This window comes from Bubalus bubalis, chromosome 10 (assembly GCF_019923935.1).
Source record: "Bubalus bubalis isolate 160015118507 breed Murrah chromosome 10, NDDB_SH_1, whole genome shotgun sequence".
NCBI lineage: Eukaryota > Metazoa > Chordata > Mammalia > Artiodactyla > Bovidae > Bubalus > Bubalus bubalis.
In genome coordinates this window covers 1,998,968-2,068,544 of record NC_059166.1, presented here as the reverse complement: position 1 = coordinate 2,068,544, position 69,577 = coordinate 1,998,968, and the positions used below count along the sequence as shown (strand labels likewise).

The 69,577-nt window shown below is 53.8% G+C and overlaps 1 protein-coding gene and 1 long non-coding RNA gene across 3 annotated transcripts; one reads left to right on the top strand and one right to left on the bottom strand.

Moving 5' to 3' along the window:
• Window positions 1-26,507: 26,507 nt before the first annotated feature.
• Window positions 26,508-29,356, top strand: LOC112582644. 2 transcript variants are annotated; one of them, XR_006542225.2, is made up of 3 exons: window positions 26,508-27,025; window positions 27,955-28,120; window positions 28,472-29,356. It is a non-coding gene; the product is annotated as an uncharacterized LOC112582644 (long non-coding RNA). The 2 variants fall into 2 exon arrangements; XR_006542226.2 differs by having other exon boundaries at window positions 28,304-29,356.
• A 10,438-nt stretch (window positions 29,357-39,794) lies between these two features.
• LOC102405512 lies at window positions 39,795-45,372 on the bottom strand. Its single transcript, XM_006061365.4, has 2 exons — window positions 43,776-45,372; window positions 39,795-41,666 (listed from the first exon to the last, which is right to left on the bottom strand). Exon 2 carries the CDS (start codon window positions 41,641-41,643, stop codon window positions 40,480-40,482), a length of 1,164 nt encoding a protein of 387 aa, XP_006061427.4. The 5' UTR covers window positions 41,644-41,666; window positions 43,776-45,372; the 3' UTR covers window positions 39,795-40,479.
• Between the last annotated feature and the right edge of the window lie 24,205 nt (window positions 45,373-69,577).

Below are 69,577 nucleotides of genomic sequence, written 5' to 3'. Positions count from 1 at the left end.
GTTCTGTGTGGGGCCATGAACTCCACACGGGAAGGGGCAGCGCATCGGCTCACTGCCTTTAAAGGAGCCTGGTCCCCACGTTCTGGAAGGGCTGGTTTCAGTGTTTAAAGCTGCATTCTTGTCTTCCTGGCTGAAGTTGAAAATTGGTCTGGAGAATGGATGGGTCAGATCTTACTCATGAATGGATTTATATTTAATGGCATTTTAAAGGTTGTTTATAATTGGCAGTACAACAGAAAACATCCTTGACACCTATGAGGAAGGCAGCCTGAGAGGTCTGGGACAGAAAGGAGGGGGAAGGGGAGACAGACCTGCAGGGCAGCTGGGTAATCACGCAGGCGGGGTGTGGGCGCACCGAGTCCAGGGACCCTGTTCTCCAACCAGAGACATGAGACCCGGCCTCTCTGTCAAGAGCAAAGAGAGGTGGAGTTCAGGGCGGAAGCAGAGCATCAGCATCAGCAGAACCACCTCCTCCCCTCGGGCCTGTGCAGCCAGGGTACCAACAAGCCTGCTGAGAGAGAAGCATTTTAACGACTTCCTCGAGGCTGCTGTGTTTTAAGGTTAATGTCTCTTGAGAGATGCCCTGGTCTTTTCTAAAAGATTACAGCATAAAGGAGAGTATTTTGGGTTTTTAGCACCTCTGCCAACAAAGGTCTGTCTAGTCAAAGCTATGGTTTTTCCACTGGTCATGTATGGATGTGAGAGTTGGACCATAAAGAAAGCTGAGCACTGAAGAATTGATGCTTTTGAACTGTGGTGTTGGAGAAGACTCTTGAGAGTCCCTTGGACTGCAAGGAGATCCAACCAGTCCATCCTAAAGGAGATCAGTCCTGGGTGTTCATTGGAAGGACTGATGTTGAAGCTGAAACTCCAATACTTTGGTCACCTGATACAAAGAACTGACTCATTGGAAAAGCCCCTGATGCTGGGAAAGATTGGGGGCAGGAGGAGAAGGGGACCACAGAGGATGAGATGGTTGAATGGCATCACTGACTCGATGGGCATGAATTTGAGTGCACTCCGGGAGCTGGTGATGGACAGGGAGGCCTGGCGTGCTGCAGTCCATGGGGTTGCAAAGAGTCAGACATGCCTGAGTGACTGAACTGATAAGACCAGGGAGAAACAAAGAGTCAAGAGCAGCCTTGGGGCAACCTTCTGTTTCCCCACCACTGACTACACACAACAGGATCTCTCAGCTATTTTGCAGATCCTGAAACCCCCTCCAGGGGGGAGAAGCTATCGAGTCACAGGTACGCTGCCCATAGGCATGTGGACACCAGACCAGTTGACCTGAAGGTTGGTGATGCTGACCCCGCCTCACCGCACCACCACCAACCCATCAGAAGAGTGCCCACCAAGTGATCACGCCCCCTTTGAACAATTGCCTTAGAGCTTCTCACTGTCCTCCGCAGGTGTGGACACTTGGTTTTGAGGGCATTTGCCTGCTGTGGCTCCCTTTGCCTGGCTAAGCAATACAGCACCCTTTTCTACTTCTCCCAAAGCTCTGTCTGAGATTTTATTTAGCACCAGTACGCAGAGAAGCTGAGCTTTCGGCATCGCAGGTAAGCTAGCCTAATCGGTGTGTAAGAAAGATGCAGAGGTTATGCAGCTGAAACAGTGCAATAACCACAGGGCATGGACGTGGGGGCCAAGAGGCCTGGCTGTCCCATGAGTGGTGATGTGAGCTTGAACAAGCCCCTCAGCCCTGGGAGACCCAGCCCCCTCCTCTGGGGAATGGAGACCTCACTACTCCCGCAGGTGTGGCAGGTTGGATAATTGGTCCCCACTCCCATTAGCTATGAAAGAGTGTTTACCTGCCCTTTAACCTGTGACTTTGCAAGGCCTCTCGGAAGGATCTGACCATGTGACTTGGCCCATTGGCATCAGGCATGCCCACCGAGCTTGCCTGGCAGGGATGTGGGTAGAGACATCAGTGTGGAGGCTCTGGAAGGAGGATCTAGAGGTCCTTGCTAATTCTCACACTCCACCATGAAAGGAACAGCTGGTCAGCTGCTGTCCTTCAGCTATGGCCCCGGAATAGCATTCGGGTCAGACAGAAATTCAACCCATAGCTTGGAGCCAAGCCACCCACACAGCCAGCCCAGCCCTGTGTGGACCAACTGAACCACCAGTGACCTAGACACTCACGAGGATGAAATACAATGTTTGTTCTTGGGAGCCCCTGAGCTTGGGGGTGGCTTATTACTCAGCATTACTGTGATTGCTGTGGACAAATACACTCAGAAGTTCCTGTGAGCTTCTCCTAAGCCAATGAGCATGAGAGTGCTTCGTAATCTGCTTTAAAAAAGACACTCATCTGGAACGAATCCTCTATAAAGGCAGAAACTTTCATTACTTTACCTAGAAGAGCATCCGTACAAACGGATGGGTGGATTGTTTGATAGAAAATATTCGTGTATGGGTTCAATCCCTGGGTCGGGAAGATCCCCTGGAGGAGGGCATGGTGACCCACTCCAGTATCCTTGCTTAGAAAATTCCATGGACAGAGGAGCCTGGTGGGCTACAGTCCAAGGGATCTCAAAGAGTCAGCCACGACTGAAACGAGTTAGCACACACACATATATGTGTATGAACCCTGGAATTTCTACTATAGGCACTGTTTATCTTGGATTTAAGTAATTCATTTCAGTTAATATAAATATCCCTGAGAAAGGTAAATTTTTTTTTTTTATAACACTATGATTTGAGGACATTTGAAGCTAGATACTTGGAATGATTATAGGATCTGTAGAAAATCAGAGGTAAGAGCAGGGGTCTAAGAAATGAATTTCCCACTTTGACCCATGGATACTTTACACCTTCAACAAAACTTTAGGAGTTTTACTGAAACTAGCATTCTGTCCCCCCAAAAAATGTCTTTCATAAAATAAAGACACACAGATACACACCCAAACATGTGCACTAACATAGCCCTGAGCACATTTGAAGAGGCTGCACTTGTGTGGGTGTGTCTGTCTACCCACCCATCTGTCTTCTGTTTATGCAGAGAGACAGATCTTTTGCAACCACACGGGGACTCACATGCTCTGGGAGACAAGAAAGAGAGCTTTGAGAGAATGATTCCGTTTGTGTTGAATCTGTACACAAAACGTGTGCTTCATGGACCTGGGGCTCAAGAATATGGGCTGGAAGCCTTGCTCCTTGATGGGACTTTGGACAAAGCATAAAGTAAGGGAGTTTGGGTTAGATAAGTTCCAGCTTCTTTGAAATGTATTCTCTGTATCTTATGAAGGGTGAGATTCTGAGTTTACCTGAACCAATTTGTGACCGCGCTGGCTTAGGGCACTGCTGCTTGAAAGCGGTGTCTGTGACTCCAGGGGTCAAAGTGGGAAGCCCATTCCTGAAAGCCCTGCTCTGCAAGCTTAATTCCCAGTCTGCTGGCGTGCTGGCTGTGGTGTGCCCGTCACTCCCTCGTCCCACAGCCTTGGTGCCCTGGGCAGTGCTAACACGGTGTGTTCGAGCGTCTTTGCTGGGACACCTGCGGGTCTCGAAGGCCGGAGTGCGCACAGCACGCTACCTGATGAAGGGAGACTTTGCATCTTGGCCCGGGGAGTTGAGCAACCCACACGCGACCCAGCACACAGCTGCTGGGTGCTTGCTTTGTTTCTCCTGCTAGTTTTTACGACCTTTGAAAGCTTTCCTAAACCTGGACTGGACGTTCCTGGGGCCACATGCTGCCCTCTGCTTGCTTTTTGCTACATAACCAGTGGCGTCTGTGCTGATCCAGTCTCGAGCCAAAGGGGAAGGGCCGGAGCCCCTCGGGGTCCAGGGGCTGTGTGTTCCCTCGTTGGGCCGACAACGACCAGTTTGGAGACCATGCCGCGTCCAGTGTGGGTTTCCACCCTGCCTCAGCCCCAGCCCCCTGCAGACCCGTGTTGTGTTCAGCGTGGAGACCCGGGCCATGCGCTCTGACGGTCCTCCACGGAGCATCCCCAGTCCTTATCGCTGGGTGAAGAGGACAGCACGGCCCTAGTGCAGGCCCTGGGCCCCCGAGGCAGGCAGGCTGCGAGGCGCCCTCTCTGCACCTGAGCTTGTCCCCGCAGCACGCAGAGCCCGCCGTGGCCCGGCTGCCCCTGCTCCGTCCACCTGCCGCCCCTTCTGAACTGCAGGGGCGCCTGTTGTCGGCGTCACTGGTCGGGGACAGGGTTTCACACCCAGACCCTGCGTTTCGGGGGCACAGGGGTCAGAGCTCGGGTTCAAACGCTCCGCTGACCCTGGGCCATGGGAGCGATGGCTGTCGTCCGCGTCTTGTTCTGGGGGTCTTCACACAGTCACAGTCCCCAGGGCGTTGCCTCTCTCTGCAGGTGGGGAAATAGAGGCTGCAAGCTCAGGGGACTGCCAGGAGGCACAGGGGACGTCAGCACCAACCCAGGAGGGACCAAGAACTCCCCCCGGGCCCGGTGCTGCGTGCTGAATTCTCTCTGAAGAGCTCCCCTCTGCAGGTGCCGCCCGGAAGGGCCTCCCTGGAGTTCCTCTTGGCCAGGTTAGTCTTCCGGGTTTGGTGGAAGGACTGCAGTGAGCGTATGCACTAGGTGGGAGATGGCATTTTCTTCCAGGGAAGACGGTCAGCGCTCCACTCCATCCCAGTATCTACCCAACAGCTGCAGCTGCGAGGGAGGGAACTTGCTGCCCTGGCCTGGCAGCTGCCCATTGCATCTGAGCCCTGTGAACGGCCCTGGATCACGGGGCAGCGTGGCCCAGCCGGGTGGCAGTCCCGTGGACACAGACATCGTCTTCTGCCCGGAGGCTGTGTACCTCCCAGGGGCACCGTGGTGCCACCTCTCCATGTACAGAAGGAACTCAGCACCCAGAGGGCCACACGGCAGAGGGACTTGACACTCCAGAGCCCATGTGGGCCCTAGGCACCGTGACCAGGGCCCCAGCAGGGGCGGGGTCCCGAGGGCTCCTGGGGGCGAGACCCCATCCACCAGGCTGATGCTCCTTGTGATTCTAAACCCTTCCCTACCCTGCAGGTCCCTGCTGGCCTCCCTGGCCTCAGGGTCTCAGGAGTGAAAGTGGGCACGGCCTGCGCAGGGGCTGGCCTGGCCGGCAGGGGCCACTGAGGGCACCCAGGTGTGCAGAGAAGTAAACATCTCCCTGTTTTTCTTCCCACTGGCCTATCAGAGCTTTTACACTCAGATTTTCTCCTCACAAGCTTCCCAGTAGCTCAAACAGTAAAGAATCTGCCTGCAATGCAGGACCCAGGTTTGATCCCTGGGTTGGGAAGATGCCCTGGAGGAGGGCCTGGCAACCCACTCCAGTATTCTTGCCTGGAGAATCCCATGGAGGAGCCTGGAGGGCTACCGCTCACGGGACTGCAAAAAGGGGGACACAACTGAGCCACACTTTCTCCTCTGTGGAAGAAACCCCCAAATCTGCACTGTGAGGGCTCTTACAGACGATGATGGCCTCCTAGCCCGGCCCCCGTGTCTGCAGGGGGATGTCCCGTGGGACAGAGCTGTGTGAAGAGGAAACTGGGTTTAGGTGGATGGCACTCGGCGCATGGCAGAGGGCGATGTGAGCCCACAGCTGACGGGCACGACAAGCCGGGGCCGCCAAGGCCCCCAGTGTTTAGTGCTGACCCCCTCCCCGCCCCGCAGAGAGGCCAGCACACTCTGTACCCGCCCCGCCCTCCTGCGGGCTTGGTGAGCCTGCAGCTGCCCCCGGCCACTCTCTCAGACTCGGGGGCAAGAGGGCAGAGCTGCCCAGGAGGCTCTCGAGGGGCCCGCAAGCAGTGGCTCCCCCACGGTGCGGCAGGCGGCTTGCTTTGGACCCTGAGGTTGTTCATGTTCAGACCTGCTGGCTGAGGGGGGCTCGCGGCAATGGTGGCGATGGAGCTGTGTCCTTGTGGCAACCCCACTGGACGCTCCCCTTCTGCCTTCGCCCCATGAGACGGAGCCCCATGTGCAGACGGGACCTGGAGGTCAGCAGTGACCCCCGGCCCAGCTGCCTGACCCTCGGCCGGACTGGACTCCCTGACAGGACTCGCTCAGCAGTGTGTTTGGAGCCTCTGACCGCAGAGTCCCCACCTTCGCTGGGGATGTGATCGCTGTCCGGCCCACGGCTCGGACATCCACACTAGCCACCAGCTCGTCCAGATGAACCTCTGCAGCTGCGTCTTCCAGACCCAGAGGGACCCTCTCTGGGGCCACAGACTAGCCTCTTCCCTGGGCGGCATCTCAGCCCCATGCCGGGCACCTTCCAGGAAGGGGAGCCCAGGGCCCAGGCGGTCCTCAGGTGGTCTTCTGGTCAGTATGATCTGAGATCACTCGGACAGCGCTCCTCTTTTAAAAACCCGCCCTGATAATCCCGTCCCCCTCTGTTCAAATGTGAGTGTTAACTCTCCAGGGTTTGAGCTGTCGGCAGGGACCTCCCCCACCACACACATTTATCAGATCACTGAGCGTCACACAGGAGGACCCGGGGCAGATGGATGTGGGCCTGGCGGCTAGGGGTCTGGGACCCCCAGTGGCGTATTTTTAAAGGGGAAGCCCAAGAATACTGGAGTAGGTAGCCTATCCCTTCTCCAGCGGATCTTCCCGACGCAGGAATCCAACTGGAGTCTCCTGCATTGCAGGTGGATTCTTTACCAACTAGAGAAGCCCCAAAGGGGAAGTCAGGGAGAAAATAAAATTTGCCTACTTAATATTTTTCCCATAGTGTGCAAAAGTCTAGATGGACTATTTCACACCCTCGGTTCACAGGACATTGTAGGCTGTAGCTCTGCTCCTCTGCAAAAGGAGGAGACAGATTTCACCAAAGTCGTGGACGTGTGGTGCGTGTGTGATGTGTGCTGTGCGTGTGTGAGTGGGATGTGTGTGCATGCACGTGCCTGTGTGTGCTGTGTGTGGTGCATGTGAAGAACATGGGGAAGCGGGGAGAGGACCATGGTGGGGGCTCGGGGCCCAGGGCAATGCTGCGTGCACACCTGGAGGGTGAGTGGAGCCAGCTGGAGACCAGCTGGGGAGACGCTTTGTATCGGGGTCGGGGGAGCCTTCCGGGCAGTGAGCGGGGCTGTGCGCCTACCCGCCCGCGGAGCAGACAGCCGGGGGCAGAGAAGAGCTGCCAGCCCGTCAGCACCATCTGGGATCCGTGCCAACCCCCTTCCACTCATTGTGACAACTTTCCGACGTGTGATCGGAAATGACCTGCAACCTGAGGCTCAAACCTGTCTTCAGAAACGGGTGGCATTTGGATTTTCTGCTCGTGAAGATGACTGATCACAAACCCAAACCGTTTCTGGCCTGGTTTCTTGCAGCCTTAAAATCCGCTAGACTGGAAATGCCGCAGGGACGGTCTTCCTGCAGAGCGTGCAGATCGACAGCTGGCCGGCCCGAGAATGCTGTGGTCCTTCGTCAGCAAAGACAGACCCGCTTCTCAGGGAAAAATCATTCCAAAGCTTTCCCTTGTTGGATATCGACAGAACCCTTTGCCTTACAGATGCTGTGTTTTGTCACAGATATTACTTTTTTTCTGCATCTCCACGCCTACCAGCCCCTCTCCATACACCCCTATGGAAATAATAGTAACAGCAAGAGTGGTCACAGTTGTTAAGATTTCAGGGTTTGGGCAAGCCTATGGTTCAACCCCACCATTATTAAAAAGGAAATTATATAAACTCAACTATGCAAATTGCATTTTAAAAGGCAACTAATACCCAGAGATCATCACTTCCTACAGGTTTTTCTACACTTCACGATTTCTCTGCTTTTGAGTTGCTCACTGCCTTGAGCCAGCTCGGATGGGAGGATGTGGAGATTCACAGGGGCCCCTCCCTCGGTGGGCAGCAGGGGCGACCCCCACTGGGCATGCACTGCAGGGGCTCAGGTGTTCTGGGCTCCATCTGCTGAGACCCGTGAGCAGGCCTGCCAGCCTTTCTGGGCTTCTCTGGTGACTCAGGGGTAGAGAGGCCACCTGCAATGCAGCAGATGCAGGTTTGATCCTTGGGTTGGGAAGATCCCCTGGAGGAGGAAATGGCAGCCTGCTCCAGTGTCCTTGCCTGGAGAGTCCCAACCCATGGGGTCACACAGATTTGGACACGACTGGGTGACTGAACAACAGCAACAACCGCCACCTCTTACCGATGCTGTTTTCCTGCAAGAGTGATGAGGTTTCTCATTTCATAACTGCCTACGACAGGACTAAACACACACCTGTTCTGAACGGCACCTGTCAGGCAACCTGGCAGTAGGCGACGGTCCCAGGTGACGCCCCTCGGACGTCCCAGCCCACACCCAGCACCTCCACCAACTTTCAGAGCACCTTCCGCGGGCTGAGTCTACCTCTCCTCAATCCGCTGAAACCCTAACCACCCCCTCCCCGCACCGTGATGGTGTCAGAAGGCGGGTCTTTGGGAGGTGATGAGGTCAGGAGGGTGGAGCCCTCCTGATGGGATTAGTGCCCTAAGGAGGACACAGTTAGAAGACCCGGCTACGAACCAGCAAGTGGGCCCACCAGACAGTCAAAGGCGCAGGGCCCTCACTCGGGACCTGAACCTGTGCATTTTCATTATCGCTGCCCAAGTGGACTGAAACAGCTCCTTCACCAGAGAGCGAAAGGCCATGCTCAGGCCCAGGGCCGTCCGACTCGTCACTGCTCCTATGTCGTGTCTGACTCTTTGCGACTCCAGGGACTGCAGCCCGCCAGGCTCCTCTGTTGATGGGATTTCCCAGGCAAATGAGTGAGTTTCCTCCTTCAGGGGATCTTCCTGGAGAATGAAAAGCTCTTTCCAAAACCCCTACATAGTTTTGAGAGATGTGTCTGCCCCTTACTTTTGCCTATATTATTAATATCAATACCTTGAAACAAATGGCCAGTGCACGTAACTGATTTAGCATATTAGCAATTGTTTTATGTTACAAAGGAATTATTACTACATCATTCTGTGATTAATTACATCATTTACATAGTAGTTCTTGTTTGGCTGATCTCAGAATAAAGCAAGCGTACTTGTTCTGAGCTTCTTAAAACTAATTGTGAACATGGAGACTTATGTATTAATTATTTAAAGTCACATTTAAAACAATTGGCCAGATTACTTAAAGTCATACAGACTCACCGCATTCTTTGTTTTATCTTCACAAAGAATGAACCAATTACTTGAAATGTTTTAACATATATAAACTGTCATAATTTCCTTTAGGCTTTAATTCCTGACATATGATTTCAAAGTAGAAAACATTTCCTTACAATGATTCATATTTATACAGAATCCATAACTTGGCTTCAGCTCTGAATTGTTATTAATTTTAAGCCTTCATTAAAATGCCCCATTCGCAAAGAGCAAGGAAGTTTACCGCTAAAGCACACATTTATTGTATTACTAGTCAACTAGTTGGACATGACTGAGTGACTTCTCTTTCACTTTCCACTTTCATGCATTGGAGAAGGAAATGGCAACCCACTCCAGTGTTCTTGCCTGGAGAATCCCAGGGATGGGGGAGCCTGGTGGGCTGCCGTCTATGGGGTCGCACAGAGTCGGACACGACTGAAGCGACTTAGCAGCAGCAGCAGCAGCCAGCTAGCACCTTGGTCAAAGGAAAGACACAAGGTGATGAAAGCCACAAACGCTTTTCCCAAAAGCCTGAAGCTGTGACGTGTTGTTCAGAGGTGTTTGTTCTCGTCTTCCCTGATGGTCATCAGCACTCAGGCTCTAGGATGTTTCCGTGGGCTGGAGATGTTGCTCTGTTCTCCTGAATGTCTTCATTTCCGGCTGTTTTCAGGGCGGCTCCTCCGGCTGCTGGAAAGAGTTGAATTAAGACAGGCAGATCTTCCCTCCCACACTCCGCCGCTGGCGCCTCTGCTCTCACTTTTCCTAAAGAAGAGCCAGAAGTCTCTCGTTTTAAAGGCCATCATATTCCTTCTCCTTTCAAGCCCTTTGACGGCTTCTCTCCCGGTGCGTTTTGGGATGCAACATACCCTGGACTAAAGAGGGAGCTCTTGGGATGGGCAGCGGGTGGGGATGAGGGGGGGAGCTGGGCGACCCTGGGGAGCCGCGGGCCGCTGGAGGCGGGCCTGGGGGCGCGGTGGGCGGGGACCCCGCTCTCCTGCCAGTGAGAGCAGCCTGGGTGCCGCACGGAGAGGGAGGGGCTGGCGCTTCCGCACAGGACGGTGAGCCCCCGCTGCGCTCTCCAGCCCGGTGGGGTGGGGGCTCCGGGCCCGGGAGGGGCCCGCAGGGGCCACGACAGAGCGGCTGCGAGGGCGCGAGGTCCCCCAGGCGGCCTGTAAGGGGCGAGGCCTCTCGCTGCAGTGCCGCAGAGCCACGGCCCCTCCACGGGGGTCAGAGCCCGGGGTCCCTCTATCACGGCAGCCTCACGGTGGCCCCCGTCTCCAGGCCGCGGGCCCTCACCAAGCCCCAGGACCGGAGCGTGGCGTCGAGGGGTCGGGGGGCGGCGGAGGCAGTCGGGTCTCCTGCTTTCCAGGGCAGAGCTGACGCGGAGGGGACCCCCGGCCTTGGTGTCCTCACGGGGCCCCTGCAGACGCCCCACTGGCGAGCCAGCCTGCCCCCACCCCCGCCCGGGAGCTGGCTCCAGCGCCCCCAGCCCCTCGGAGGGGCTCTTCCCAGGGCCTGAGTCCCTCCAGCCAAGGCAGACGTGGTTCTCCACGAGGAACGAGTTTCAGTGGAGAATGTCGTTCCCTCCCTCCTTAATTTTTACTTAGGAGTGGACATTTTCTCAAAGCAAATACGTCAGGCTCCTAGCAGGGCTTCCAGGAGGACATGAGCGGCTTCTTCCATTCACGTCTTTATTTTCCCAGTATAGTCCCAGCTTCTTACTGTTGTGCTAACTTAACAGTAAAAAAACAAAGCAAAGTGAAAGGCTCTCAGGCGCCTCCGACTCTTTGCGACCCCATGGACTGTATAGTCCATGGAATTCTCCAGGCCAGAATGCTGGAGTGGGTAGCCTTTCCCTTCTTCCTGATCTAGGGATCAAACCAGGTTCCCCTGCATTGCAGGCGGATTCTTTACCAGCTGAGCCACCAGGGAAGCCCAAGAAGACTGAAGTGGGTAGCCTATCCCTTCTCCAGAGGATCTTCCCAACCCAGGAATCAAACCAGGTTCTCCTGCATTGCAGGCGGATTCTTTACCAGCTGAGCTATGAGGGAAGCCCAAACAAACCGAAACAAAAGCAAAATTTAAAAAACAGGTGAGAGGAGGCTTTCCTCCTGCCGACTAAGGGATCCACGTGACCACTCGGCCCCACCCCTAAGACCTTGAACTGCCTCTATCTCCGTGTTCCCCATCCACTGGCTCCCCGTGGCTCCCAGGTCCCCACAGCCCAGGTGGCTGCATTCCCACGAGACTTTTCCAGTCAAAGGAGAACGTCCGAAAATGTCTTGAAACCCACCGTGACCTACTTTTTAATCAAACTCACCAAGCATGAGGGGTTTTTTATGTCCTCTGAGAAGGTTTTGAATGTCCTCCTCTGACAAACCTAAGATTTTTATTTAAATAAGTTCTTCAAACAATTTCCTACAGGAAAACACATTTTCTCACTGAACTCTGTATCTGTTCCCATTTCCATAATTCCTGCCAAGTAAAAGCTGTAGGAATTCAACATAATACCCACAAAACACTCAGGATCATCCTGACATGCTGTGAGCAGGGCTGTTTCATTATTTTCCTCCACACTCTGCCCTTGCTCTCACCCCCTTCCCTGTCTTGGGCCCCAACTACTCTGCTTGATACCTTCAGACGCGTGTGGGCCCCTGAAAGTGTAATACACTCTATCTTGTCTTCAGGTCTTTTAATTTACATAAATTATATTGTACTTTAAGTATCAATCAGCGTCTTGCTTTTTCCCACTCACACTGTGCTTTGAAATCTCTCGAGGGAAGGATTGGGAGTCTGGGGTTGGCAGATACGAGCTATTATATACAGGATGGGTAGACAGCAGGGTCCTATGGCAGCTCAGGGAGCTACATTCAGTGTCCTGGGATACGCTGTAATGGAAAAGACTATAAAGAATGTATATATGTATAACCGAATCACTGTGTTGTACAGCAGAAATTAACATGTCATAAATCAGCTTCAATAAAATGCATTTGAAAAGCTCTCTCCGTGCTACTGCCTGTTACTGTAACCCATTCCTGGAACCCTGTAACATGCCCGTCATTCACAGACGCCGTGACTTCCCCTCTGCCCCCCGAGCTCCCTGCTAATGAGGGCGTCCTTGCGGAGGTGGACAAGGCTCCCCCGGAGTCTGTGCCAGGAGGCGTTGCCAGTCTCGGGGACAGTGTCTTGACCCACCGCCGTGACTCCATCAACGAGCTGCATTTGTGCCAATCCTGGTGCTCGTGGGGCATCCCGTGTGCTCTTCTCTGAATGTGGGAGGGACCGAACATCTCGCCTGCTGCTGGCTGCTGAGGTTGCTTCCTCTTTGTTAAAACTCTGCAGAACGTGACAATTTTTCTCTCAAGCTGATGGTCATATTGCTGATTGGCAAGTGTTCTCCTGGACATGTTAGTTCTCAGCTGTTTTCCTTCTTCTGCCATCCACGTACTAACTCTGTCCCTGCCTCCTGTGTAACTATGATGCCATCAAGCCTTCAGTGTTACTGCCTGTGCTTTGGATCTTATGTAAAATCTTTTTTATCTCCAAGCTCCCTGGGTTGGGAAGATCCTCTGGAGAAGGGAATGGCAACCCACTCCAGTACTGTTGCCTGGAAAATCCCATGGACAGAGGAGCGGGGTAGGCTACAGTCCATGGGGTTGCAAAGAGTCAGACACGACTGAGCGACTTCACTTTCACTTGTCTTCCCACCAAGAACACTTGCTGCTCTTCCCTCTGCAGGACTCAGAGCATTTCCCTGCATGTTGATGTCTGGGGTTGTCTGACGTTTCCTTCTGTGTATGGGCCGAGGAAGGGCGAGGCTGGTTCCTTCTCCACCTCTGCGCCTCTTTCCCTGACCCCACCTACGAATGACCACACCTTCCCCGCTGACCTGTGCCGGGGCCATGTCAATCAGTACGAGGTCCCCTCGTGTGCTCACGCCTGACTGCACGCGTCTCCTCAGGACGCTGCTGTCCTTCCCGTCCCCTAGCAGTGGGCAGGCCAGTGTCCCTGGGGCCAGCGCCCTGCCCCTCTTTTCTCCTAAGACCGCCTCCCCATGCAGTTTCCTTCCTGTCTAGGACTGGGGAATGTGCGCTCTTGTAGATCAAAAGGAAACGTATGGACTTTGCATCCTTAGTGTACATTTAACAGGGGGACCCAGTTGCGTCCTGTTCCATTGTGGTTCTTCCGCTGGCTTTGTGTGTTCAGGGCTGTGGAGACTGGGCTGTGAATGAGTGGAAAACTCGCCAGTTCCTGGGCCCCACGTCCCCCCACCCCAGAGCCCCCTGGCCTTTTCTCAAGCTCCTGGTGACAAGAGCGCCATCCCGCCCAATGTACAGGCGACGGCAGACCACAGACCCTCCCCCAAAGGTGCTTTTGCAGCAAAGTGGAGGCTGGGATGATGCCAGGGGCTTAGACTTGCCCAAGGAGGGATTCGTGGTCCCAAAGGATGTGCCTCTGAATATTTCTGGGCTCAGAGACAGGGAAGCTGAAGTCCGCTTTGCTCCCAGTGACCCTGTACCCTCCAGAGCACCTGGCTTGTGCTGGAACCATGTGTCCCACCCAGGCTGCCGAGAAGGAGCTCAAGGGAGCAGGACCCTTCCTGCCCTGCATGGCACCCCTCCTGTCCTAGAGCCGGAGGCCAGGTGGGGGCCCAGCCCACACAGGGAGGTCGGCCAGGGGTCTGAGAACGGAGTCACTGTTCGCCACCCACGGTGGTCAGTGAGCCAGGAGAGGGCCTCTGTGGAGGGGGGGGAAGGTGGGAGGATGCGAGCGACGGCGGTGGGCCTGGAGAAGCAGGCTCCCTGCTCTGACCTGGAGCGGCCTCGGCCAGCCCCGGGGGTCCCCGGGGGTCCCAGCCATCGAGGGCAGTGGTGCAGCCCCAGGAACTCCTGCATGGAGGCACAACTGAGCAGTCAGGACACAGTCCAAGTCTCCTAGGAGTCCCCATTAGGGCCTGCGAAGTCCTCCTGTGACACGGGCAGGCAGAGGGCTTGCTGGGGTGCTGAGACCCTGAGGCTGAACATGGGGGTCGTCCTCACGGGAGGAGACGCAGCCCCTCTGTGCCGGAAAGTCCTTGGTGGAAACGGGAGGAGTTTTTAAAAAGTACTAGCGACCCTTTGTGAACACCAACAGTCTCTCTCTGAGGTGTAATTTCCTGTTTTCCATTTAAAATAAACCAGAGATAAAAATAAATACATCATTGTAAAAAAGACTAAGAATTATAAGATAAAATACAACAGAAGGTCAAGTAAAGGAAAATAAAAGGCCAAACAGATAAGCATAATACAATTATTTTTGTTTTTTAAGAACAATAAAACTTAGGGCGAAGCCTTTGTCTAAACCTAAATGACTTCAAGGCGGTAACGTCCAGTAGAGTATTGATAAGGTATCCGGTAGCCTACAGTGTCACATATAATACAGACAGCTGTAGAAATATAAGGTCCGGTAGAAATTTAATGCAAACCACATACATAATAGCATACTTCCTAGGAGTCACATTTAAAAAAAAACAAAAATAAATAGTTGCAATGAATTTTAATGGCATATTTTATGTAACTCAAATATCCAAAGCTCATCATTTCGACATGGAACCACTATGCCTCTAATGACCAGATACATTTTGTTGCTGTGTCTGTAACCTGGTGTGTGTTTCACTCTTGTGTGATTGTCGCATTTTGGATGAGCCGCTTTCAGGTGCCTGACTAGCGGCCGGCCCACTGGGCAGCTGAGTCTCAGCATCGAAGGGGAAAGCTCGGTGCACACAGCGCTGGAAATTCAGCAGCACCGACCCGGGGGCTTGTACGGGGTAGGGGTGGGGCCTCCGGCATCTGGAGCCGTCAGGGACGCGGGTCCCTTCTTCCTGATTCAGCTTCAGCCTGACGGCCCGGCACCTCCACCGGCAGCGTGGGAGGCAGCTCAGGCCCCCCCAGCACCTCGGATCCAGTGGACAGTCCCATTCTGTGGGTTGTTATTTGCACTTCTTTGATCATCAGCGACATTGAATGATTCTCGCTGGTTTATAGGTTATTTTTACTCCTGCTTTTATGCTTAAAACCAGACTACTGAATTAGAAGACTCTCATATATAACTTGCCTAGCATTAAGGTGAGAGAGGCGGGAGAGAAAGATTAGGAACAGAGGGATTTTTCGAAACCCAGAGCGAGGGGCACAGTGACTTTAACCAGGAAAGTGTTCCAGTCACCGCCGGTGCCTGCCCTGCCCGCCCCACAGCCCCAGCGCAGACTCTGGACCTGCCCAGCTAGAGGGAGAGCGTGTCCCCATCCTGTTAGTCACTTTTGCTCGGAAGACGCACTCTGCTCTGAACGTCTTCCATAGCCAGGAGGAGAGGCACACGGCCCCGAAGTGGGTCACAGGACAGCACGTGAGCAGAGGCCCCTCTGACCTCAGCCCTGCAGCTGGAGTCCTCGCTGACCAGTGCGTGGGGAACACGTGGGCCTGGCTGCAGCCGTGGAGGTCGGGACAGCTTGTTACAAAGCGTTAGCATGAAAATAACTGACTCACAAAGGTGTGCCAGGCCTGGGGAGCCGTAGCCAAATGTGTAACAGGAAAATTCCTGAACCCCTCCACTAGGGGTGGGCAGAATACACACATAAATGCAAACTGGTCAATTCTCTTGACTCTGTGTAGAAGGAAATGCTACAATTCCTGTGTGGCGGAAAGTGATTTATGAAGAAGAATCATACTGAGGAAGAATCTGGCCTCTCCAGACCAAGGCCCCGATTGTGACACTAAATTTAAAAAGTGGTTAGAATAGGAAATTGGTCTCTTGAGAGTCCCTTGAACAACAAGGAAATCAAACCAGTCAATCATAAAAAGAAATCAACCCTGAATATTCATTGGAAGGACGGATGCTGATGCTGAAGCTCCAATACTTTGGCCACCTGATGCGAAGAACTGACTCATTGGAAAAGACCCTGATGCTGGGAAAGATTGAAGGCAAGAGAAGGGGATGACAGAGGATGAGATGGTTGGATGGCATCACTGACTCAAAGGACATGAGTTTGAGTAAACTCCAGGAGTTGGTGATGGACAGGGAGGCCTGGCGTGCTGTGGTCCATGGGGTCACAAAGAATCGGACACAACTTAGCAACTGAACAAATAAGTTTAAAAAGCAGTTACGATAGGGAATTTGAGAGAAAGAGTATTGGCATCCCCTCCTCCAGGGGATCTTTCCGACCTAGGGATCGAACACATGTCTCTTATATCTCTTGCATTGACAGGCAGATTCTTTACCACTATGGCTCCATCTGGGAAGCCCGAGGGAAAGAGTATGAGAACCTAACAGTCAGCCAAATTGTTGTTTAACTTTGAGAGTAAAAGAAAGATATTTTACCTCCCATGCACTCTGTTTGAAAACAAATAAATTACTCAGTGAAATACACCACCCACACCAAGAATGAAAGAAAATTCCCCATAGATTTAGAGTCTAAGTCCAAAATCCATTGTTTTTCCACTGCACAGATTTTTCAAAAATACGTTCCAAGAAACATTAGTTTCAGAAGACATTCATAAAAATAGGCTGTATTGGTCTGATGAGTTTGGGAAACACGCGTGCTTTCTTTGCAGGAACAGCTAACGTGTGCGTGCACACTCCTAGGAGTGTCCCCATAGGAAGTCGCTCAGTCCTCAGACTGCTGGGGTGCTGTCCTGGCCGGGCCACAGGCGAGGAAAGGGATCCCTCAAGGTGCCTGGTTAGTCGGCCGACTGCATGCAGGCGAGGGAGTCTGGACCCCCAGAGCCTCCCATGCGGACCTCCCCCAAACAGCCACAATGCCCAGGCATCCCACAGCCCTACTCAGCCACCTCACCGTGGCTTTGCCTGCAGGATGGAAGCTCACGTAGACGCAACTGAGATAGAGCATGCCTGTCGTCTCCAGCTCCACCTGTGTGGGGGGTCCCCCCAGCTTCGAGTGCGGTGTGGTGTTTGCAGCCCCAGGCCCTGCACACGGGCCCAGACGAGGGCGTGGAGTTGCGCCGGGCCTGGAGGGGGCAGTGTCACAGGGCGGGGTGACCAGTGGCCTTCCCTGAGGGTCACCATGGAGACCCTTTTCTCCCTAAGACTGTGAACCAGGCGGGAATACGTGTCCCTCCCAGTTCTGTTCAAGGCAGCACGAGCCAGTGAGCTAAGCAAAGAATGGAAATACAACTTACACACACTGGTAAGGCAGCCTAAAATCTGCCTTTATTTGCAAATGACATGACTAAGTACATAGAATATTCTAAGGAATTGCTGCAGAAACCTTCCAGAGGTATGGAGTAATTGAACAAAATTGTAGGATACCAACAATACCAACAGAAGTCCATTATATTTACATACATTAGCAATGTAAAAATTGGAAAATAATTTTTTAAAAAAATCTTGCATAAAAGCACAAAAAACATGCTTAAGGAGAACTTTAACAAAATAAGTGCAAGATCTAAAAAAAAGAAAATACAGTACATAGCTGAAAGAGACAATAGATGATTTCAACAAATGAAGAAATAGAAACAGTGTTCATGGGTTGAATGAGTTAATAATTTCTCCCAACTGATCCATAGATTTGATGAAATCCACACCACACACACCACACAAACAAGCACACGTGTATGTATTTGTGTGTGCATGTTTCTGTGTGTGTTTCTGTGTATGTATTTTTTGTGTATATTTGTGTTTGTATGTATATATTTGTGTGTGTGTGTACTCATGTGTGTGTATATGTATTTTTTGTGTATATTTGTGTTTGTATGTATATATTTGTGTGTGTGTGTACTTGTGTGTGTATGTGTTTTTTGTGTATATTTGTGTTTGCATGTATATATTTGTATGTATATATTTGTGTGTGTGTACTTGTGTGTGTGTGTATATGTTTGTGTGTGTGTGTACTTGTGTGTGTGTGTACTTGTGTGTGTATGTATTTTTTGTGTATATTTGTGTTTGTATGTATATATTTGTATGTATATATTTGTGTGTGTGTGTACTTGTGTCTGTGTGTATATGTTTGTGTGTGTGTACTTGTGTGTGTGTGTGTGTACTTGTGTGTGTGTGTATTTTTTGTGTATATTTGTGTTTGCATGTATATATTTGTATGTATATATTTGTGTGTGTGTGTACATGTGTGTGTGTACGTGTGTGTGTGTACTTGTGTGTGTGTACTTGTGTGTGTGTACGTGTGTGTGTGTGTACGTGTGTGTGTGTACTTGTGTGTGTATGTATTTTTTGTGTATATTTGTGTTTGCATGTATATATTTGTATGTATATATTTGTGTGTGTGTACGTGTGTGTGTGTACGTGTGTGTGTGTACGTATGTGTGTGCTTGTGTGCGTGTGTGCACGCGCGTGCAGGTGTACCTGACCTCCAGCACCCCCTCGGGCCCCATCGCAGGGCGAGACCCCACCGCGCAGTCAGGAGTCACAGGTGACTCTGAGGGTCGAGGGTTTTAAGAACGACTAGAAGAATCAGACATGGGGACGCCCTGTTCCAGGAGCAAAGTAACTTTCTGCTGCATCCTTTTTCTCTGGATGGAATGTGGCTTGTACAACTTCATGCGTCTATCTGGCTGCCTGGGGTCTTGGTTGCGGCCCTCGGGCCCTCCTTTGCCGCACACCAGATCTTTTGCTCCTGAGGGCAGACTCTTCGCTGTGGCAGGCAGGCTTCTTTCTCCAGCTGCGGCTCCGGGGCTCAGCTTTTGCCGTGGACTGGCTCTAGAGAGCACAGGCTCAGGAGCTGGGGCACTTGGGCTTAGTTGCACCTGGCCATGTGGGGTCTTAGTTCCCCGACCAGGAATTGAACTCGAATCCCCTGCGTTGCAAGGTGGATTCTTACCCACAGGACCAGCAGAGAAGCCCCACCTTCCACTGAATTCTTGAGACGGAAAACACGCACATTCTTGCCATTGCATGACACTAGAATTACTACAGAATTTCGGACCAGATTTCTTTTTCTTATTTCCCTTTTCCTGCACGGTTCTTTGAATTATGGGGGTTGAAGGTGATGAGCAGGAAACTGGTGACAAGGCCAGCCGGGCCTCTGGCTTGCTCTGGTGGGCGCCCCCAGGGCCAGCTGACAGGCGAGTGGCTTGAAGCAGGACCGAGGGGCACGCCTGCCTGGGTCCCTGGCAGGGTCTGCAGGATCGGGAGGCCGTGACCACAGCTCCATCAACCTGGTCTGCTCGCAGGAAAACAGGGACGAAACGGTCCTGTGAATCCCATGAGATAATGCGACCCGACCGAGTCCCGGGAAAAAGCGCTGATGATTTCAGAAATCTTTCTAAAAGAGGCAGCCTTAACCCACGTGCGCATCAAAGCCTGTGTTCTGACCATACCCGCCAAAGACTTTCAGAGGCGAAATGCCGTGAAAACTAAAAAGCGCTTCACTTCCACTTATCTTGCTGCTCTGAGAGGTTAAATTCTTACTTTCTCCCTTTCTCAACAACCTGAGAAATTTTTAGCTCTGCCTTATGTAAATATTAAGCCCAACTGGGTCTTCCTAATTAGACCAGCCTCTGTCCCTCGACCCCTCCTCCCCAGGGCCACCCTTTCTTTAAGGGGGGCACTGTGCACTGAACCAGCTGCTCTGAATTATGCATGCTTCAGCCGGGAGGTCCGGCCAGGCCTGGACAAAGGGATACAGCGGGCTAGCATCTCACTTTTGTCTGTGCCTGCTGTTCTTTGTGAGGTGGCATGGGAAAACCCTAATGAGGCTGCCCGGCGGCTGCAGAAATTCTTGCCAGATAAAGAGGCGGCCCTCCCTTCCACCTGGTGAGCCCCAGAGAACACGCAGCCCCCCGCCCTCGCTCAGCCCCTGCCACGGCCCTATTTGGTATCCTAGGCAACGGAAAACCAGAGGAAAACAAGGTACCACAGGAGGTAAATCTGATGTAAGAAAAGGCAGATTAGACAGCGGCATCGGGAGGCACTCCAGTCTAGGAGGGGGTGGGGGGAAGCGGCTCCATCCTCCCGGGAGGGCGGGGCGGCAGCTGATGGACCGCCTTCAAGGTCAAGGATGCTGCACCCTTCCCCGTTACTGAACACTCCCTGGATGATGAGCTTAGTTTTAACCCCTGAGTCATTGCAGATTCACCAGCTACGGTGGACTGAAGCAATAACATCGTTAAAACTGACAGGGAGGCAGAGTCCTTCAAAAACATGAAATCTGCCTGTGAGATAAATGGAAAAAAAACATGACATGCAGTCATGGGGTCCCACCAGCAGCTAAGCATATGCGCTGTACAAACACAAATGGGAAATATGTGTTGAGCAAGGTAAGAAGCTGGGCATCCACCGGGTGCCTCGCGGAGGGTTTAAGGGCTGACGCTCAGACAGAAACCACTGTGCCGCTGTCCTGCCCCCCACCCCACCCCTGGGGGACAGAAGGCCCCTCGCCCGTTTCCTGTGTCGTCACTCCACCTCCTGACGCAGGATCCCGCCTGCATCGGCCGCCTTCCCTCCCAACAGCCTCTGCGCCCAAATGCACAGTGATTCCTGACAGGCGCGGAGTCAGTATTGAAAAGCAAGTCATGTTTTGGATTATTGTGGCTTTGAGGCACCAGACAATGAATTATTTCCTGCCTGGCCTGGAACCCTCGGCGCCTGGGGTGGGAGTGTTTTCAGGACAGGGAAACAATAGCTGACTGAGCCCCGGGGAGGAGAGGACCAGGCTGTCTGCTCCACGAAGTGAGTCAGAGAAAAGGACTGGGGTAGTCATTCTGCACCCCTCTAATGCAGGCGCCTGGCGGAGGAAGTGGCAACCCACTGCAGGATCCCTGCCTGGGAGCTCCCATGGACGGAGGAGCCTGGCGGGCTGCAGTCCGTGGGTCGCAAGGAGTTGGACACAAAGGAGCGACTAAACAACAAAAGCAAAAGCTCAGGAAACACACACATCACGTGTTTTGAGGCACGTGGACATTTTTGTTACCAGGTAGAAAATTGTTATAATCTGAAAGATGGATTTTCACTGGGGGGAAGGGTTTGCATTCTGTCAACAATCCCTGTACCTCATGTCGACAGAAGGACAAAGAAATCATGTCCCGCACGCACCCCAGCTCAAGCCTGCGGGGGGCTCCACACCCTCCTCGTGCTAAGTCCCTTCAGTCGTGTCCGACTCTGCGGTACTATGGACTGCAGCCTTCCAGGCTCCTCTGGCCACGGGATTTCCCAGGCAAGAGTACTGGAGTGGGTTGTCATTTCCTTCTCCAGGGGATTGTCCTGACCCAGGGACTGAACCTGTGTCTCCTGCATCTCCTGCACTGAAGTCAGAGTCTTTGCCACTGAACCATCAGGGAACACTCAACAGATGCTGTCTATAAGCTTAACTTTTGCATAATGGCCCATCTCTGGGAACCTTGCTTCCAACACCTGGGCGTTGAAGTAAAATACCTTTATTTAGCTCACAGGAAATTTCCCGACCAGCCCACCTGTGAATAGCTGAAGGAAGAAGAAATTATTAATAACACATTCCCTCCAGGGGCTGCCCAGAACCAGGACTTAACTCCCTCTTCTTTTAGTATAAAAGAGGCAGGGTGGATCTTCAGGACACAGGTCCACCATCTTCTCGGTCTGCTCTGCTGGCTTTCCGAATGAAGTTGCTATTTCTCGCCTTGACCACCTGTGTCTTTGTTGACTGGCCTGTTGTGTGATCAGCAGGAGGATGGTCTTGGGCCTGGAAACAATTACATACCCAGCCTAGCACGGAGTAAACTCCGTTAGTATCTGTCCTGCAAAAGGTGACAGTATCGCTGGGATTCTTCTTCCAGACTCTGCTCTTTCCAGCTACTGACTCACCTCCGGCCACTCAAAGGACACCAGATCCTGAAACCAGCCCCACACTCTTGCCTGAGGCAGCATGATGCTTGTGGAGTGGTTGGGAGTTCTTGACCAGATGGTGAGGCAGAGGGCGGTGCTGGATCTCACCAGGTGGGAGGACAGCCATGTCCCATCCTACAGGGCCGCAGGCAGACCCAGCTCCGCAGAGAGTCAAGTCCCCCTTCGAAGCCAAGAGCTCTGCTCTTAAGGCCCACAGGTGAGGACAAGCCTGGGGCCCGTGACGCTGATCTCAGGAGCTGGGGCACCTGCCAGGCTCTTTCCAGCATCAGCTCTTAAGGCCCACAGGTGAGGACAAGCCTGGGGCCTGTGACGCTGATCTCAGGAGCTGGGGCACCTGCCAGGCTCTTTCCAGCATCAGCGGTAGGTCCTCACAAATCTATCGCTAATGAGTTCTTCTTAGTCCTTCCTGACCCTGTTCAAGGATTCAGCTCTTCAATCCATGGGGTGTCTCCCAAGGGCCAGAAGCCGTGTGGCTGTCTTACACTGTCTATTTCAGTCATGCTCTAATAGCACCCCTCTCCTGTCGTGAACATAAATCCTCGCATTCTATCTGTATCCAGAAAACCAGCTTCTCTTCACTTTGGGCTCACTCCAGAGCTCAGGAATCCTGCTCACTCTTGCCGTTCCCCTCCACCATCCCCGCCATCCGCAACGACCCTCTTCTCCACGTCTCAGCGCGTGTTACCTCCTCCATGGTGTGGATTCCTCTCCACGTGTGTTTCTGGTGAATCTTCTCCATGGGATCCAGGACTCACAGGTGCAGAGACCATGGCTGGCTCGGAGGATGGACTCAATGCCAGCAGCCAGCACAAAGCCTGGAACGTGAGAAGTGCTGGCACGTGTTTGAAGAAAAAAGCACTGCGAATTTTCCTCCTGTACAACCTGAGGGTAAATTTTGTTTGGTTCCCCTCTGTGGCACACACCTATAAAAAATTAGCTGGACCTTCATGTGGTACTTAGATGTACTGTGTTGCTTCCACTGGCTTTTAACAAAGTGTCTTAGATGACCACAGGCCCCCCGGGGACTTTTGGTTTTAAATATTTTACCACGATTTCCCCAAATACTAGCTGTGATTCACTGCTCCACACACTCTGTCTTAGATATTTTCCTTCAGCTTCCATTCAACATCTTTGAAGATTACAGCTCGGACCATAATTATTGGTGGTTCTCTTTTTCCTCATGCATCTTTCATCATTCTGTGGAATTACTAATTGCATCTCATGGGCAAATCCCGCATTTTCCTAGAATCTCAGCAATCCAGGAGTGCGCTCCAACCCTGCTCTGTTGATGATGATCCCTGAGCCGGTGCAGGAGAAGCCGGCCCGGTGATCGTCAGGCACGAAAAACCAGATTGGCTTTAAGAGAAGAGTTTCCAAGTCAACACCCTCCTGCAGCATCCAGATCTCAACAGAAGGGCCTGGTGGTTTCAGGCCAAGCACACCTGCCCTGAGACCCCCTCGGGGATGGCACATGGGTCCTTGTGCAGAGCAGCACTTTGCGGAGAAGGAGGTGGGCCGGGGGTAGGGGGGAGCGGGATGTGGAAAGAGGTAGGAGGTCTCCGGGGAAAGTTGGATCTGTGGGTCAGCGTGATACCCAAGCGAGGTCACAGCACACGCCTTGGAACATAGGCCTGTGTAGAACTGAAGCCAGTCCTGCAAGGGCCAAGGAAAGGAGTCCCTGGCTGGTCATTCGACTGCCTGAGCTTTATCATCTTGGGAAACTTTGCGATGTTCTCGGGCGGCCTGCAGCCCTAGCTTTGATCAGTGGAATCATGCGTAAAAGAAATGAATGGTTCTGACGGCGTGCGTGTTAAGCACACAGCACGTAGAACAGATGTCATAGTGAAAGGACTCGTTATCAGTAAGCGGTTGCAACTTTTATAAGAAAAAAGCGGTGAGTGGTAAAGCTGAGGAAAGCAAATGTGTGTGTTCATGTAGATACACATGCACACACATACACACGTATCTGTTAACATATATTCACGGGAGAAAAGAGCATAGTGTAACATACGGCTGCAAGAGCTGCTAACTTCACAGCACAGATGGGAACCCAAATCGCCTCTCTCCCTGAGTTCTATTAGAGGCGCAGTCTAATAGAACCGGGGCTGACAACACCACACAGCCCGTGTGGCTCACAGCACTGCCCCAGGGGCAGGAAACGCTCCCCACACCAGCCTGCACACGGGAGGAGCCACTTCCTCTGAGGTTATGTCACGTGACCATGGGACATCGAGCCTTCCTTCCCTCCTACGACTGCCGGTAAGGAAACGAAACGTACAAAGGTCTCATGTTACAGGAATTCACCGGTTTTTCAGAAATAAATCCACCCAGCTTCTGGGACCAACAGAATGACTTCTGTGGAAATCTAGGGAAATTTAAGCAAGTTTCTAATATCTGTGCAAAGTTGCTTCAATCGTGTCTCACTCTTTATGACCCCATGGACCGTACCCTGCCAGGCTCCTCCGTCCACGGGCTCCTCCAGGCAATAACACTGGAGTGGGTTGCCATTTCCTACTCCGGGGGATCTTCCCAGGGATGGAACGCTAACATCTACATACTGAAGTAAACACACAACAAGCTCTGTCGCACTCACAGGGCAGTCGAGGATTATTTGGGAAAATGCGGGAAAGCACTTTGGGAAAAGCACAGACCCAGCCCCACAGATGGGTCCCCGCCACCCCAGACGGCAGCAGTGGGGACAGAGAGCGCCGGCGTGTCTGCAGGAAAAGGAGACCGCACTCTGTGAGACCTGAAGCCAGCGAGACCTGGCAGACCCCGCGGCTCTCTCGTGACCGAGCCTGCCGGAAGGCCGGCCCACTGAGGACTGGCGTCTCGTCATCCGACCTGGAGAAGGGGCATCAGAGCAGAAGCGGGCACCTGCCCAGAGCCCATCTGGCGCGGCGAGTGCCTTCTACCCTGGGCGTGGGTGCTCACCCTCCACGCCCCCAGCGCCCCGGCAGCCGGCAGAGCCGCGGCGTGTTGAATCCAGTCGTGTCCTGCTCTGAGGACGACCCAAGGGGAAGACGCGGATGAGCACACGGCCAAGGGCAGCGTTCCAGACCCTCCCCTCGAGAACGGCCCTCCACGCCCTGAGTGGTCGCAGCAGAAGGCACATGGTCCCAGGGCAGGGCCCCTGATGGCATCTCTGCAGCACGTGCTCCTGCAGGACTGGGGAGTCCTGGGTGAGGTCCCGCCGCTGCTGAGGCTTAGAACACAAAGTACATCTTCCCCTGAAAGCTGGGTGACTTCCTCAGGCCGGAACCCCCAGTGGAGTCCCTGCCAGGAGCAGGGAGCCGGCGCTAGGAGGAAGGGGTGGAGATGCGGACAGTCAGGAAGAACGGGGGGCACCGCCACGGGAGGCACAACACGGTGCCCGGGACTCCAGCTGCGGCCCTGCGTCCACGGGAGCGGCCACGTCCCAAGGGTCCCATGCTCGGTCCTCCCCCACCTGCCGCAAGTAGGCCCCTCCTCACCCGCAGGCCCTGGGGCCCACTGTGAGCCCACTAACGGGATTCACTGTCAGAGCGCTGAGCACTCTCACGGGGACACATGGACTCTGGCCGTTCCCCGCCCTGAGTCACCGGGACCTCGTCCGCCCCTCTCGATCAGCCCCAGGCATTGGCGGCAGGTCGGCTCGTGCTCCCCCAAAGATGTGCCCAGGTCTTAATGCCCAGTACCCGTGACTCTGACCTCAGTTGGAGATGACACCCTCACCGAGGCCACCAAGTTAGGGATGTCAAGAGGAAGTCCTCCTGGATTTGGGTGGGCTCTTAATCCAGCAGCTGGTGGCTGTTAAAAAAAAAAAAAAAAGGAGAGGAGAGTTCAAGCCACAGGGACACAGGAAAGATAGTGCGTGGAGATGCAGACAGGGATGGGTGGGGTGCGTCCTGGGTTGGGGACTGTGGCCGCCGCCAGGGCCTGCAAGAGGCAGAGGGCTCCTCCACAGGGCCTCTGGAGGGAGCTCGGCCCTGCTCACCCCCTGGCTTCAGACTTCTGGCCTCCAGAGATGTGGGGGCTGTGACTGTGTGGCAAGACGCCAAGGTGGTCACTTCTGTGGCTGCCCCGGGGTCCCTGCAGCAGTCATCCTGCATGGGAGCTGGGAAGGCCCACAGTCACGGCCGTGTCCTGTCCACAAGCTTATCTCCCACCCCTGTGCTCTCCTCACTAACACATGTGAGCATGCACTCACACGCGGGCATGTACGACACACGTGCACACACCTAGCGTCCAGGAGTCTGCACCTCAAAAGCTCAGCTGGCCCCAGGAAGGCCGCTGTCCCGCAGAACCGTGACTTCACCCCTACTCAGGTTTGCTGCCCTGCCCGGCCTCGTCCTGTAAGTTCCCAGATGGGAACAGACACGAGGCCCAGTGACCTGTCAAGGAATACGTGGTCCTCCTTAAGGCTGTCCTTGGATGAAGCTGGAGGGGATGCACCCTCCCCCCAAGGAGGAGGGCGCCCCGCTCCTGACCCCTGGCTGCCTTTCTTGTTCATCCTTCTCTGTACCCAGTCATCTCACTTTGGAACGCACCATCTGTTCAATGTTAGCAAAGGTCAAAAATTCCTATTTTCATGTCGTGTGTCCAGCTCTTTGTGACCCCATGGATCATAGGGTTAGGGTTAGCTCTGTCCGTGGGATTCTCCAGGCAAGAATACTGGAGTGGGTGGCCATTCCCTTCTACAGGAGATCTTCATGACCCAGGGATCGAGCCCAGGTCTCTCGCAGTGCAGGCAGATTAACACCTGACCCACCCGGGAAGCATCTCGTTGCTCGTTAAATAGGGGAAGGCTGGTTTCTCATAGCAAAATGCTTGCTGTTCTAAGTTAAGAGGGATTCGAGACCCAGCAAAGTCCAAAGACGTGGCTCAGGCACGGAGCCGAGGCTTTCCTAGCTCTTTGTGCTTGTAACAAGAATTGCAGTAAGTACCCGAAGGGCGCGGCGCTGCGCTTCCCTGACCGGAAGCCCAGGCTCAGCCGGGAGGCCAAGCTGCAGAAGGACGTCTGGAGTTCAAAGGCAGAGGGTGAGGCCAGGGAGGAGGCGGCCCAGCAGGCAGAAAGGAATGGAGCCTGCTCTGCTGGAGTGTGAAGCCAAGTCCGGGCTCCTCCTGCTGCGAAAATAGCAGTTCTTACAGGTATCAGTGAAAATCTGTTCAGAGCTATGATGCGTGTTTTAAAGCCCCAAAAGGAGGAAAAATGCAGTTTTGAGAGGAGGGCCAGGGTTTGGGGAATTTAGTTAAGAGAAGAATTCCATGAGCAAACACGGCTAAGTTACAAAGTCCACAGAAAGGTGGTTGGAGCCAATTCAAAGATATTCCAGAACAAGATATGCAAGTCACTGAAAAACGTAGACCTTTCAAGTCTAAAGTTTTATTTAGCGTCTGGGCTATATAAACAAAGCTAGTACAAATGAAAACCTTTTTCAGATATACTTTCAACACAGGCTTGGATGCCAATGAGCACATCATTGTCAGCGACACAGCGTCTTCAAAACAGTGAAGGAAGCAATGGATTTTTAGCATAATTCACAGGAAAGCGGTTAAGCTCCTGACTAATTGCTGGCTTTTGCTGCATTTGATCCGCCCGATGACCTCTGAGGCAGTGACCTAGTTGAAAAAGTTAGCCAACCAAAAAAGGAAGGTAAAAACAGAGCGTCAGGCTAAATTAACTCACCCTCCTGGAGACGGGGATTGTAGTCTGGAGACTCGAGCTTGAGAGAGAAGGTCTGGAGAGCTATAAACTTCCACTGCGGAAAGCAAGGCGGGCCTCCCAGTGTGGGAGGAAGCTCCTACGGTCACAGGTCACAGGCTGTGCTCACCCACCCGAGGGAACACTCGGAGGTCCGGCTGGCCCTGACCGTCCCTGGAAGTTTGGGTCCATCTGAACAGGGTTCCCAGGATGAGCCGTGGGGGAGAGGGGCAGAGACCACTAGCAGCGGACTCTGAATTGGGATCCAGAGGGTCTAGAAGCCGTGGCTGGGCTGAGAGAGACCACCAGGGCCTGGAGGAGAACCTCAGCCTTGCCTCTGGGTCCCTCCCCAACTGCCGTCCCCCTGCCCCCACAGGCACCAGCACTTTCCCGCGGGTCTCAGGAAACAACCCCAGACTGTCGGAGAGAAGCCAGCTGGGACCTGGAGGTGCAGACCCGGCTCAGATCCCCATGTGACACTTAGCCCCTGCGTGGCCTGGGGCCCAGCCTGCAAGCCGCAGGGGTGACATCCCTGAAAAGAGGTAACTTCCACCTTCAGTCACCAGGGGGCAGTGGCAGGGAGCTCACACTCCCAGCTCTAAGGCCCCGCCTGTGTGGTGACGTCACGAGGTGTGAACGTACAAGTCAGCTCAGGATGCTGCTGCTGCCTAACAAAATGCTATGGATGGGAGGGGGCTCAAACACTGAAATGTCTGTTCTCCCAGCCTGCAGGCCTGGAGTCCAAGAGCCCAGGGTCTTCTCACCGTCCTCCCCCTGCGTCCAGATGTCCACTTTCATAGGGGCATCAGCCTTATTGGATCAGGGTGATGACTTGCCTTGGATGGACGGCAGGCCGGGCTCATACAAAACCCCTTTGCCTCTGCTTCTCCCAGCATCTCCCAGCAGGGTTCCTGGATGCCTCCAGCTTGGAACTGGCTCCCCAAGACCCTGCCAAGAGCCAGCAGACTTCTTCACATGCTGTCAATTCTGGCATCAATGTGTTTTTAAGTAGAATTCAAGTTCATACAATGGAACTAACCGTTGCCCCGAGTCATGACATTTTCCCGCCTTCCGTTCATGCTTGTCTCTCCAGCCGTCTTATATTTTATTTATTCATTTATTTGGTGTTAGTTATTTGATTAACACCCAAGACGTATACGACTGGAGCAGAGGACTGCCACCCTGCAGCTCACATCTGTGTTCCCCCATCCCCACCCCTCTGCTCTCCACCCCCAGCTGCCCAGCTACAGGCAACGCTGTCCTGAGTCTTGTCTGTGGTTCTCCTGATGTGTTCATCCAACAGCGTTAGCAGGATGTGTGTGTGTCTGAGGAGGAATGTTTGGTTCCGATTTTGTTGCCTGTGTTCTTTATGTTTCAAGAGCTGTTCTTTAAGTCACTACTTACTAGAGTTTAGTCTCTAAACCGCAGCAGCTGGGAACCTGGAACTCATGCAACTCATGAAAATTCTCGAGCGGTCCCTCCCCTGCCCCTCCACCCACCCACGAATCAGACACTGTGGTGTGTGGTTCTCTGACCACTAATGAGGGCGGCGACCTCTCAATGTCCTCGCTGAATGTTGTGTTGTCTCTGCTCTGAAATGCTTGGCAGAGCTTTGCCACTATTTTTTTTCTTGCTGGGTTATCATTTTACTATTGCTTTTAGTTCTTTATATATTCTTGACACTGATTCTCAGTTAAAGTGCACAGAGGATATTTTCTTCCTTGTAGTCTGTGTGTTCTTTCTTGATGTGGCTTTAAGATGAACAGACCTTCTAATTTTCATATAATCAAATATATTTTGTTGTTGTTGTTGAGTCTTATATAAGAATTTCTTCCTTACCCCCAGGATAGGAAGAAAGAAATACACTTGTATGTTGCACTAAAGCTTTAAAGGATTTGCTCCAGACGTGTCCTAAAACCACCTGGAATTGCTTTATAGGCCCTGTAAACTAGGGATCCAAGGTCATTAGTTTTCCCACATGAATAATCTCTGCTCGGGACTCTCTTCTTTCTCTGAACCACGAGGACCCTAAGCTCCTATAGCTGTGGATTTCCAGTTTCCACACTGTCTTCCCCTCAATGTCAGTCAGTCTCTAAGTCGTGTCCTTTCAACAGCTTCATAATAAATACTGGTGTCTGGTAGTCGGGGCCCCTCTCCCTGCATGTGTTGACTATTCCTGGGCCTTTAATATTTCATAATTCTTTTTTCTTAGAAACAGCTTGTAAAGACCCACAAAATACCCCGGTGGGAGTTTGCTTGGGTTTTCATTAAAATGACAGATGAATTAGGAGAATTGCCATTTCCAGTGTTACATTGCAAACTTCCTCCAGAAACCTGACTTTTCAGGTCAGTGGGCCCCCCTCGTTCTCAGCCTCTGCCCAGGCTACGTCTCTCCTGTATTTCTCAGCTCTCTGCCTTCCTCGTCTCTCCCCTCGCAGCCCAGCTCAGCCTCCCCGAACCCTCTCTCTGGGCTCCGGCCCACGGGACGACTCTGTCTACTAAGACGGAGCAGCACTGCTGGAGGAAGTTCTCTTGGGTGTTAGCTGCTCTGATGGTTTGTAAATTGGTTCCTGATTCACTGTAAGATTCTTTTTTTAGTAGGGCAATTTATTTCCCTTTACCTTAAACATTTCCCCCAAATTACTGTAATTCTCAAAATAGGCTCTTATTTTCTGTAACCATAGCAAAGAGGAGGCTTAGCAGTGACTTCTGAGCTTTCTCAGTGTCCACGCCCCACGGGGGTCCAGCTGCCTCCTACTGAATCTTTGTCCCAACTCCAGCCCGGGGAATGTGTCCAGATCACTGTCAGAGATTCTGAATCTGAGATGAGGCCCTCGTTCATAAACAGTCAGTCTCCTTTTATCCCGTCCCCTGCACGGTGTGCTGTGCTGCCCTCGGTCACATCAGTCGCGTCCAGCTCTGTGTGACCCCATGGGCTGCAGACCACCAGGCTCCTGTGTCCATTGGATTCTCCAGGCAATAATACTGGAGTGATTTGCTGTGGCCTCCTCCAGAGAATGTTTTCGACCCAGGGATTGAACCCGTGTCTTTTTGTGTCTCCTGCATTGGCAGGTGAGTTCTTTACCACGAGCACCAGCTGGGAAGCCCCTTCTACAGTACACATAAAGTAATTCGAACAAACAATTTCATGGGTCAGTTTCACTGCAATAAAAATACCGTAAAGGTGACCCATAATTTTTGTTTCTGTTTGAGACAGTCAAAATTAGTAAATGTTCTATCTGGAGTCACTGATTTTGTTTCCAAAATAAACGCACCTACTTTCTGGGTATCATTATAACTGATCTATCCAGGATCATCCCAAGTCATAAACGTGAAAGATGCAGCCACACGTAGGGCGTCAGTGGGCTCAGCGGGCTCAGCGGGTGTCCGTGTTTTTGGGGTGCAGTTAGTGGACCATGATTGAAGTGCAAAAATGTCACTGAGCTTCCTTCAATTCAGAAATAAATTATTTTCGTGGGGGAGAGTTGTGGATTAAAGACAACTCCTGAGAGTCTTAAGACTTGAATGTTCATGTAATTCCTGTAGTGAAAAAAAATCTCATTTGAATCCTTGTTAAATTTTGCATCAACAAGGATGGTGTGGAGTAAAAAGTCATCCTAATGCTGCAAGGATCACTAACTATTAAGCTGTCAAGTGAAAGTGAAAGTCAAGTCCCTCAGTCGTGACCGACTCTTTGCGACCCCATGGACTGTAGCCTATGAGGCTCCTCTGTCTGTGGGATTTTCCAGGCAATGGTACTGGAATGGATTGCCATTTCCTTCTCTAAGGGATCTTCCCGACCCAGGGATCGAACCTGAGTCTCTTGCATTGTAATTAAGCTGTAAGGGTTTGTTAAATACTCTAATAAGACACTAAAAATTGTTTAATCTCATAGAATTCGATGATTCAGAAACATCATCACAATCTCAGAAATGTACCTCAGTGCAGTGTATACGCCCGAGGCACCTGTCAGGCCAGCTCTGTGAAGACCCACAGGTGGACGCGGCCAAGCCCTCCCCGCCGGCTTCACGGCGAGGCGGCTCTGGGGCCTCCTCACTGATACTGTCATCTTTGCACCGCAGTTAGCCACGCCCCCTCTCTTTCTGATGGTCTGGATTCCGCATCAGCAAGAGCATTGATCAGCAACGAGCCTTGATTTATGGAGCAGGTTGCTTACCTGTCGTGCCTCGGTTATTTATCTTCGCGAACACAAGGAGAGTCGGTCTGACCTTGACAGATCGAGTAAGAATACCAGGCGCTTTCCCAATGTCTGAAAGTCCATGAGGCCCCCGGGCTTGTGTAGGGATGGACTGTCTGTCCTGCAGCTTCGTGGAGCAGTCAGCAATCACACCCTCGCTTTCCCAGAGATGATGGCTGGAGCAGGACAAGGAACCCAGATGGAAATCAAGGAGACACAGAAGGAAAGTTGCTGCTGGACCAGAGAACAAAAAAGATGGGCTGCAGAAATGTCTGTCCAGAAACCACGTTCACCTACTGTTTGACAATAAGAACCCTCTAGTCTGTTTCAGCAGAGAAGGCAATGGCACCCCACTCCAGTACTCTTGCCTGGAAAATCTCATGGATGGAGGTGCCTGGAAGGCTGCAGTCCATGGGGTCGCTGAGGGTCGGACACGACTGAGCGACTTCACTTTCACTTTTCACTTTCATGCAATTAGAGAAGGAAATGGCAACCCACTCCAGTGTTCTTGCCTGGAGAATCCCAGGGATGGGGGAGCCTGGTGGGCTGCCGTTTATGGGGTCGCAGAGTCGGACACGACTGAAGTGACTTAGCATAGCATAGTCTGTTTCAGAAATCATGGAATACGGGCAGAAGCTTGGTGGGACACTCAGGGGACAGTCTCAGGGGTAGAATTCCCACTGCAGTGAAACTGCAACCACTGTGCCTTACGCTTGATGCTTTACCCCAAGGTAGCAACACCTGTGGCCGTATTTGTGGAGATTCACATCCCAGCTCCTCTGGATTTTAAATATTTGGTTTATTTTCAGACCAATCCTCGAACACAAGTCTGGAGTTTGGGGTTTGGACACTATACTCTTGGAAGAGCATCTGTAAAAGATACAGTTGCCTGGTGGAAGCGTCTGATGATGGAAACGGAGGAGGACAAGCCCAACACAGGTGCCTCCTTTCCCAGAGAGCACGAGAAACATCACAGAAGGGCACGCACAGGTGAATGAAGAGGCGGCTTTACTGGGTCACAAAGAAAGCTCAGCGCCTGAAATGCTTCTGAACTGTGGTGCTGGAGAAGACTCTTGGGAGTCCCTTGGACTGCAAGGAGATCCAACCAGTCCATCCTAAAGGAGATCAGTCTTAGGTGTTCATTGGAAGGACTCATGCTGAAGCTGAAGCTCCACTACTTTGGCCACCTGATGCGAAGACCTGACTCATTTGAAAAGACCCTGATGCTGGGAAAGATTGAGGGCAGGAGGAGAAGACAGAGGATGAGATGGTTGGATGGCATCACTGACTCAAAGGACATGAATTTGAGCAAACTCTGGGAGATAGTGAAGGACAGGGGAGCCTGGCGAGCTGCAGACCAAGGGGTCACAAAGAGCTGGACACGACTGAGCGACTGAATAACAACAGCAACAACATTAAATCCACATTAAAAAAAAAAAAAGAGTATTTGCTCTTCCAAAGAATCCTCTACAGGTTTTTACAACAATGAGTCGGACACGACTGAGCGACTGAACTGAACTGAACCTCTTTACATGCAAAATATCATTTGATTTACAAAGAAAAGAGGGAAATTTGGGAGCTTGTAAGTATAGAACCAGACCCTCCTGCAACGAGGTCGACCTGCATGCATGGAAGGGCTTCTCTTCTCTGCTGATTTCCTGGAATTCTGGGTCTATTTTTCAGAATGTCAAAAACATAGCAACAAGTGTTGGAACATGTGAAATAAAGGCTGCTACTAACAATGGAAATGTTTAAACAAGAAATTTGTTTCTATGAAAGGAAGTGAAGAAATACAAGTAAAATAACCAAAGGATATACACTACTAAAAAAATTTGGAGGAGGGGCAAGTGAGTCTATTTAAATTCATTTTATAAAAAAGGACAAGTAATTTTAAAAAGTGTTCTAGGAACGATGATTATTACTTTTTAGTTGACTTATTAAATACCAATCCCAGCAGAAAATGGGATTTAATTATGTAGCCTCTATCAGTGATCATCGCTAAGGTTTTTTACAATTTTGCCACTCAAAGTCTACATGTGATCTGATCTCCCGTGTGAGAAGTTGGATCACCTGTTTCATTACTGTCTTATAAATGTCTTCAAGAAGTAGCAGATAGGGGAAATGGTGATGTAACTACTGTTTTGAATAAAGGACCATAAAAATTCCAGTTGCTTTTTAAAAAATTGTAACCGCAATTCCTTCTTTAAAAAGTGGGCCATGTGACCCATAGCGTATTAGGTTCTTGTTTGTTTAAGGTTCCACTGCTGAGTTTGGCCGGTGATCATAAAGCCACCACTTGTTTTGGTAAGACTGATCTACCTCCAAAGGAAATGAAATACATTTCCTGAGCTTTGAGAACCAGAAACCACTGTTGCTCACCACCTTTGATTAAATTAAGGTGCTGTGAATAGACAGAGCTGAGAAGAAAGATGCTAAAGCAAGGGACTTCAAACAACCAAACCCCATGGGCCCCTTCCCTCGAGGGAATCAGTCGTAACAAGGAAGCTGAATACTTGTCCACCAAACTAGCCGTTTTTATTAAATTCTCTCCGAGTCGAAAAATAAAAACACGGACGTGTAATAGGTGGATACAAGGAACTGAACATTTCTGAGTGCACGCGGATGAGCAACATCAGAGTGACATTAAATCTTCTGACGTGGCGTCTCTCCCCAGCTTGTTCAAGGATTTCCTTAAATGTATGAAAGTGTTAAATACACACTGGTGCGGAGAGGGAGAAAGCCGGGGGCCAAGGGGGCAGGCAGACAGAAGGAGAGCCTGAGCTCCGGTCCCTGGGGTGGGAGGTTAGGGCATAACCGCTCTCCCAGGGCCGCGTGGTTGCAGTGGGGGCTGAAAATGCCAGCCAACACTCCAGGGACGCGGCGTCTGCAGGCACTCCTGGGACAAACACCTCTGATTACAAGATGCGATTTCCCTGAGCGCTCAGAGAACCGCCACCCACCTTGTTTCTATTCATCCTCGTGATGGATTTAGGAGCTTCTTAGAGGCACGTGTTTTTGTGCCTCCGTTTTCCATTTATTGAAAAATCAAAGCTCACAGAAATTAAATACAACCCCACACAATTCGGTGAATCATCTCCAGGAAAACCCCCCGCCTGATTCCTATTCTCCTAGTGCCTGCATCTCTCACTTGTCGAATAAATGTGAAACCAAGGGTAGGGCTGCCAGATGTAGCAAATGAAAAATACGGGACGTGCAGTTAAATGGGAGTTTCAGATAAGTAACAAATGCACATTTGGTATAAACATGTCCTTGGCACTGTTTGGTGCACACTTACGTCTTATCCGTCTGAAATCCACACTTGGTTGGGTGTCTTATATTTTCTCTGGAAACCCTGACCAGAGGAAGAATCTCCGAATATGAGAGAAAGCACGGATGTTCTCTGTCCTTGACGCAAAGAACTGATCCTTCAAGCCCTGTTCCTTCCTCAAACTCCTTCCACCCCAGCCCTGCCTCGGAGCTCCCAGCACGTTCTGGGACCGCGGCTTTTCTCCTCGGATGTCACCTGGGTGGTGGGTGCTGGCTCTCAGCGGCCCCCTGTCTCCCAGGCAGAGGTAGATGTCCGTGCGGAGCTGGCAGTGACCCCTCCCCACCCTCCCCAGGGGACCTGTCCGTCCCCCTGTCCCCCGAGCCACGCACAGGGCGGCCGAGGTTCCAGAAGGACTCCGGTTGCCTACGGTTGCTGTAATAAGCCAGCCAACCAGGTCCACCAAACACTGACGAGCTCGGCACACAGGGCCTTTCTCTTCTGCTCAGGAGCTGCTATTGGCTATTTTAAAACTCACGTATTGCTACTAGTTTTGGTATTTTCAGCAAATAAAATCACAGTGTTGTGGACTTAGTAAACGTTTGTGGAATGAATGAACGGATGAATGAATGAATGGACGAAAAAGTCAAAGTGAGGAAGAGCACAGCTCCCACTGGATCCGGAAGTGACCCTTCCACAGGGAGGCCAGGAGCCCTTTCTGCAAACACTGCCCCCCGGGGATTAGCTTGCGGCTCCAGCAGAAGAAAAGGGACTCCTTCGGGGGCATCCTTTCCTTTTACCTGGCTGCCAATGCTCTCTGCTGCTGTGATGCTGGGGGAGGTGGGCTGCACCCTGTGTCAGGGTCAATCAGAGTTAAAGTCAGCTCAGCTGAGAGTGACAAAGCCCGAAATGAAGGCACCTGCCCGTCCTTCCTAATAGGTGCTTGATGTCTACTGAATGAATCAATGGACGGATGGTGAATGCATCGGTGAATGAATGAATGGATGAATTAATGAATGGGTGGACGGTTGAACGGATGGACGCATTAGAAGGGCAGTGACCATCAGTGTCTCCATTGAGTAAACATCTGTTCACACTTTTCAGCTCCACCCACCATCACAAATCCTCCAAGTAGCAAGAGAAAAGTCAAGCATATCACGGTTATTTTATGAGGAAGTGTTTCTCATTCCTGTCACCCATTTGAGTTCTAAAATGCAGTGCATCCAGGTGCTCACTACTATATGTGAAGCAGATAATCAACAAGGACCTACTGTGCAGCGTGGGGAACTCTGCTCAATATTCCGTCATAACCTACAGGAAAAGAATCTGAAGAAGAATGGATAAGCGCGTGTGTAGCTGAATCACTTTGCTGTATACCTGAAAGTAACACGCGTTGGAAATCAACTACACTCTGAAATAAAAATTAATGAAAGTGAAGCTATTTCCAGAATTTTCTTCGGAAAGCTGTGTATGACTCAGTTCCAACGTGAATTAACATGAGGACGGATCTCTTTTGCTTGGCAACGATTTCCCGCTGCTCCACCAAAGAGGAAATGGAGTTGACAAGTAGTCAGAATGCCCGCTGATGATTACTTACTGAGTGTGGGAGAAAGGATTCGAAACTCAAAGGAAGAACGTGATCAGCTCAGAAATATTCCATTCGTAAATGTCAGTCGACAACTTTACAAAGCTCTGCTGCTGTGATTTTGAAGCTGTCAGTTCTGAAAATTGGATGTAAGAGAATTGGACACTTTAGGAAAGAATTCACTCTTTTAATGGATCATGGCTAGATTTATTTTTAACTTTGGGGAATCTATCTATTACACAAGACAGACATCCTGTGCCAGATTTAAGAGGACCACCAAAAGAAACACTTTGGGGTACACAGAAATTGCCTCCGTAAATTTTAGTATAAAGAGGGTTTCTCTCCTTGGCGGGAAGTTTTGGTTGTTCTGGGCCCCTGATCCTTGGCAGGTGCCTTTGAAGGTGCAGCTGTGTTCAAAGGCTCAAAGGTTCTTTAGTACATGCCCTCTATTCCCCCTACCCCTACCTCATCACCCCAGAAAGCCCTCAGACGCGTCCCCCAGAGCCTCCCACTGTTGGCACAGAAAATAAGGAAGTTGCTTTTCTCCAGGAGCTCAGAGCGGAGGTGTGATGGGGAAGTTGCCTGCCCAGGGTGGTAACTGGACACTTCTCCATTGTTGGCCCCTTCTGGTAGGCGAAGAGCTTTGGTTAACAGCTGAGAGAAATAAAAATCACCTTTTCTGGACTCAGAGACATTCACAGGGGCACTGGCTGGTCCCAGCCGACTCACTGGGCTGCAGACACCAAGTGTCACCCGATGATCGTGTGGGCTGGTGCCCCCAGGCGTGATACCCCACACCCCGAGATGCTGAGATTCGGGAACCTGGGGCCAGAACACCAGGCATGGTACTCCACAAACCGAGATGCTAAGATTCAGGAACCTGGGGCCAGGACACCAGGCGTGATACCCCACACCCCGAGACGCTGAGATTCGGGAACCTGGGGCCAGGACACCAGGCGTGGTACCCCACACCCCGAGATGCTGAGATTCGGGAACCTGGGGCCAGAACACCAGGCATGGTACTCCACAAACCGAGATGCTAAGATTCAGGAACCTGGGGCCAGGACACCAGGCGTGGTACCCCACACCCCGAGACGCTGAGATTCGGGAACCTGGGGCCAGGACACCAGGCGTGGTACCCCACACCCCGAGACGCTGAGATTCGGGAACCTGGGGCCAGGACACCAGGCGTGATACCCCACACCCCGAGATGCTGAGATTCGGGAACCTGGGGCCGGGACACCAGGCGTGGTATGCCACACCCCGAGATGCTGAGATTCACAAAACTGGGGCCAGGACCTCAGAGTCTTCAGCACAAGCTTCTTCACCACCGTGTTGTTGAACACTTTTTGTCAAGAGTCCCGCCGGAGGGGCTCTGGTTTAGCAGAACATCCCTGATGGCCCAGCTCCACGGTCTGCCCTGACACCACTGCCTTCCCACCTGTGCCCTGACATCCGTCACTCCATCCTGCAGCGACATCTGTTACGTCCAGCCCCCTCCCACCCCCTTTCCTGCTAAGCCGTTTTCCCCTTGGAGGCAGAGACAGTGGCAATATTTTCATTGGAATCCAAGGGCCTAGTATAATGCCTGGCACATTGAAAAATGCTCGGAAAATGTTGGTGCTATATTTCACAAAGTTTGAGAAGATTCCAAGAAGACATTTTTCAGAGACTTTAGACAGCCTATTGAATAAAAGGGAAGTAAAAAATAGGATTTCCATTATTTATTAAATTAATGTTTCATTGCTGCTTAAATCACTGTGACTAAGATAAGGTATATATAATCCCTGATATCTTGCTTCCAAAAATAAAACAAAACCGTCTCTCCCGTTCTGGAGGGCAGTTAGTCCTACCATCGATCATTGGCTTAAGAGCACACTGGAAACATTATTTCTGTGGAGGTGGAGTTTTCTAGGCTGTCAAACAGTTAAGACTTCCAGAGCTAAGATATGAGACATGCTTACTTGTGGGTTTGTGAATTTTGTAACCTGACATTTTTACCTTAAGGGGCTGGAACTACGCTTGGCTACAAAATAGCAGGTGTCCCTTATGCACCAAATAAGACTCCCACAAAAGTGCCGACGACTGAAGGGCTCAGCAGGTGCCTCTGGGGGCGGCAAGCCCTGCTGGTTAGGTGTGGTCGGGCTCCTGTCCCAGGGCCCTTCTCTAGAGGCGTGGGCACCTCTGGATTGGACCTCGGAGGCTTGCATCAGAGCAGTGCAGGACAAGGAAGCTGCCCTCCTCTGCACCCCTCCCCACTGCTGAGAGACACCCTCAGACAAAGCCAAGGGAGCCCCCCTTCACAGTGTGAACCAACCAGGACTGCCAGCTGTTAAGGCCCGGCTTAGCTGACGTCAGCAAAGGGAGCGGGAGGCCTCAGCTCCATAGCTGAGAGTCTGGACATATTTGGGTCCAGAAGCTCAGATGACGTCTTTATGACCCAGTGGTCTGTTTCTCCTTCTTCTTGAGTAACTTACCTCCGCAGGATGCCCTCCCGGACTCCAGGCTCCTCCCTCATCTCCTTCCTGGCAGCTCCAGACAAAGGCCCGAGGCGAAAGCGGATTGCACGGCTCGGTCACATGACCGCTTGCCACCCGAGCATGAGGCTGGGGGTGGAGGGCACGCACAGCAGGCCTGGGCGGTGTGTCCACTCCCAGAGCTGAGGGGACACGGCCCAGCCCTCCCAGACGATGGCTCCCCAGACGGGCTCGGGCGGCTAGAGAGGCTGGGGGTTGCAGCAGAGACCCCACCCAGCACGCCAGCTGGGGCCTTGTGCAGACACACAGGCCGGCTCACCTCTGCCAGTGGTCCCTACAGGCCCGCATCGGTGCTTGCTCCTCTAACTCACCACGGTCACCTGCTGTGTCATCTCAGGGAAGCTGTAGCTTTCATCATTCCCTGCTGACGCAGTGGTAAAGAATCCGCCTGCCAATGCAGGAGAAGTGGGTTCGATCCCTGGGTTGGGAAGATCCCCTGGAGAAGGAAGTGGCAACCCACTCTAATATTCCTGCCTGGGAAATCCCACAGACAGAGGAGTCTGGGGTCAGAGTCCATGGGGTCGCGGTGTCGGACCTGACTTAGCGATTGAGCAACAAACAAAACAAGCTTAGATTTATTTCACAAATATGAAGAGCTATCTTTTGGACCATCTGATCTTTGCTCATTGATTTTTACTGCTATGCTATGCATCATAATAAAATTTCTAATAAAATAATTGGAGTAAATTCACTTATCTTTTCTTTATTTCTTCTTCCATTTTTCTTTTCTCTGCCCTGTTTTGTTATCTTCTTTCTCTGCCTCCCTCCAAGTGTCTGAACAGTTCTAGCAACACTGGCAGGCTGGCTTGAGTTTTTACTGGACTAATGGAGAGGATGGATGGACAGATGGATGTATGGACAGACCGAAGGATGGAGGGAGGGGTGATGGAAGAACGTGGCAGGGTGGGGAGGGGGAGAAAGATGCAGAGAAGGAGGAAGGGATGGACGGGAAAATGGGTGACGCGCTGGTTGGATGGACGGAGGGAGGGGGGGACGGACAGTCAGCCAGCCACGAAGAGTGATGCACAGTTTAATGGCTCACATTGATGCACTGTTGGCTCAACGAGGGAACAAGCCGAACAAGTCTGAGCGGCTGGGAGGCCCAGCTTGCCTTTGGTGGACGAGAGGGCCACGGCAGAGTCTGCTCGCTGTTGGCAATGGGCCTCGGAGATGGAAGGCTCCCCTCTCGGGGCACGGCTGAACTCTTGAAGCCTGTTTTCCGGAACCATCTTGAGTACTTTATATGGCATGAGAGAAGGTTTCTTCCAAGAGCAAAAGCTGGCTTTAGAAGCACCTGTATGTCTGTGCTCTTGGTCCTAACGTCGTGTTTGGCAGCTGAGGCCAGCTTTAGGGCAAGAAGTCTTCTGCTCTGCTGTCAATCCAGGCTGAGGGTGAGCAGGCTCCAGGAGGTCTGCTCCACTGTGAATCCAGGCTGAGTATGAGCGGGCTCCAGGCCTGCTCCACTGTGGGTCTGAGCTGAGGGTGAGTGGGCTCCAGACCTGCTCTGCTGTGGGTCTGAGTTGAGGGTGAGTGGGCTCCAGACCTGCTCCGCTGTGGGTCGGGGCTGTGGTTCTGGGCTGAGGGTGCATGAGCTCCAGGAGGCCTGCTCTGCTATAGGTCTGTGGAGGGTGGCAGGCCTCCTCTGCTGTGAGTCTGAGCTGTGGATCTGGGCTGAGGGTGAGCGGGCTCCAGGAGGCTTGCTCCACTGTGGATCTGAGCTGAGGGTCTGAGCTGAGCTTGACTGGGCTCCAGGATGCTTGCTCCGCTGTGGGTCTGAGCTGAGGGTGAGCAGGCTCCAGAAAGCCTGCTCCGCTATAGGTCTGTAGAGGGTGGCAGGCCTCCTCTGCTGTGAGTCTGAGCTGAGGGTCTGAGCTGAGGGTGAGCGGGCTCCTGGAAGCCTGCTCGACTGTGGATCTGGGCTGTGGTTCTGGGCTGAGGGTGAGCGGGTTCCAGGAGGAAGGCGCTGGGAGGTGGGGTGTTGTCCGGACAGTCTCATGACTGATTCTTTGCTGCTGCTTTTTGTTAAAAGAACAAAGCCTGTTTTCTGCAGAGCCTCCCTCTCCCCTGGGTGCTGAAGGAGTGGATCTTACCAACTCGCCCAGGGCGGCTGGGTTGACCCTACTCAAGCATCTATCTAGGGGCAGACAAGGATGTGGGGGGAGGCGGGGGCGCAGACTAGGGAAGAGGAAGGGTGTGGCTCTTTGCAATACAGCCCGCCCGCCAGACCGCAGGAAAACAGTGATTTGGCGGGAGGGGCTCTCTGGCTTGGTTTCCACCAGACAGGCTTCAGGATTCCCAAACCTGTTAATGAAATCCTCGTTATGAAGCAGAGCACAGTGACGGGCGTGTTTTCCCACCGGGACCCAATTATAATTGGGGTTGGCTCTGCTCTCTATGCCTTCACCATCAAAACGTGTGACCAGGACGAATAATAGAACAAACAGGCAGAGAGGTAAAAGCTGTGAAGTCTTTGCCACCATTTAAAATCCCAGGGCTCTAAGTCCTGTAAAAAGAAAAAAAAAAGCCATTTATGAACTGTACACATTCTTTACAAATTGGGCACCAAGATCTGAATCTACCAAACACATGTTTAACCTAAGCTAATGAGCTGGCAAGAATAAACTTCAACCATGCACTGACTCAACTGCCGGTTTTCATTTTTTGCTAGCCTTTAGGTGGATAACTTTGGATGGCTGCAGAACATTAATCTTTTCTCTCAATAATTCTCTTATGGGGCAGATCCACTTGAAATAATTTCTTTGTTTTTGAGTTCCAAGGTAGAATTCTCAAAACCCATCATGGCAGTGCAGAGATATTGGAAACTTTGTATAAGGACCCAGTTCTGGTTTGTCTTTTCTTGGTCCCACTACAAGAGCCTCTGAGAGTCACAAGCTCCATATGGAATGAGCTGAGCTTAGCTGCCTGTAGACTCAGAGAGCCTCAAAGCCTTGAAAGTTAGCCTCAGATCGAGGACTCTGCTTCCTGTAAATTCCACTGGAGTTTCATCCTCTCAGTAAGCCTGTGCTTGTGCTAAGCTGTTCAGTCAGTCGTGTCTGACTCTTTGTTACCCCATGACTGCAGCCCGCTGGGCTCCTCTGTCCACGGGGCTCCCCAGGCATGAATACTGCAGCGGGTCCCCACGCCCTTCTCCAGGGGATCTTCACGACCCAGGGGTCAAACTAGGTCTCCTGCGTTGCAGGCAGATTCTTTACCAGCTGAGCTACCAGGGAAGCCCCTCAGTAATCCTATGAAGCATGGAATAAAATTAGGTCTGTTTTCCAAGTGAGGAAACAGAGGCTCAGAGACGTTCAGCACTTTGCTCGTGGTCACACAGCTCGAAGCCCAGGTGGACCTGAATCCAGGACCCCTCGTTAATGTGCAGAACAGGGGGAGGGAGATGTCCACAGCTGGGCAAGGACTCATGGAGAGGCCACCCCGCGGCAGCTGCGTGCCTGGCCTGGCCAGAAAGGCCCTGTGGGCTGGGCAGGAGGCAGGAGGATACTCAGGGGGACTGGGGGGACGAAGATGGCCCCTCATCTCCTCCAGGCCCCTCCTCTGTGTCTCCTCCTCCCTAGCAGGCTTCCGAGCTGGCTCTCGGCTACTTTTGCAAAAGAGGTGTTTCCTTTGGAGTTCGCCCCTGGGGCACTCATCTGTAGAGTTCTAGAAGTTTCTTAATTAAAGAAAGGAAATATGTGAATTTCACTGGACTCTAGGCAAGGAGCCAAGGCTGAAAAGTCCTGATTGCTGCTATGGTGTATTAACTCTGGAAATGACATCTCTAGTATTTTCAGTTCCCAGAAGTTGATTCCTAAGAGCAGTGAGGCTCATGCGGGGGCGGGGCGGGGGGTGCGGGGGGGCAGGGCTGGGGGGTAGGATCTCAAGCGACTTGCAGGCAGGGCTGGGGGGTAGGATCTCAAGCGACTTGGAGGCAGGGCTGGGAGTTGAGCCGAGAAGGGGCCTGTGTCACCACAGGGGCTTCCACCAACTGGGACTTCCGACGGGAGAGGCGGGAAGTGTGGGTCTCACGGGATCTCGGGCAGTTCTGGCGGCTTAGTCTCATGGCTGAAGTTTCTCCTGCTTCAGTGTCTTGTCGACACATGGAGCAGACTGCTGCGATGGGCTGGCTACTCTCTGGGGTCACAGACCAGCCGCCTCGGCCTCGAGATGCTGTTGGAGACAGGATCTCCAGGCCAGCTGGATTCTACCTAGATCTCCGGTGATCCAGGGGCACGTGAGCCTCTGAAAGGCGTTGTCCTAGGCTCCTGGGTGCTCCCAAGTCAGCAGGCACCAGCCTCGATTGTTTATGGAAGCCAGAGAAACAGAGCATCCTTTCCTAGGAGCCCAGGACTGCCCCCGTGGGCTCCCCGCGAGCTGCCCTCGGGCTGGGTCCTCCAGCCCTTCCCCCCCAGCGTGACCTCTGCTGCTTCCCTTGTGCCCCAGTCGGGCTCCCTCGGCCTGCACGGCTCACACCATCCTCCTCCTCCAGCGTCTGCCTCTCCCCCAGCTCTGCACCCCGGGAGGACGCTTGGCTGAGTCCTCACCCCACCCCGCTCTGCTTCTCAGCTGGTCGATCAGACACCGAGGGCAGGACACGCTTCCTCCTTTTACAGACCTGCACCTCTGTACAGAGCTGGGCTCGCAGGCTGCACTCCATGGAGACAAAGGATGAGATGTCCTTGCAAACCCCGGAGTGAGGGGCATCTGGCCCGGAGCCCGTCAAGCGCTGATTCGCGGATGCGACTGGATTATTCAGTAGCCTCCTCTGGTTACTGTTTCCAAATGAGAAAGTGAAAGCGTATCTGTCAGCGCTCACAACAGCAGCAACCACTGGTGGGGTGGGGCGGGGGCTGGGGGCGCGGGAGTCGTTGTGGGAATTCAGATCCTGAGGGTTATGTCCTGTCCTGTGTTCGTCTCCGGGGCAGCGCTGACCACTCCTGTTAGGACGGAGCCTCCCGCGTGGAGTCGCACTTGTTATCAGCAGGCCTTGCTTTTCCAGCTTCTGAAGGTTGCCTACACTCCTTGGCTCACAGACCCTGATGTCCTTCCGCCTTCTCACGTCCAACACTGCACTTTTCCTTTCACTCTAACCCTCCCCATCGCTTATAGGGACCCTTTTGATTGCAATGGGCCCTTCTAGATAATCCGGGACGATGTCTCCACCTCAGGGGCCTTGACCTAACTACATCTGCAAACCCCACTTTGCCGGGTGAGGTCCCAGAGCCACAGGTTCAGGGTTGGAGAGTTGGTCTCCTCGGGGCTGTCATTCTGCCCACAACTCACGGCCCACGGACGTTCCACGGAGCAAAGCCTCGGGCGTCCAGGACCCAGCGCTGACTGGGAGCTCTCCTCGGGCACTGCCTGTCCTCTGTGAGGCCGCCCCCGTGCAGCACCCGCTCTGCGCTGTCAGAGGCCAGCCGCCCACCGTCTGCTTTCTAAATCGAAGTGCAGCTGATGCATAATGCTGTGTTAGTTTCAGCCGTACAGCAAATCACTCAGTTATACATGCCAACGTGTATCTATTTCCAGAGTCTTTCCTCTTACAGACTGTTACACGATACTGACTATAGTTTCCTGTGTTATACAGTGGGTCCTTGTTGATTATTTTATATCCAGTAGTGCCCATGTGTTAATCCCAAGCTTCTAATTTATCCCTCCCTCCCTTCCCTTTTGGCAATCCTGTTTGTTTTCCGCATCTGCGGATCTGTTTCTGTTTTGTAAATGAGTTCCTCTGTGTTGTTTTTTATTCCGCATGTAAGTGGCACCGAGCGATAGTTCTCCCCTCCGTCTGATTTCCTTCGCTTCCTGTGATGGTCTCGTTGCTACAAACAGCATCGTTTCGTTCCTTTTTACGCCCGGTTCCCTCGTCTTCTCTACAGATCGCTTGTCTCTGCCTCGTCTCTCTGCGCTTCCTCCCGTCCCTCTGAACACCTGCTGAGCAGGCTCCTCGGGACCGTCCACCTTCTCACGGGAGGAGCTTGGTTTCGGGGCCTGCACCACCCGTTGCCGTTCCCAGCTCAGCTGCAGCCTTGGTGGAGCGCAGCGGGTAGAAGTGGCGTCTCCTCGGCTCTTCTAGGACGGCTCACGTCCAGCTGTGTCGCTGCGGCCGTCACCAGTAGCTGCCGCCGAGCTTCCGCGTCCCGGGTGCGAGTGGCCGCACAGAGGTGCTGACCCGAGGCTTCCAACAGGAGGGGAGGAGAAGGGGAAATCCAAACCAGGGCCCATCACAGAGGACGGTGGCCTTGCCCACTGCCAGAGCTTTCTTGTGCTGAGAAAAAAAGACGACGGTTTCTTTCTTTTTGGTTTTGCTGTTGCTGTTGTTATTCTGCCTCACTCCTTTTTTCAATGAAATGCTGCTGTTTTTCATCAGGAGCTCCGTGGGCGTTTGGCAGGCCCACCCCTCCCTCTGCAGCACGCCCCTCTCTGCAGGAGATCCAGGGTCCCCAGAGCTGCCTCACCCCCATTATTGTGAAAACACCCCCAGATGTCTCCAGATGTCTGAAAACCTGACCACGGGGTCCTTGAGAGTCTGCCTGCTCTGGGCTATCAGTAAAACTTAATATTTTCGAAAACTTTCTTTTCCCTAATAAGGGAGTAGGAGGGAAGATTTTAATTCAACTGCTGGTTAACTAGCATGAACCGTATCCCTCCTGGAGTGGTGGCCTTTTGCAGAAGGCAGTTCTGGGTGTTTCCTGCACTTTGGGCTGCCTGGGTAAAAGAACCTGCCTGCCAATGCAGGACATGTAAGAGACACAAGTTCAATCCCTGGGTCAGGGCAGGCAAACCACTCCAGTATTCTTGCCTGGAGAATGCCATGGGCAGAGGATCCTGGTGAGCTAAAATCCATGGGATTGCAAACAGTCGGACACGGAGCATGCACACCTGCCCTTTGAGGCCAAGTTCACAGATGCTCGGCTCTGAGCTGGAGCCACATTCAGGAATCAGCCCAGAAGTGATCACAGGCTGGTCCAGTGCTTACTTTTTGGGAAAAAAATTACTCATTTTATGAGTTCTTAATAAGAAACACACACACACACACACGCTTTTAAAAATATACCCAGTTCCTTAGAAGTCCTCTGAAATGGCAACAGGAAGGTCGAGATGAGCCAGGCCGCTTGAATCAATGCCATCCTGTGAGCAAAGCTTGACGACGGACAAAGCATACCACTCACTCCCCAGTCCCCAGGGCATGTGCTTTGCCAGCTGCTCTGCTTCCAGGCAGGCGAGGGTGTACAGACACACACACACACACACACACACACACCCCTTTTCATTTTGGAAAGCGGCTGCGATCCCACATGGGGCCCCTTGAGCCCATTCTCTGCGATTCAGCTCAGAGGCTCAAGGTCCCCACCTACGGCCTGGCCTGCCGCTGCGCCCACTCCCACCCAGTGCAGACGTCGCCCTCCCAGCCAGGGTGTGTGTCCCTTCTTTGGGTGGACTGGACCTGCACGTCTTTGTTTCTGTAGCAGGGCAGGTAATGGCAGGAAGCGCAGGGATGAGTCCCCCTGCTCCCACTTCCAGGCGGGGTGCTCGCTCAGTGCTCTCTGGAGACTTGGGACGGCTGCAGACCCAGCGGGCACAGAATCGTCCAGAAGGCTGCAGGGGCCTGTGTAGCTCCTCACATCACACCTGCCAGCGGGGTGGGACACCCTGGCTGCTTCCCTCTGAATGCTCTCTCCTGCCATGGCCCAGACTCCGGGGAGCCCACGGTGCTTGCCCCACGGGGCTCAGCTGTGCGGCCTGACTCTGGGCGTCTGTCTGCCGGAGGCCTTACCTCTCAGGTCTGCATCTGATGGGCTGTCGCTGCAGAGAGTGCTGTCAGGGGAGCAGGGGTGTCTGCCATGCACCCAAAAGTAGGGCGTGGGATCCACACCCTGGCATGTGTCTGAAGTGACCCTGTGATGTCACGCTTAGGAGAGTTCATCATGCATGACAGGTTTTCCCAGCCTTGAGCCAAAAATAGTTATTTGCACTTAATGGTGTTTCTGAAGCTTGACACATCTTTACACACCAGGGTGATGGGCTCAGCAGACCAGAGGTCAGGTACCCATGTTCTTACCTGGGCCACTGTATACCCGCCAGCCAGGTGAGGATGGGCCGGGGTGGGCTGAGGGAGCGGGAGACAGCAGTGCCCCAAGTCTGGCACAGGGGGCCCCATGGGAGACAGAGGTGCCCCGCGTCTGACACAGGTGGGTCCCTATGGGAGAGAGAGGTGCCCTGCGTCTGGCATGGCTGGACCCCCATGGGAGAGAGAGGTGCCCCGCGTCTGGCATGGCTGGGCTCCTGTGGGAGAAAGAGGTGCCCTGCATCTGGCATGGCTGGGCCCCCGTGGGAGAGACAGGTGCCCTGCGTCTGGCATAGGGGGGCCCCCATGGGAGAGAGAGGTGCCCTGCGTCTGGCATGGCTGGACCCCCATGGGAGAGAGGTGCCCTGCGTCTGGCATGGCTGGCCCCCATGGGAGAGAGAGGTGCCCTGCGCCTGGCACGGCTTGACCCCCGCACATACGCCTGCTTGATCACACTGTGGGCGGGGGCGGGGGCGGGGCCCAGGAGCACCAGTTGATTCCCGTGTTTACTGGTCTGGGTAGGCGTGGTAACTGTTGGGGGATTTCCCACAAGTCTTTTCCTCTAATCTGCTTCCTTCCAGCTCTCTGCAAGTGTCCCACAGGTAAGGGGTCGGGGGGAGTCACTGGGTGGAGCTCCCAGGAGCTAGCCTGTCACCCCAGTTCCCCTCCACCCCGGCCCTACCTAGCTCTCATGGGGTTTAGTCCTGCCTGAAATCCCTGCAAATCCAAGAGAATGTTTCCGGCAGCCAGTTAAGTGTGTGTACAGATGCTCTGGGCGAGTCTGGGAGACCCGCCGGGTGTCCAGGCCCTCGTCACTCAGCGCCCTGCGGTCTCCTTGGGGTGCTGTTTCTGGAGATGATCAGATCTCTACGCCATCTGGGAAGCCTCGGAACCGCTGCATCTGAAAGATGGATTTACACTTCGCAAGGCTTAGGATGGGACTCAGCCTCCAGCCCTCCCTTGCCGGGATTCAGCCCATGCTATTAAAGCCAGAGCTTGAAGACCTGGGCTGAGCGGTCTTGTCATCAAGGACACGGGCATTCTGAAATCCACAGAAATGGCACAGGCTAGAGCCAGAGGTGACGGGTCTGCGTCCTGGACACCCGATCATTCCATCCGTCTCCTTTCGCATCTGAAAATGCAGGTGGTCTTACTGGGAAGGCTGAGCGTGTTAGTGCTTCTTACATTTTTGTCCCAACGCAGCTCTACGAACGAGGGCCGTCAACCCAGCCCCGACCTGTTGCGTCCATTTAATTAAGTGTCAGCTCAAGCGAGTGGCAGTTTCCACCTGAGTGGCACTTTGGCCGGCTCTGCTCCCTGTCCTTGTTCTGGTGGGGCTTCCCCTTTCTTTTTATAACCCACAGATTTTCCCAAATCAGTTATTTCTGAAGGACAACGTGCTGGTCATTAGATCCGTCACTGAGAAAAGATCACGTTGTTGCTGGAAGCTCTGTCTCCAGGGGTGCTGCCCACGCAGTTTGCAAACTGGCCCCTAAGAAGGTTCTGCAGGCTCTGGGTTTGGTTCTCAGTAAAGGAAAAGGAGAACATGTCCTACACTTCTCTTTGAGGTCAAGAATTTCAACTTAGGCCAAATGGTTTAGTGGCGAAGTGGGTATAATGCTGGCCAGGGGTCCCTCGGGGGTCCCTGGGGGCTTGGTTTCAAGAACAGGAGTCAGGGGCTGGGGTCCCGCGGGAAGCCCCAGAGCCCAGGGTTGCCTGCCTGCGAACCTGGGGGCCCTCCCTCCCCCTGTGCAGGCCCTGGACGCTGTTCCTGAGAAAGGCTGCATCTCGGGTCTGGGCTGCCTGTGACATGCAGGCTGGATCTGAGTGGATCCGGGTGGAGCCAGGTGGATCCGGGTGCAGTTGCTGGGCCCAGGGCAGCTGATGGGGTGGGGAGAGTTGGGTGAGCACAGCGTGGACGTCAGGGGCCCAGAGCCCAGAAGGCGCTTCAGAAACTCGGGTCAGGCAGGCACGGCTGCCGGAGCCAGGCCTGGGAGGACAGGAGCCGTGGGCTCTGGTGCCGAAGGGTCAGACCGGCCTCCAGGGCGGGCGGGGCGCTGAAGGCAGGAGGCCACCCTCCCCCGAATGGCCAGGCAGGCGGGCGGCTGGCCTGCAGTTCCTCACGACGGTGGGTCTCCTGGTTTACGATTGGTTTTCACTCTGCCAGGCAGCCCAAGCCATCCCACGGTGACAGGGAGCCCTCTGCACGGTGCCCGCGTTAGATGGACGGCTCTCTCAGGGCCCCACTGCCCCTGCAGCAGGAAGAGCATCCGGCCTGAAGCGGGCTTCGGGCCTCGGCGAGTCTGGGCTCTGCCCTCAGAGGGCTGGGCGGGAACCACCCCAGCCTCACAGAGCTGCAGGAGCCTGGTGCTTCATTGGCCCATGTGTCATCGAGTTTCCCACACCGCATCAGCAGCGATTTCCCCAGGATTTATAACAGAGAACGCCTCTGCCCCAGAGACAAGGCTCTCGACCCCAGCCTGAACCAAGCAGAGGTTTCACCAGCCTGGGAGAAGTGACAGCCGTTGGGGTCCTGCAGGCCCCTGTCCTGGGCCTCACTGGCCCGGCTGTGATGTGGGCTGTGAAGAGCTCTGAGCTCAGGGTCACCGCTATCCCCAGCCCGCGGGTGGGTGGGTCCTGGCAGGAGGGGGAGCCAGGAGGAGCCCCCTCACAGGCACGGACCTGTATAGACAGCCCGGACCCCAAGACAAAGGCCAGGGGTCTGCCCCCCAGACTCTCCTTGCAGCAGAGCCTGAGGCACAGGGCGGTGGGGGCCCAGGGCACAGGGCAGGACCTCCACACCCTGCCTGGCGCGGAAACCCCGCATTTTTCTGATCTGACGATGGACAAAGACAAACCATGGCCCGGAGCCTTGAGGCCTGAGTTTTAACAAACATTGCCGGGGAAGCCCGAACCCCTGGTTCCCTCCTCACTCCCTCCTCACTCCCCCGGGAAGCGGGCAAGGCGCTGCTCTAACCTTGCAGGCCAGCCTGCTGCTTCTTTAACACCACACTTCTGCTCAGGTCCCCGTGACTAGACAGAGACGCCGGGGTACGACCCGGGGAGGGGCAGGGCACCCAGCCCAGCGGGGTCTCCACCACCCGCCCGGGGACAGCCCTCCCTCTGGAAGGCCCTCTTCCTACCCTGACCCTCCAGGCTCCAGAGTTCCCAGCAGAGGGGTCCGCGGGGAAGGCGGGTCTGGGGAGCCTGCACTGTGTTCTCCAGGAGCAGCCGGCCCCAAGCTGCCCTCCGACAGCTGGAGGCCCCGCCCGACCCGCAGCCAAAAACAACAGAGGCCCTGACGTCACTGGGCACTTACCTGGCATGGACGGCCACTGCTTTTTTTTTCCTGTTTTTACTTTTAATGATGACTAACATGTCACATTGGAGAAGGAAATGGCAACCCACTCCAGTGTTCTTGCCTGGAGAATCCCAGGGGCAGGGAAGCCTGGTGGGCTGCCGTCTACGGGGTCACACAGAGTCGGACACGACTGAAGTGACTTAGCAGCAACATGTCATATGATGTACTCACAAATGAGGAGGAAATGATCAGATCCTAGGTTGAACTTCTTTTAGTGGGAAACATAATCCCTGGGACCAGAGTCTTTTTAAAACAGGTTCTTCCATTTTATTTATTTGTTCACTGGCTGCACTGACCCTTCGTCGTGGCTTGCGAGCTTGCTCTAGCTGCCGTGTGAGGGCTTCTCAGCGCCCGTGGCGTCTCCTGCTGCGGCCCAAGGGCTCCAGAGTGGGTGGGACTCGGTACTTGCCGGGTGGGACTCGGTACTTGCTGGGTTCAGGCTTAGTTGCCCTGCAGTATGTGGGATCTTAGTTCCCGGACCAGGGATAGAACCTGTGTCCCCTGCAGACAGATTCTTAACCACTGGACCACCAGGGACATCCCTGAAACAGATTCTTACAATGACTTTATTAAGGCATGTTCTACATATTATAAAATACACTTATTTCCAGTGTATGATTCAGTAATTTTTGAGTCACTTTGCTAAGTTATGCAGCTGTTGCCATAAATTAGTTTTAGAACCTGTCTATCGCCCAGTGAGATCCCTCACGTACATTTATAGTTAACTCCCGTCCACCTCCCTTGCCTTTTCAGGACAATCCGTCTACATGGAGCTGCAGTGCGTGGGGTCTTGAGTCTGGCTTCTCTCACTTGGCCTCATGTTTGAGGTTTGTTCGTGTGATAACATGTATCAGATACTCAATCCTTTTTATTGCTGAGCAGTAGTTCATTGTATGACTACATCACATCTTGTTTATCCATCACTCTTGATGGCTAACGTCAGTGTTTTCCTTTCTGTTGGGTCGATACCTGAGCGTGGAGACTCTCAGGCACGTAGTAACTTTATGTTTAACTGTTAAACTGCCAAACTGTTTTCCAAAGTGGCTGCATTATTTACATTCCTGCCTCCAGAGAGGGAGCCTTCTGTTTCTCCACATCTTCAGCCACATTTTGTTTTGTTTTTGTATTTTAAGCCATTCTGGTGGTTCATGAAAGACCATCTCACTAAAGTTTTGATTTGCATTTCTCTAGGGACAAATGAGAAGGCTCTTGAGCATCCCCTGGACAGCAAGGAGATCCAACCAGTCCATCCTAAAGGAGATCAGTCCTGAATATTTATTGGAAGGACTGATGATGAAGCTGAAACTCCAATACTTTGTCCCCCTGCTACAATGAACTGACTCATTGGAACAGACCCTGATGCTGGGAAAGATTGAAGGCAGGAGGAGAAGGGGATGACAGAGGATGGGATGGTTGGATGGCATCACTGACTCGATGGACATGAGTTTCAGCAAACTCTGCGAGTTGGTGATGGACAGGGAGGCCTAATGTGCTGCAGTCCATGGGACCACAAAGAGTCGGATAGAACTGAGCGACTGAACTGAACTGAAACGAACACTGTCTCTAGTTTCTATGAGTCAGAAGTCCAGCAGCAGCAGCCTGGCCCTGTACTGGGGGCGCACATCTCAGGCTTGCGGGGCTGTAGTCATCTGACGGGTCATTTGGGGCTGGGAGCCCCTCTCCCAGGATGGGTTCTGTGACCAGTTCTCGTGTGTGTGTGTGTGTGTGTGTGCGTGCGTGCGTGTATGTGATGTGTGTGCGCATGTGTGATGTGTGTGTGTGTGTGTGATGTGTGCATGTGCATATGTGTGATGTGTGCATGTGCGTGTGCATGTGCGTGCGTGTGTGTGATGTGTGTGCGTGTGTGTGCATGCGTGTATGTGATGTGTGTGCGTGTGTGTGTGCATGTGCATGTGTGTGTGATGTGTGTGCGTGCGTGCGTGTGCGCGTGCATGTATGTGATGTGCGTGCATATGTGTGATGTGTGTGCATGTGTGTGATGTGTGTGTGTGATGTGTGTGTGTGTGTGTGTGTGTGTGTGTGTGTGCACATGCAGGGTTTTTCCCCTACGACAACAAGGACCCAGTCCCCAGCACCAGCTGGGTGTCCCGAATTTAACTTGATTCTGACATGGCCTGGAGTGCAGCAGACCCCGAGGGGAAGGTCCTCGTCCTGCAGACTGCCCCCCTGCCACATGTCCCCATCCCCCCTTCAGATGCCAGTTGCCTGCGATTCTCACTGACCCGCTCTAGGCAGGAGGGTCCAACGCCCCCCACCTTGGGTCTGATTGATTTCTAAAGCAGCTCACAGAACCCAGAAAGATTTGCTTCCTTTCCTAGTTTATTATAGAAAGACATGATAAGGACACAGAGAAGCGTCTGGATGGAAGAGGTGTGTGGGGCAGGTGTGGAAGGGCCCAGAGTCCCACACTGTCCCCGGGGGCCGTGCCCCACATCTCCACGTGCTCACCAGCTTGAGGGCTCTCTGACCCCTCTGCTTCTGGGATTTGGGGAGGCTTCATCACGCAGGCACAATGGATCACGAGCTCTGTTCTCAGCCCTTCTCTAGGGAAGGAGTTGGGGGAGCTGAAAATTCCCAGCTTCTCATCCGGGCTGGGTCTTTCTGGTGACCAGCCTCCACCCACATGCCCACCTGGAGCCACCTCCCTAGACCAGAGGACACGCCCATCGCCCAGGAAATTCTAAGAGGCTTAGAAGTTCTGTGTAGGGGCTGGGGTCAAAGATCAAGTATGAGAACGGAAGAGGTCCCCTCTGTTCTTATCACTCGGGAAGTCCGGAGAGTTTCCGGAGCCTTGTGTCGAGGTCGGGGAGGGAGCCTGGCACACATTTCCTCTCCTCTCATTGCCGGCAAGCGGGGCTGTCTGTCTGCCTCAGCAGCTGTCTGGGTGCTGTTCTCAGTACTGTCTGCCTTGTGCATGGCATCTGCTTTCCCTGGATACCTGATCCAGGAGCCCAAGGTGGGGGCTCCTCCGCGTTCAGGCACGCCTGTCTCCCTGCTGCCCTTGACCATGCAGAACAGCCCCGATACAGTGGCAGGAGGGCTTGGATTTCCAGAAAGCAGAGCCCTTGTGACCCCCTTGGGGCTGCCTTCCACACGGGCTTGTTGCCCACAGATGTGACTCGTGGATAAAAGACAGTCCGTAAACAGCATCACTGCCTGCTGTCCACACACAGTCAGATCTTGCTTTTTGCGGCATTCATGTCCCACCTGCCGAGGGTAAGAACAAAAAGCAGCTTCTCTTTCCAGTTAAACTAAACCATCATCTGGGATTGAAGCTCTCAGAGTGGGACCTGGACCTGAAATTAACACCAAACCACACCATGTCATGGATTTATCTTAGCCCACAGAGCCCACTGTGATCAGGAAAATGCCCACCCCCACCCCCGGCAGTGATGGATGGGTGTAGGGGTTGGTGAGGAGGTCAAGGGGGAGACAGAGATGACCCGATAACCAGCGAGGAATTTGAGGATTTCAGGGACGGGCTCGGCACAGTGTTGGTCCCGGTTTGAGAGGCAGCAGGAACCACAGTTCAGGCTGGGTGGTGATGATCATGGCCATGAAGATGTTGTTGGACCAGGACCAGTCAAGGACAGTGGGTGTATTTACCACTGAATTCTCACCGCGACCTTGAGGAAGACATCATGGTCACTCCCACTGTACAGGCCCAGAGACCCAGGCTCCCAGAGAGAGAGGCCCAACATCCCCTCAGAAATGTGTGGGAACAGACGGCAGACTTGGGGTTTGGATCCAGGCTGCCTGAATCCAGGAGCTTAGCCACCATGTGGCCCTGGGTCTCCCAGCTTGTCCCCCCTGGAGCCTGCAGACACGGTCACCAGGGGCACCGTGACATCCGCGGCAGCTACGTCACATGGGGTGAGGCTCCCTGAGGCCCCTGAGACCTCACACTTCCTGCACGCAGGAATCTGAACCTTCCTCCTGCAAGCTGGGCAAGCCCGGCTGCCAGGGCAGCTTCCTGCCAGCTCCACGGGGCTTCTGTCTCACCTTAGGAAGAGCCCAGGGCACGCCGTACCATCTCAACATCTGACTTGGATCTCACAAAGTTTTCTGAGCACAGGCTTACAATCCAGCTACACTCTTGCAGAATATCTCGCTGCATCCGAGTTGCACCTGCATTTTTTTCTCACTCCACTATCAAGCCTGGGCAACATTGCAACATGATGGATGAGGCCATGGATGCAACAAAGTCCTGAGAAAAACCCTGGTGAAGTGGCTTTGAATAAAACCACTACTTACGGTCTGGTACCTGATGGCTTAGGTTCAAATCTTGGCCCTGACATGTCCCAGCTTGGGGACCTGTGAAGACAGGAATTTCCTTCTCCCCTCCCTGCCTGGGACTGTCTACAGGGCTGGGACAGTAACCAAATGTGGGATGCAGGCTTGCCAGGAGGAGTCCAGCGGTTAGAACACGAGGACCCATGGCTGATGTGTGATAGACGCTCAGCAAGCATGAGTAACAGTCTTTCTGGATCTCGGGCAGCTGTCAGTTCCATGACTCACAATTATTTGGGGCACCGCTAAGAAAGGAAAAAATAAGGGGCAGTTAAATAATGCCTCTCCATCGACTATAAGACACATCCAATTTTGGAGACAGTAGAGTTGAGGGAAATGTATGTCTTCAAGTGGGTGAGACATGGTGTTACCACTGTGCCCAGCAATCTGCCAGGAAAACAGGAGCAGTGGACTGTGACCCACGGCCGTGGTGGCAAAAAAGAATGAGACATTCCAGGGCACACCTCTGAACACAAGAGGAAAGTGACCTGGACGTGGGATGATGGCATAAAACCTGGGAAACGGAGCCTGGGTCTGACTCATGCCCGCCTTCATGTTGACACACCTGTTCACCCAGTGTGGGAAGCCCAGTGAGGAGAGCAGAAGCTGGAACCACTCACAAGTGTTGGAGGGTGATTTTTCTTCCATCTGCTCTTGTAGACACTACTGATCATGGCCTACAGGCCGGCTGTGTTGTCAGGCTCTCTGGGTGAGAGTAAGGCACGACTTCTGCCTTCAAGGAACCTTCTCTCCAGCAAAAAGACAAACGGCGATGACTCACCTGCCCTCCGAAATAAGGAGACCCACACACCGCAGGTCGGTGTTTCAGAGCGATTTCGTCGGCGGTGGGAATTCCCACAAAACCCACAGAGGAGGCAGGTTTACTGTGATGGAGACATTAATGCAGGCCAGAGATCCAGCCTTCAGCCTTGGCTTATTTCTGTTTTTATGCATCCTTTTCCCTCAATTATTCACTTTTACCCTATGGTAATCTGTTTGTATGTGGCTTCCCCAGTGGCTCAGAGGTAAAGAATCTGCCTACAGTACAGGAGATCCATGGATCAGGAAGATCCCCTGGAGGAGGGCATGGCAACCCACTCCAGTATTCTTGCCTGGAGAATCCATGGACAGGGGAGCCTGGTGGGCTACAGTCCACAGGTTGCAGGAGTCAGACACGACTGAAGCGACTGAGCACACACACACACAGTCTGTGTAAGCCTCTTTAACGCTTCCCTGGGACGATGAGCAGGAATAATACCTACACAAAACAAAATGACATGTACCACCATACATTCTCCTCAAGGCTAGGCACGCTCTTCCTGTGCCCCTAGCACTTCTATCTGGAGATGGTGGCAAAGTGGGGGAAGGCGTGGCAACTGTGGAGCACAGCAACAGCCGGAGGGATGCGTCCCAACGTCCGCGGCGCCGCCCAGGCCGTGGCTAGGGGGTCCCTCTGCTCTCCTGCCCTGAGGTCAGGGTTGGGGGGGGGTCTGCAGGGCTGAGAAGGCTGCTCCTCCCCACTCAGGCTTCTTCCCAGTGCGGTCACAGAGAGACCCCTGGGTGGGGGACAGCTGGGTGCTACGGTCACTCTTCTCTACCATGGGAGACGGGGTATAGGCTGAGAGTGAAAACAGACTGTTTAATAGCGATTGTCTCCTCTTCATATTCCCTTTAATATTGTTGATAAATCATTTTCTTTAAAAAGGAAAGAGAACGTGTTTTCCCCCAGGTTGTGGTCGATCAAGCACCGTGATCCCAGCAGCCTCTGAACAACAGAGGCTCAGGCTATTGGCAAAGGACACAGGACGTGGTGAGCAGACAGCAAGGGGCGGGGCGGGGCGGGGGGGCAAGGACAAGGAGAGATCAAGCAGGGGCCCCACTGCCAGGGCCCCGGCTGCTCTGTGGGCTCAAGGTGCACTTGGCCCCAGCACAGTGCAAAACCAAAGTGGCCTCCACAGTGGACAGTTCAAACCTCACTGCAGTGATGCAGCTGACTTCAGAGGGTCTCCATCAACCCACTGGCCGTGAGAAGAACCCATTCAGCCGGGGCGTCACAGACACCGACAGGGTCAAAGCCCTTTCACATTAGACAAGAGAGGGTCAACTTCAGAAAATGGTGAGGCAAACACCGGCCAAGCAGACTCCTCCAAAGGAACCCTCCTCTTCCACCTCCTACTGGGGTCCCTCAATATGTATTAAATGCCCCCAAAAGGGCCCACACTTGGGGCTATCTTTAGAGACTCTGGCATGGTAGGATTCAGGAAAATGAGGAAAATCAAGGGGCCTGTGAAATAGGACGGCAACACAAGTGCTGCAGGCTGCAACAGATGACAAAGACTATGCAACGTGGACGCTGTCTATGCTAGAAATGTATGTCGTGTGTATGAAATGTACTGTAAAAGGTGACCTATCCTTAGGACACTAACTGGAAAGAGAAAAATTTATACTGATAAAACAAAATAAAATGGCAGCAGATGGCTTAATTCAAGGTCTTGTATAGATGCTAAATCTGTCAAAATCATCACCCCACCAATATTACCAAGATCATCACCATCACCACCACCACCACCATCACCACCATCACCAACACCATCACCATCACCATCACCACCACCACCATCACCACCAACACCATCACCACCACCATCACCACCATCACCATCACCACCACCACCATCACCACCATCACCATCACCACCACCACAATCACCACCATCACCATCACCACCACCATCACCACCATCACCATCACCACCATCAAAACTATCACTATCACCACCACCAACACCACCACCACCATCACCACCACCATCACCACCACCACCATCACCACCACCACCATCACCACCATCACCACCACCACCATCACCACCACCACCATCACCACCACCATCACCACCATCACCATCACCACCACCACCATCACCACCATCACCATCACCACCACCACAATCACCACCATCACCATCACCACCACCATCACCACCATCACCATCACCACCACCACCATCACCACCACCATCACCACCACCACCATCACCACCACCACCGTCACCACCATCACCACCACCATCACCACCACCACCATCACCACCACCACCATCACCACCATCACCACCACCATCACCATCACCACCATCACCACCACCACCATCACCACCACCACCACCACCATCACCATCACCACCATCACCATCACCACCACCATCACCACCACCACCACCACCACCACCATCACCACCACCATCACCACCATCACCATCACCACCACCACCATCACCACCATCAAAACTATCACTATCACCACCACCAACACCACCACCACCATCACCACCATCACCACCACCACCGTCACCACCATCACCACCACCATCACCACCACCATCACCACCACCACCATCACCACCACCATCACCACCACCATCACCACCATCACCATCACCACCATCACCATCACCACCATCAAAACTATCACTATCACCACCACCAACACCACCACCACCATCACCACCATCACCACCACCACCGTCACCACCATCACCACCACCATCACCACCACCACCATCACCACCACCACCACCACCACCATCACCACCACCACCATCACCACCATCACCACCACCATCACCATCACCACCATCACCACCACCACCATCACCACCACCACCACCACCATCACCACCATCACCATCACCACCACCATCACCATCACCACCACCACCATCACCACCACCATCACCACCACCACCATCACCACCACCATCACCACCACCACCACCACCACCATCGCCATCACCATCACCACCACCACCACCACCACCATCGCCATCACCATCACCACCACCACCACCACCATCACCACCACCATCGCCATCACCATCACCACCACCATCACCACCATCACCAACACCATCACCACCATCAAAACTATCACTATCACCACCACCAACACCACCACCACCATCACCACCATCACCATCACCATCACCACCACCATCACCACCATCACCATCACCACCATCACCATCACCATCACCACCATCACCATCACCACCATCACCACCATCACCACCATCACCACCACCATCACCACCATCACCACCACCACCACCCGCCACCACCATCACCACCACCATCACCACCACCACCACCACCATCACCACCAACACCATCACCACCAACACCATCACCACCACCATCACCACCACCACCATCACCACCATCACCATCACCATCACCACCATCACCTTCACCACCATCACCATCACCACCACCATCACCATCACCACCAACACCATCACCACCACCACCATCACCACCACCATCACCACCATCACCATCACCATCACCACCACCATCACCACCATCACCATCACCACCATCACCATCACCATCACCACCATCACCATCACCATCACCACCATCACCATCACCACCATCACCACCACCATCACCACCATCACCACCACCACCACCACCACCACCACCGCCACCACCATCACCACCACCATCACCACCATCACCACCAACACCATCACCACCACCATCACCACCACCACCATCACCACCACCACCATCACCACCATCACCACCACCATCACCACCAACACCATCACCACCAACACCATCACCACCACCATCACCACCATCACCATCACCACCACCACCATCACCACCATCACCATCACCACCACCACAATCACCACCATCACCATCACCACCACCATCACCACCATCACCATCACCACCATCAAAACTATCACTATCACCACCACCAACACCACCACCACCATCACCACCACCATCACCACCACCACCATCACCACCACCACCATCACCACCACCACCATCACCATCACCACCACCACCATCACCACCACCACCATCACCACCACCATCACCACCATCACCATCACCACCACCACCATCACCACCATCACCATCACCACCACCACAATCACCACCATCACCATCACCACCACCATCACCACCATCACCATCACCACCACCACCATCACCACCACCATCACCACCACCACCATCACCACCACCACCGTCACCACCATCACCACCACCATCACCACCACCACCATCACCACCACCACCATCACCACCATCACCACCACCATCACCATCACCACCATCACCACCACCACCATCACCACCACCACCACCACCATCACCATCACCACCATCACCATCACCACCACCATCACCACCACCACCATCACCACCACCATCACCACCATCACCATCACCACCACCACCATCACCACCATCAAAACTATCACTATCACCACCACCAACACCACCACCACCATCACCACCATCACCACCACCACCGTCACCACCATCACCACCACCATCACCACCACCATCACCACCACCACCATCACCACCACCATCACCACCACCATCACCACCATCACCATCACCACCATCACCATCACCACCATCAAAACTATCACTATCACCACCACCAACACCACCACCACCATCACCACCATCACCACCACCACCGTCACCACCATCACCACCACCATCACCACCACCACCATCACCACCACCACCACCACCACCATCACCACCACCACCATCACCACCATCACCACCACCATCACCATCACCACCATCACCACCACCACCATCACCACCACCACCACCACCATCACCACCATCACCATCACCACCACCATCACCATCACCACCACCACCATCACCACCACCATCACCACCACCACCATCACCACCACCATCACCACCACCACCACCACCACCATCGCCATCACCATCACCACCACCACCACCACCACCATCGCCATCACCATCACCACCACCACCACCACCATCACCACCACCATCGCCATCACCATCACCACCACCATCACCACCATCACCAACACCATCACCACCATCAAAACTATCACTATCACCACCACCAACACCACCACCACCATCACCACCATCACCATCACCATCACCACCACCATCACCACCATCACCATCACCACCATCACCATCACCATCACCACCATCACCATCACCACCATCACCACCATCACCACCATCACCACCACCATCACCACCATCACCACCACCACCACCGCCACCACCATCACCACCACCATCACCACCACCACCACCACCATCACCACCAACACCATCACCACCAACACCATCACCACCACCATCACCACCACCACCATCACCACCATCACCATCACCATCACCACCATCACCTTCACCACCATCACCATCACCACCACCATCACCATCACCACCAACACCATCACCACCACCACCATCACCACCACCATCACCACCATCACCATCACCATCACCACCACCATCACCACCATCACCATCACCACCATCACCATCACCATCACCACCATCACCATCACCATCACCACCATCACCATCACCACCATCACCACCACCATCACCACCATCACCACCACCACCACCGCCACCACCACCGCCACCACCATCACCACCACCATCACCACCATCACCACCAACACCATCACCACCAACACCATCACCACCACCATCACCACCACCACCATCACCACCATCACCATCACCATCACCACCATCACCTTCACCACCATCACCACCATCACCACCACCACTGTCACCACCATCACCACCACCACCACCATCACCACCACCATCACCACCACCGCCACCATCGCCACCACCATCACCACCACCGCCACCACCATCACCACCACCATCACCACCATCACCACCACCATCACCATCACCATCACCACCATCACCACCACCATCACCACCATCACCACCACCATCACCACCACCATCACCACCACCACCACCACCATCACCACCACCATCACCACCACCGCCACCACCATCACCACCACCATCACCACCACCGCCACCACCATCACCACCACCATCACCACCATCACCATCACCATCACCACCATCACCACCACCATCACCACCATCACCACCGCCATCACCACCACCATCACCACCACCATCACCACCACCACCATCACCACCACCATCACCACCACCATCACCACCATCACCATCACCATCACCACCAACACCATCACCACCACCATCACCTTCACCACCATCACCACCATCACCACCACCACTGTCACCACCATCACCACCACCACCACCATCACCACCACCATCACCACCACCGCCACCATCGCCACCACCATCACCACCACCGCCACCACCATCACCACCACCATCACCACCATCACCACCACCATCACCACCATCACCATCACCATCACCACCATCACCACCACCATCACCACCATCACCACCACCATCACCACCACCATCACCACCACCATCACCACCACCACCACCACCATCACCACCACCATCACCACCACCGCCACCACCATCGCCACCACCATCACCACCACCGCCACCACCATCACCACCACCATCACCACCATCACCATCACCATCACCACCATCACCACCACCATCACCACCATCACCACCGCCATCACCACCACCATCACCACCACCATCACCACCACCATCACCACCAACACCATCACCACCACCATCACCACCACCATCACCACCATCGCCATCACCATCACCACCAACACCATCACCACCACCATCACCTTCACCACCATCACCATCACCATCACCATCACCACCACCACCATCACCACCACCATCACCACCACCATCACCATCACCACCATCACCATCACCACCACCATCACCACCATCACCACCATCACCACCACCATCACCACCATCACCATCACCACCGCCACCATCACCATCACCACCACCACCACCACCACCACCATCACCATCACCACCACCACCATCACCATCACCACCATCACCATCACCACCACCACCACCATCACCATCACCACCGCCACCATCACCATCACCACCATCACCATCACCACCATCACCATCACCACCACCACCATCACCATCACCACCATCACCATCACCACCACCACCACCATCACCACCATCACCATCACCACCATCACCATCACCACCATCACCATCACCACCACCATCACCACCATCACCACCACCATCACCACCACCATCACCACCATCACCATCACCACCGCCACCATCACCATCACCACCACCACCACCGCCACCACCATCACCATCACCACCACCACCATCACCATCACCACCATCACCATCACCACCACCATCACCACCATCACCATCACCACCACCATCACCATCACCACCACCACCATCACCATCACCACCACCACCACTGCCACCACCATCACCATCACCACCGCCACCATCACCATCACCACCATCACCATCACCACCATCACCATCACCACCACCACCATCACCATCACCACCATCACCATCACCACCACCACCACCATCACCACCATCACCATCACCACCATCATCACCATCACCACCATCACCATCACCACCATCACGACATCACCACCACCACCACCATCACCACCATCACCATCACCATCACCACCACCACCACCATCACCACCACCATCACCACCATCACCGTCACCATCACCATCACCACCACCACCACCATCACCACCATCACCACCATCACCATCACCACCATCACCATCACCACCATCACCACCATCACCACCATCACCATCACCAGGACCCCGTTATGGCATGAGCACCCCCTGTTGCCAGGCTTGATGCTCCATGCTTTACATGTACTGTGTTACCTGGTTTTAACAAAGACCCTCTACATTGACCTGGTCTTTTAAAAATAAGGTAATAAAGACTTAGGAAATTCATGACTGGACTACAGTCATCATTTGGTCAATGTTAGTTCCAGGCCTTGAGCCAGGGCTGGACTGATTTCAAAGACTGCATCCCTAACTGTTCTGCTTCCCTGAACACCAGTCCCCCCCAGCAGAGCCCACTGTTCATGTTGGCAAAAAGAAAGCAATAGTAGAAAGAACATCTCCAAATACATGAACAGTGTATGTCTGTAGTGCTTTTTATCCCCTTCCAATTATTTAATTTTTGGAAAAACTCCATTTGCATCTAAGCAGTTTACTTTTAAAAATCCTTCTGATTTCTTAAGTGGCACACACAAAAATGAAGCTAAAATCCTTGTGAAATGATTCACTGAATACTTGAGAAAGACATAAACAATCAGTTCTGACAAGGCTGGAATTCAAGGCGCACTTGCCTGGTTTGTCTTTGTAATTCCACCCCATATAAATCATCCTTGTTTTCTGCCATCCTGGGTTTATCACAGACATTCTTGCCCTGTAATTCGTCCTGAACACACCAGGCTTTACCTTTGTAAAAGTAATGAAGCACTGCCCTGCTGAAAGAGATAAAGATTTAGCACGCCTTATCTGTGGAGATTAGAATGTAAACACAGAAATCTCAACTAACCTTCTAACCTGTAGGTCAGAAGGAGGGGGATCCCAGTTATAAGGAGAAGGCGATGCCGTTTCCTACAGACCCGTCCAGCTGGTGACAGAGTTCAGAGCACAGTGATTAGTTACCGGGACAGGAAAAGCCGAGGTGGGGAGCTTCATTCCTGAAGAAACCTGTGCCCCCAGCTAACCCAGAGGCTAAGCATGAGGCGGTGTCAGAGACAGCCCTCTGGCCAGCTGCAAAGCAATCTCCAGTCTCCAAGAAATCCCTGCTGGTGCCCAGGAGGGAGCAAGGGGGTGAGGGAGCTGAGCGGGCATCCCCAGCCTGGACGCTCATGGGGCCGTCTGCGTTCAGACCAGCTTCCAGGAGCGCCGCCTGGCCTCAGAAGAGCAGCACCGGGACGACGCTGGGGAACCAGGAGGGAGAGAGGGCGCTGGACCAGCCTCAGTCTGTCTGCCCTGGGCCCTGAGACCCCGGGAGGGCCACCCCAGCCCGTGCTCTGGTCCTCGGGGCTCTCGATACCCCGTCTCCAGCAGCCGTGATGGCCCGAGGCTGCCTCCTTTTCACCACGCCTCCCCTCTCCCCCAATCCGTGCCAATCTTCTGTATAAAATGTAGAAATTATAGGGGGCTTCCCAGTGGTCCCATGGTGAAGACCTTGCCTTCCGGTCCACGGGCTGTGGGTTGAATCCACGGTCAGGGGGCGAAGATCCCACGTGCCTTGTGGCCAAAAATCCAAAACAAAACAGAAGCAATATTATAACAAATTCAACAAAGACATTAAAAATCAAATGGACAGGGAAGCCTGGTGTGCTGCAGTCCACGCAGTTGCAAAGGGTCGGACCCACCTGAGTGGCTGAACAACAACGACATCAAAAAAATTCATTTTTAAAAAAGCAAAAATTGTAGTCAAGCTTCTGGATGGGTTGGAAAACTTAGACTCAAAAAGCGTCCATCTCCAGGTGTTTTTAATGAAACCACAGCCCCTGTTTGCTCCCGGAGGTGAGTCCCCACGGGCTGCTGAGCGGACAGCAGCCTGTGTCTGCCGGTCAGTCTCCCCCAGGCTCTCAGCCCAGCGGGCAGCAGGACGGGGCGGGGTGGGGGGGCTTCCTGCTCTGGGACCAAGTCCCTGACTTTCCGCCCCTCCCCCACATGGTCATTTTTAGCACAAGGAGCAGAAACGAATCTCCTGGCATCTCCATAAGCCTCAGTGAAGCTGCTGACACAGGTGCCAACCAAAGTGTCCCCAGAACCCAACTCCCACTCGGGACCTCAGCTGCAGACTCACTTGGAACTAGGGTCATTCCAGCTGTCACTGGTTAGGCCACAGTGAGCCGCACCCCCGTAAGAGGGGCCTCTGGCCTGTGCGACTGGTGTTCTCCAAAGAGGAGACACACAGGTAGGGAGGAGCCCCATGAGACGGGGCAGAGACAGGAGTGGCGTGTCTACAGGCAGGGAGCATTGAGGAGGGACGAGGGATGCCCCGCCAGGGGCAGGAGGCAGAGCAGAGGGGGCTCGGCCTGCCCACACCTTGACACGGGACGTCCGGCCTCCGAAACCGGGGACGAATCCACGTCTGCTGTTTGAAGCTGCCCGGTGAATAGCACTCGGCAGTGACTGTCCTCGGGGTCCTCCACGATCCCTGGCAGCGGAGTTTCAGAGCTCACCCACCTGAGCTGCCATTGTTACCATTGTTTAGTCGCTCAGTTGTGTCCAGCTCTTGTGACCGCATGGACACCAGGCTCCCCTGTCCGTGGGGTTTCCCAGGCAAGAATACTGGAGTGGGTTGTCATTTCCTTCTCCAGGAGATCATCCTGATCCAGGGTTCAAACCCGCACCTCCTGTGTTGCAGGCAGATCCTTTAGCACCGAGTCACCTGAAGCCCCCTCAGGAGTCGACCCCCGTGAGACCCGTGAGACCCGTGAGACCCAGTCCTGCCCACTTGGGCCGCTGGGCTGGACTCAGGGGCCCTTCTGGGCCGTTGTGCTCAGAGCGGCTCCCTGCTCAGCCAGGTGTGCCTGCAGACCCGGCCTGAGTCACACGGCATCTCCCTGCTCCACGACTCTGAGGCTCCTTCCTGACCCCTTCTGCTCTTCGGAAGAGTCTGTCGCTGTACCCACCCCGTAACCTTCAGACTTCCTGCCCCCACCCGGGAACGCCTGGCCAATTAGCCTCTAGTTGATTTTAAAACATCCTTTCAGGAGCCCTCATTTCCTGCTAATATTTGGGTCCCAGTGCCTGGGCGGTGGCAGACGTCATATTTGTTGAAGAAATGAATGAATGAATAGACAAGCCCACCAGTAAATCAAAGGACATCCTTCTTTCTTGGAAACGACAAACTTCCACCCGGTGTGGTCAGGACAGCCTCCCCCGTCCTTATCCCCTTCCCCTGCCCATCCCGCACTCTGCACAGTGACGGGCCCATGCCAGCCGGCGGCCGGAGCTCCAGGAAGAGGCCGAGCGAGGCCGTCCAAAGAGGGGAGACGGGGGCAGGGACAGGGTGTCCAGAGGCAGTGCGCCCCTTCACAGCTTCACCCTCTCGTGGCTCTTCCAAAAGGACGGGCCCCACAACACTGCTGTGGGCAGACGGCCTTGACATCCTTAGCTCAAGCCCGTGCTCTGAAGGGCTTCCTGCAGAGGGGCGGCTCGGAGCCTTCTGCACCTGTGTCTCCCTGGTCTGCTTTCACCCTCTTGGAGACCCTTGAATGGTTAGGGTTATGTGTTCACTTGGGTAGACCATGTGCCAGAGCCTGGCCAACAGTCTGCACGTCTGTGAGTGTATCTGCAAAGTGTGATTAACGGTCAGACCTGCAGAGGAGAGCTGCTGATCATCCAGACACGGTGGGCCTCGCCCAAACAGTCTAAGAGCTTAAGAGGAAAAGACTGGAGTCCAGGGAGAAGGTGGGCTTCTCCTCCAGACACCTTCAGACTGGACCCAGGATGCCTGCTCTTCCTGGGCCTGCAGCCCAGCAGCCGCCCCACACATTTCAGCCTGGCAGCCCCACAGCCCCCGCCCCTCGTGTGCACGCACACACACACACACAGAGCCCACTGGCTCTTTCCCTGGGGAGCCCTAGCGCAGGCCGCCTGTCAGCGTTAGTCTCTCTGCAGCACTGGCCACACTGGAGGAGCTGGGGTGAGGCCACTTACTCTTGATTCTCGATTTGCTCATCTAGAAAACCGGAATGATAGTATCTACATCTCAGGTTAGATGAGACGGAAGATGTAAAAGTACTTTGTAATAAACTGTCTCTGCAAAGTTATCATTTCCAACTCAACCTCCCAGAACACAAGAAAGGCTGTGCTGTGCCGCCTTCCTCCCCAGCAGGGCTCCCCCCACCGCCCCCCACCCCTGGGGCCTCTGGAGTCTCTGACAGTCCAGCGCTGGCCTGCAACGCCCCCCTGCCTCCCCAGGCCTGACACTCTCTCACCTATTGACATCACCCACCCCCCCCACAAGTTCCCAGCATGAGAGTCAGTGAATCAGGACGTGCTGACCCTGGGGGAGGATCAGGAGTGATCGTGGCCTATTCAAACGCGCCTGTAACTCGAACATCAGAAGGAATGTTTCTCAAACTGCTGCTACCTGTCTGCAAGATGGTGCTGAGTCGGGCAGCACCCCCAGGGCTGTCAGACGCCCGCGGGCCAGGCGCTGAGGGTGAGCAGAGACTGAGCTGTGCGCCCCGCCCCTCTGTCCAGGGAGCACAGGCTGGAGGTGAGTGCTGCCCGCCCCATGTGGCCAGGACCGCAGCAGGGATGGGGCGGGGGCAACTCAGGCCGCTGTGCTCCAGCACCTAGTCCTGTCTGGGGGCAGCAGACGCCGCCGTCACTGGGCCGAAGCAATAGGAAAGCTTCCACGGTCACGCGGGATCCTGCTTCCCAGGTGGGCTCCCGTGTGCCCGGGCGTGGGCTCCCTGAGTCCGGGGAGATGGACACACGGCAGCACGTATGTTTCTGGGCCTCGCCTCCCACCAGCCCTCAGGGGCCGCAGTGCCAGAATCACCAAATGTCACACCGGCGCGTGTCCCCGGAAACATCTGAAAAGTTCACCTGAAATTTAGAGAGAGATGCTCGCAGATTCCTATGTTCAAATACAACCTTTCCCCAGATATATCAATAAAACTGACAAAAGTGCTTTGCAAGTGGTGGTTGGAGGGTGGGTTGAAGCAGGGGAGGAGAGCAGGAAGCTGCCCTCCACATTCCCATGGCAACCCCGAGGGTTCCAGGGAACCGGCTTTGAGGAGCACATCAGAGGACCAGGAGGAGGAGGAGTCTGCGGCTCTGGAGCTGGCACGAGGTCACCCCGCCCCCGGTTAGGGGCCCAAGGGCCTGGCCCCAGCTTGGGAGCAAACATCAGATGCAGAAAACAGGCCTGCCCTCAACGTACCCCCAGAGACCAGACCCCTCACCTCAAGCACGATGCCCACTCCGCCTGCACTTCTGGGCTGCTGCCCGGCCCGTGGCAGCGCCCAGAGGACTTCCGCCTGCGCTGGAAAGCCATCGCGATCAGAATGTACTCAAGGTCTCCTTCACTCCCTTGGCGTCTGCTCCACCACCTCGGAGACCAGTCCACGGATTCGGCCCGGGGGATGCGTGGGGAGCAGTGAAGAGCCCAGCATTAGCGCACGCCCGGCCCACGGTGGCCGGCAGCTTCCCAGCTCCTCAGTCTTCAGGCCCCCTCAGCCACGTGGCACACATGCTTCCACGTCCATAGCACGACTGCGGGGATGACCAAGTCCTCAGCACACTCCTGACCGTGCTGAGTGTGCCACGTGGGAGCTCAGCACTTGGTTTCCTTCCTGTTGTCTCTCTGGCCTTTCCACATGGCCCCTGGGTTTCCCAACCCTTCCCACTGTTCTCTGCTCACTCCCTGGTCTGCTCTACCAGCTGCCTCATCCATGCAGGCTCCTGCCACCCCTCCTGGTCCTCATCCATGCAGGCTCCTGCCACCCCTCCTGGTCCTCATCCATGCAGGCTCCTGCCACCCTTCCTGGCCTGAGGCTATAGCTCTGTAACCATGGCCTTGACTCCAGGCCCCTCACTCCCATCAGATCCCCTCACCACGCCACCCTTCCAGGTGGCTCCTCAGCACCTGTGCAGTATGCAAGCATTCCTAGAGTCGGACTTGACCTTGTAGACCAACCTGACCACCCTGTCCCCTACCACTGGCTCTGGCCCCAGGCAGGCCAGTCACACCCCACACACACACCCACCAGCTCCCTTGGAGTTTCCTGTCTGGCTCCAAGCCTCTGCTCCCACCCCTCCTCCAGTGACACCCC

What these genes read in the sequence shown, in the direction of transcription:
- LOC102405512 (XM_006061365.4), bottom strand. Translation starts at nt 41,643, where the DNA reads ATGGTGGCAAAGACTTCACAGCTTTTACCTCTCTGCCTGTTTGTTCTA.